The 72,089-nt window shown below is 32.8% G+C and overlaps 1 protein-coding gene across 1 annotated transcript; it reads left to right on the forward strand.

The window, feature by feature from the left end:
- Positions 1–18,714: 18,714 nt before the first annotated feature.
- On the forward strand, positions 18,715–52,576 carry Smp_070020 (putative rhoptry associated membrane antigen; the record flags this gene model as incomplete). The annotated part of the gene is made up of 3 exons (XM_018797051.1): positions 18,715–18,766; positions 20,626–22,965; positions 52,265–52,576. The coding sequence occupies 3 exons, from the start codon at positions 18,715–18,717 to the stop codon at positions 52,429–52,431; spliced, it is 2,559 nt and encodes an 852-aa protein (XP_018652131.1). The 3' UTR covers positions 52,432–52,576.
- Positions 52,577–72,089: the final 19,513 nt, after the last annotated feature.

Consider the following 72,089-nt stretch of genomic DNA (forward strand, 5'->3'; position numbering starts at 1 on the left):
TAAAAACATGTACATATATTACACCACGAAGGTAGAATATACTTTATTTGTGCCATCATCGATGACTGGTATTAAATGAAAAACATTACTCATCAACTATGAAACTTATCTACTTCTTAAAACTGAAGTTTTGTTTATTTTCATAAGACCCAACGTAAACAAATAATAAAGATCTAAATTTCCAGTCTTATTTCGGATACTAATGATTAAAAAGATGTGTCATAAAATAGAAGGGTAGTGAGATAATAAACAATATTTAAATACTTATAAACATGTATTTGTTTGAACGATATACTAGAACTATTGGTCAGTCAAGTACAAAATAATCTCAAGGTGTCATGTGTTATTCAGATCTACTGTAGAGAGAAACAATTTTTAATTCATTCGAAAAGCATCAACTTGATTGCTTCCTATGTTACTGATATATATTTTCTGCTACAAAGTTAAAATGTTCCAACAAAAATATAGTTCACCGAAATTACTAACATTCTTCATTCATTAGTGATTTACAAAGAACAGGTTAGCTCCCTGAATACTTGACCTGTTTTACAAATCCTATGAAATTATTACAAAGAAAACATCATTTTCATCATTTCACAAAGATCAATGTTATTAGTTACCATTTAGATTTTGTACTTAGTCGACGAACTTAAAAAGTCATGAGATGTAATTAAGAAACAAACGACAAAATGAAATGACATGTAAAATACATTTATGCAATGTGAAACTAGCAACTATCGTTGCATACTTTTGCATCAATAGGTATTTTGGAATCCATTTGAAATAAATAGTTTTCAATCATAACATTTCACCTGGTAGACAACTACTTACTATTATTACTAACGCTTTAGAATGGCTATGACAAGTGATAATCTTACTTAATAAATGTTTAAGAGTAGTAATTAGTTGATCGATAAAATGTATAGCTTAAGTTTGTGACACATGGTAACTAATGGTATTGATAGATTGGTCAACCTGACAGCTCATTAGATAAAATATTCTATGTACAATAATTAATGTTTCATAAAAATATAAGTGATTGTCTAAATATATCATGAAGTATTATCTTTAATGAATCAAACTAGTCAGTAATAGTGCACCTTAGTTCTACATTTATTATCATGTAAAGAATTTCCGAAAACTTATCTTTCTTCCCTTCTTTACCATTTTTCATTGAATCCAGTGAATTCAGGACGTTATACTAATTATTATAATAAACTAAAGGTTTTGAACTAATAACGTAAGTTTTTATAATGAACAATCATCTAGTTTTACGGTCATGATATAAAGTTTCATTGTTTAAATCAAGCTAACATTGAGGCATAAACAAAATCACTAGAAAAGTAGTTAACTAAAGGTTGACCTTATTTATTTATATAATTTTATGAAATTTATTCGAATTATAGGCATTTAATTATGCTAAGGTAACTGAGATTATGTGAATTTAGTCATTATCTTAACCCCAACAGACATAAAATGTATCCATGGTTTCAAAACCATGGACATTCCATTTATCGATCTCTTTATTTAAGGAAATTGAGACAATTTAGAGGAGAAAATTTTCTCTCCTTTTTCAACGTTGTCAAAGCAGACTGACCAAAATCAAGTGTATTTTCTAAGATGAAGCTTTTGGCTGACTTTTGTGGTCCGTTAGATAACTAGGCAGGGTGATTTTTGGAGATTTTTCTTGAAAGAGATCACATTGAGTGGTTAAAATAAAATACTGTACATAAGTAAGTGAAATAATGGGTGCAGATTGGTTTAACTCAAGACATGAGCTTTTCTTTCGCCTAACTATGAATAAATGGCCGACTAAACAAAACAATACAAAGTTAGGACAAACAGAATGGTTTTTTCAGTGATATATAAAGACTGTCTTTCAAAACCTATGTTGCAGTATTTACTTTGAAGTGAATATACATTAAGAGGTTTGTCTCCAATGTTTCATATGCGAATGCAGTTGTTTAGGCCTCAGATTTTGATATAACACAGATAATATACAAATATAATCATTCACGTAAAAATCTATACAAAGATTTAATCTTTCAATAATTTTTACATCAAAAGGTCTTTTGTAAAATGATAAAAATGTTGGTAAACAATTTCTTTTACTAAATTGAGTTACTTAACGAAATGACTTGCTTCAACAATCCACATACTATGGTACTAATGTTATATGGTGACAACACAAAATAACAATAAAAGTAATATTCATTTCATGATATTCCATTTATCTTTGATAAAATTACCATGCTTTTTGAAACCTATTTCTCTCTAGATAATAATAAATTTTAAATGTTTGATATTTTATTCATCCTTACAAGTAATGAACTGAATTTGTTTACATTTTAGATCAGTGATACGTAGTTGTATACTACAACTATAGTGAAAGTCGTTATTTGATTTTTTTTATTTGGATATTTATCTTAGATACACAATTAATCTCAAAACATTTTAAGGAAAATAAGTAGTAATAATAATATATTCTGAAAATAATAATTACAGAATTCACACCAGTTTTATAGGCATAATCAATTTGATATAAATAGCAACATTAGATGAAGAGAACAAACATGTGATATATGATTGTTTTAATTTTGCTAGTTCAGTAATTGTTAAGTAGTTCATTTATGACATGTATCACGGTAATCCAATGCATCAGCAGGGAACTTTTAATTTTTTTCTTAAGTGGATAGCTTGATGATTTATGAACGGTGTTCTATAAAGTTATTTCCAGTGCCAAGATGAATTATTGATAATTATCTACAACTAGAGAAAGTAAAATGAAAAAAAATTGTACTAGAGAATAATACAATCAAGTTTGTATAAAAAATGGCCTCAAGAGTATTTTTCAGTAAATAAAGTTAATCTAAATTGTTTATGACACATTTTATTAATACGACATTAGTATACTGACCCTCTATAATAAACGGTTGATAATTCAGTTGTGAACCGGCTTTACTATTATTTATTAAAGTACGTGGATGCGCAATGCTGAGGAGTCCCACAATAGGACGAAACGGCCGTCCAGTACTTCCAGGTTTTCTATGGTAGTCTAGCTTCAATTGATTCATGATTTCAACTATATATAGTACGAATTGTTAATCAATAAAACGCAGATTGATTTCAAACTAACTTCAGTAAAACATGATGTCAAACTTATCCTTATTAGTTTTTTTATGTAAAAAGATTCTTTGAGTGTATATGATGATATAGACAGTTCAATTGTATATAGAATACAGGAAGATTTGCTTTAAAGGGAGAATATATTGATTGTATCAATTGTTTTATTTATTATACTTTCGGTATATTTTTAGACTCATTTTCAGACAATAGTACTCAATAAGTAAGTTAAACATTATTTATAGAATCAATCAATATCATATGTATAAATGTATAGAGATATTACACTTCCGTTAGTAAAAACAGATAACACACACTGATAAGGTTTTTGCTAAATTTATATGAAAATCTAAAATGAAGTGAAATATACAGTTCGTAAAGCAACTAGAATTACAAGTACCAGTAGCGTTAAACGTGAATAGCACAATTATCAAATTTTATCACTTTTAAATTGTATTTCTATCGGAAATCTAACTTGGTGGTGTTTGTTGAGAAGCCGAATAATTGCTTTTCATTAGCTTTACATTCAATAGCCTATCGTCTTGTTAATAAAATTATTCGTTTTTGCTATTAAGTTAGTTTGATTGATTAAGATTTCGTCGCATTTTCCATATGAACTACTTTTTTATATTTGATCAATGACCAGTGTTTCTATTCTCGTTTCTTTTTCATATTCTTTTCAGACAACGTTTTATTTCTTGTCTGTGCCTCTCTTTCGTGTTACTCTCACTCGATTACATTCACTAGTCTCTAATTGGAAGCATACTGCTGTGAATGGTAGCATAAATATTATATATATATATATATATAATTAAAGAAAAGGTCTAACTTGTAAGCATTGAAAGTTGAATGATTTAGATTTTCTTCATTGAACACTTAATTCATCAATATTGTTTCTGATGAATTCATAATTTAGTTTTCCTATTCATTTGTATGTATATACGCTGTAGTTTATTACAGTTTACGTTTCTTTACTAAACGTATTTCATAACTACACCTTATGAACTTCTTCTATTGTGGTTTTTTATTAGGAATTCGTTAATGTCATCATACCGAAATTAGCTTATTAGAATAATTTCTGTTGAAAAATACGCAATTATTTTCATTTTTTAATATATTTTCAATAATCGATCAAATTATGAATTACCTACAAATCTATTATAAATAGTCAACTGAAGCCTGGCTCACACTTAACGTCTAAAAGAAAAGTTATCAATATTTAGTTGACAGTGAAAATAATATAAGAAAAATTTCCAGATGAAACATCTTCTGAGGGTTGCTTTTACGCAGTCATTATGACATAAGTTGATATAAAATAGATTTATTGTAGATGTTACTGGAATCTAGGACGCGCGTTCAGCATTATATGGGACTCGTCAGTTGGGTATACCTTCATCCCGGAGATGATGTTCCCTTTCAGGAATTTGAACTCAGTATCTTTTGCTTCAAACACCATCGTACTATCCATCTACCTTTTTAGTTCAATTAGCCACTCATTTAGCAAACCCAAATAAGCTTTAGACAAACTTGAAAATGATTTGGACTATCCTGTTGTTGATATTTTTGACTGACCTTTGATCAGTCTAAGTGGATAACGCGATGGAGTTTGAGACAAAAGATACCAAGTTCTAGTTCCCTAGTGAACACTAGCTCTTGGATATAGCTGCATCAAGCTATCGAGTCCCGAATGAGACGAAAGATGTGACCTTTATTGCATGACCGGCAATAATGTATATATATATAACTATTAGCCTCATCAAGAGGTTTATTTCCACTTAGTCTAGGGTTTCCCTTTGGTTATCAATAATCAGAAGGGGTTTGGTAAAGAATTTAGTAATTTTATATAGTTGAGATCATGAGTCAATTAAAGCTAGACCACCACCGAAAACCTGGAAGCACTGGACGGCTGTTTCGTCTTATTATGAGACTCCCCAGCAGTGCGCATCTACGATCCCGCACTCGCAAGATTTGAACCCAAGACTTACCAGACTCGCGTCAGAGCACTTAACCGATAGACCACTGAGCCAGTTTCCAACGGTGTTAATATCTGACTTCAACCGATCCACGAAATTGAGCATCTATTCACCAATGTCATCAGTGAGTTGATATCTCCCAACAGACCTGGTTGAACTCCACTGGTTACTGCTTCTCACCAAGAACTCCAGGAAATACCTCATGGAGCCAGTCTATCGGTTAAGTGCTCTGACGCGAGTCTGGTAAATCTTGGGTTCAAATCTTGCGAGTGCGGGATCGTGGATTCGCACTGCTGAGGAGTCTCATAATAGAACGAAACAGCCGTCCAGTGCTTCCAGTTTTTCGATAGTGTTCTAGCTTTAATTGACTCATGATCTCAATTCTATAAAATTATCATAACTCCCCAAAGCATAATACATGTGATGCCATCATTGTGACTAGTTATTACACTGTAACTTAATCAATAGGATTTAATTATCACTGAAATTCAGACAATTAATTTTCAAAAGTAGTTTGCCATTGGAATTGCGTAACCATACACGATGATGTAATCTTTCTAGAGGTAAAGCATTAAAAAAATTTATCATAGTTTATTTTGAACTGCGATTGCAAATTAGCATCCTTTAAATTTTATCAGCTCCGATAATTCGAAAACTTTTGCATCTTTCCAAGTGATTATGATAAAACATTGATCAACAAGAAATTAATTATTACCTTCTGTTTAAATAATAGTGAACAGTAAATGATTTACAATCGTTAATTCTAAATTCTTGTTCATTAATTCTACCAAATTCATTTTATCGAACGTAACGAAAGGATTCGAATCCTGTAAATTGTTTTTGAATTTTTTCGCCCTCAGGTGGCTAATAATCCACTCAATAGAAATACACAACCATTCATCTGTTACTGGGATGATGTGATATATTTATTTCAAAAGAGGTATTTTCATGGTTAAAACAAATCATATTCTTCAATTAGGACTGATGCAACACATCAAACAAAGACTTACTTGTGGTTATGTTAATAAAGAGAGAGTTTCATCTTGTCTTATATGTAAATATAGAAATTTATAAAATTCAGTCAATAATAATTTTAAGCCAAGTGATTATTCTCACCATATACTGGGAAAATCAGTTACTTATAAAAGTGTTTTACCTGAATATTATACTTACATTGTGTTTAAGCATGTTTCAGGAAATTGAATTTTGTTCATTAACCCATTCGTTGCCTTGGAGAACTTAAAAAAATGTGCTGTGGATATAATTTTTTTCAAGTGTTTAAAACTATTTAAATGTAACAAGGAAATAAGATTTGAAATTTTAAAATTTAGGCTACTAATATTCACTACGTTTCTAATTAAATGAGCCGAAACTTAAACAATACATTACTTACTTTACTTACTTACGCCTGTTACTCCCAATGGAGCATTGGCCGCCGACCAACATTCTCCAACCCACTCTGTCCTGTGCCTTCCTTTCTAGTTCTATCCAGTTTTTGAGCATCCTTCTCATGTTTGTCTCCATTTCTCGGAGTAATGTGTTCTTTGGTCTCCCTCTTCTCCTTTGGCCTACAGCATTCCATGTGAGGGCTTGTCTTGTGACGCAGTTGGGTGATTTCCTCAAAGTGTGTCCTATCCACTTCCAGCGCTTCTTCCTGATTTCTTCCTCTAATGGAATCTGGTTTTTTCTCTCCCACAGTAACTTGTTCCTGATGGTGTCCGGCCAACGGATCCGAAGTATCTTGCGTAGACAACTGTTAATAAACACTTGTATCTTCTGGATGATGATTTTTGTAGTTTTCCACGTCTCCGCCTCATACAGTACAACTCCTCCTGCAGCTCCTCCAGGGGCTACTGCTGGTCCTAAGCCCGAGTAAAGGAGAAGGGTTGGGCATGGGGTTAGCGACCCCATCCTGTAGAAAACCGACTCGCTAAAAAACGCTAACCAGAAAAAATTATTCTAACAATACATTGAAAAGAATAAAATTACCAACATATCGCTGTCAGCTAAGAATATTCAACTCAAGTATCATGTTAACTGTCCATTTTTTTAAACAAGCAATTACATAAAGAATAAAACTTCAGAAAACAAAATGAAGAAGACTATTTAAAAGACTCTGACATATAGTAGTCTAAGATAGTTGATATAATTAGCCACGAATATATTCCATCTTTTCTCGACTTATACAGCGAGTTCTAAACGTTAGATATACCTTTTAAGCGGTTATTCGCATTATTTACAGTACTATCAATAACATCCTCTTGAGAGTATAATTAATTTTTTCGTGAAAAATACAAATGATCCAAGCTGTTTTAATTAAGCAAACAATCCTACGAAAGAAGCTGATAATTTGAAAACTTTTATATTGGTTTATAGTGGACATTGGTATTCTATAGAACCATGGCATATGATAGTCAAACATAATCAGCTGTCAAATTAATAAACAAAAAAAAAATAAAATTATCTGATATGACAATGATTTACAAAAACTTTTAGTTTTTACTACAATCGTCAGTCATTATCTTCCTTGTAGATGAGTCACCTCACAGTTCCAGATAAAATCCAACGATCCAAGCTTTCTAAATACATTTACAGTGAGAATAAATGGTAGATTTTGAGACCAGAATGGCAAATCTGTTTTCAACTGAAAGGGTTTATTAGATACTTCCGTTAAAATAATGGTATTTTTGTGCAGATATAATATTGTGTAGAGATAACTTCATTTAAGTTGGGACTGAGGAAATCCATATTTATTGTGAATAAAAAAATTCATCTTAACTAAACTTACGTTCATTGAGAAATGGATTAAAAAGAGCTACCTATAAGTACGATTATCTTCAAACTCTGAAGAATTTGTTTAGCGAATGACTCGGAACTGAGTTAAGATACAATAGACATTTTGAAGTTTTCTATGAATTTCATGATTCTTTAGTTCCATTTTATCCAATAATATTAACGCATTATTGGTTCAAACAATAAAACCAACATTTCTACAAGAAAAGGAAGACAAAATGCGAAATGTAGTTTCCCGTCTAGTTAAAAATACCCTATGACTTCATACTTTATCTACAATTGTTTAGCCCCAAACTGTACTTCCAAATAATGTCATTTTCATAATATTTCAACCCAATTCTAACAACTTGGTGAATACTTAGATTCCTACATATCAATCATAATATCAACAACCTACCTATTATTGAAGACACATCATTTAAATAGATACTCCATATGATTTAATTGCAATCAGGTTACAGTTGTTTTAGATCTTGAAAAGATCCAACTGAACAGATGTTAGCAATGAAACTTTGTTCTGAAATAAATGAGATTGTCAATGTTTCACTTGATAAATTCAAATAAATCAAGCTTCATTTACTTATAATGAGAATGATATATATTTAATATTAAAAATCAATAGTTAAGAAACTAATCACCAACATCACAATACTTCACGGTAGATTGCAATGTAAGCAGACTCAATTTATTAATTGTTATAAACTATGGACACCCAGTGTTCAGTGGTAATGGTTATGTTTTACTGAATGCATATGATATTTATTGAAATGAATGAGAGTTTAATACTTTTAATTCACAGAAGCAAGTAATTTTTTATCATCTTAGCTAATATTCAACTAAATGCATATAGGTTATGAAGTGTGACATACACTTTACCGGAGTCAGAGACAGCTACGTTGTCGGCACAAACGACACTTAATTCAATATACCAGCCGTATCTGAATTACAGATCTGAACACTAACAAAATGTGTATTAAATTCTTAAGTTATGTAGAAACTCAGTACTTACATGAAATTCCGAGGAACAATGTAATGGAGTAGCTACTTTAGGTGATGGATTTCGTCTAGTGTAAGGCAAATAAAAAATCTGAAATTTAGTAATTAGATGATTGAAAGCTCTTTAGAAATATGACTCCCACCTCTAAGTAGCATATCCTGGATAAAAGCGTATAAAAAAATCATTATTTTTGCTAATGGTTGTTGAACTAGTAACACCATTATACTTAATACTCTGTTCATTACAAAATATTAAAGATTAAAATATCTGCATGATCGAATCTCGAATACACTGAATATATAGTTAATTCTTTGAGTTTATATATTTATCCTACCTTGCTGAAATCTGTTATGTCATCCTCCCATGATTCTTTTTAGCTAGTTTCATTGTTAACTACCAAGAATGTTGTACTTATGAGCTACTCCTACAAATAACAAAAATTATACACTTTATAGTGAACAGAAAACGGGTGGGGACAGTCGAATGTATTTAAGCACAAATTACAGACTATCTCATTAAATTCTGATAACCATACAGTAACCAGTTAATTTGCAAAATAACAATCAAATGTCTCAATCTTAACTGTTTCTTGTGCAAATATCAGTCCGTCTTCTCTGATTTCATTGTTCATGCATTTTTGTACAGATTGCGCTTCATTCCTTTTCGTTCCTCATCGATCTTCTGCCAAAATACATTATATGTGTCACCATCACCATATATTACTTATGTCGACATCAATAGACCACACCACAACATGACTATAATATTTCAGTATATATTTATATTGATTCACATTTAAATAAAAATCTCAATAAATATTAGTAAATCTCCTCAGGTTTAAACAAATGTAGGAACATAATGACAATATCCAATAAGTTCAGAACTATAAAATTTTGTTTATCAAAATACTTTAGAAAATGTACTTTATTAACTGTAGCTGCAATGTATGAGTACTTTTCTTACTAATAATGGTTATTTATCATGTATCTTAACTAAATAAAAATAATCAATATCAATGATTATTGTATCTTATTTTATTAAATGTGTCTGTTCACATTCAATGTACATGTGAAAATATGATTCAATCAATTTTTGTTAATTTAACAAAATAACTCAAACAACTCTTACTTACTTACGCCTGGTACTCCCAATGAATAGCCCTCAGCAACAGGTTCGAGGCCTTTCATGATCTACTCAATGGAGAGGGAACTGCTATAGGGAACAACTGGAAAAAGATTTAGGAGGCAATCGTTTCAACATGTCAGGTGGTTCTGGACCAAAAGAAGCACCATCACAAAGAATGGATCACTGTTAGTAAACTGGATAAGATTGAAGAAAGGAAAGACAAGAAGGTAACAATCAATACCAGCCGGATAAGAGCAGAAAAAGCAAGGGCAGAAGCCGAATACACAGAAGCAAACAAGCAAGTGAAGAGGAGCATCAGAACCGACAGACGTAAATATGTGAAAGATTTAGCAATGACAACGGAAAAGGCTGCAGGAGAGGGAAACATGAGACAGTTGTACGATACAACAAAGAAGCTCACTGGAAAATATCGTAAACCAGAACCACCAGTGAAAAGCATGGAAGGCAAGATAATCACCAGCTGATATAGCATCAGATCAACACTAGCTGGTCACCAAGATGAAATTAAAATCTAAGAAGCATTGAGACAATTAAATCATACAACAAAGAAGCTTTCTGAAAATTATAGTAAACCAGAACAACCAGTGAAAGCAACGAAGGAAAGATAATCCCCAACATTGAAGAACAACGAAACAGGTGGGTAGAACACTTCAAAAATCTCCTGAATCGACTAGCTATACTGAACACACCCAACATCAAAGACGCACCCATGTAACTCTCGATCGATGTCTGCCCACCAAAAGTTGAAGAGATCAGCATGGCCATCAGACAAAGTAAGAGCGGCAAAGAAGCGGAACCAGACAATATTCCAGCAGAGACACTGAAAGGAGATGTAGCAGCAACTACAAAGATACCCCACATTCTCTTCAGTAAGATTAGGGATGAAGAACAAATACCAACAAACTGGAAAGAAGGATGTCTAATCGAAATACCAAACAAATGCGATCTCAGCAAGTGTGATAACTACAGGGGCATCACTCTTCTCTCAATACCAGCAAAAGTCTTCAACATGGTATTGTTAAACAGAATGAAGGACTCCGTAGATGCCCATCTCCGAGATCAACAGACTGGATTCCATAAGAATCGACCGTGTACAGACCAAATCGCAACTCTACAGATGATTGTGTAACAATCAACTGAATGGAATTCATCACTCTACATCAACTTCATTGACTACGAAAAAGCATTTGATAGCGCCGACAGGACAACACTATGGAGGCTCGTTTGACACTACGGCGTGCTTGAGAAGATAGTCAATATCATATGGAATTCCTATGATGGATTAAACTGCCAAATCGTTCAGATAACTAATTGAAAATGTTGAGATATCTGAGAGTTGATATAACTTTACATCATAAAATTGCAATTGTATATATGTGAAACATAATGAAATATCATTAGTGCATCAATCAGTTTATTTCTTGGGAAAAAAACAAATTCATACATAAGTACATGAATTTATAGTTAGGTGGAATTATTGATCTTGATAAAGATTCCATTACTGATGCTGTTGTTGATACTTTTTTTCTAAATCGTTAAGAACAGTATAATCATAAGGAGTTAAGTTATTTCCTTTCAAAAGCTAGCAATATACACTTCATACGTATGTTTGTATCATTTCAATCAACTTTTTAACAAATCTTACTTATTCATAATCCGTTGCATAAAATAAAGGTTTCCATTACATACACAAAATATGCTATTAATGTTACTTTTAAAATGACATGAAAAGAAGATAAATAATAATGATTGTTTTTTTATAACATATGATCATCATTACAATTGATAGTTTCCAATGTGTGTTAAAATTTAAAGAATACATCTCCAACTGATTTTTGAAGTTAAATATACGAACCATAGGATCCCAGCTCAGCAGTCAAGAGGTTGACTGTTCATCATAAGATATTATCCAATCTTTATTCTTCGATTGCATCATGGATGTACACTGCTGACATGTCCTATATTAAGACAGAACACTTTTGTAGAGCTACCTAGTTTTCAGTGCATATTTAATTAAGGTCACCCAATAATTTAACCTACAAAAAAATAAGAATTGGAATTTTTACTTGATTACCCTGGGCAATCAAATACCAACTGGAAATTCACTGAAAGCATGACCACTGAAAACCAACTGGAATATTTACCATAAGATCAATTCCATAGTGTAATTTACGTCCGTTGTACTGCCTCAAGAGAAATGCAGAACCATATGCGACGAATGTCATGCCAGGTTTCGTATATACATAATTTAAACGCAATACTTGGAATTAAATATACATCTAAAATCTGCTCGAAATTTCTTTAACAATAAAAATATTTATACTTGAAAGTTAAATGCAATATGTATTTTGTGTTAAGATAAATCAAAGCCGTTTGCCATGTCAGCATCATTATTCTAGCCCAGATACATAGATGACGACTGTATATATGAGACCTTCCTTAAATAATTGTTGCGTTAAACTAACAAATACTTAGATCACCATTTAATTTACTCAGCAGATTTATGAAAGCGAACAATTACACTTATATTATAGTAGAATTTATTTGTTAACTTTACATTATTCAACAGTTGACGCTATTAATTTTGGTATTTAAAAGTGATAAGTAATAACCATAGTTTCTAACCTTCTGAATCAAAATCCGTATTTAACCAAACTTCGACTTTCACAAACTATAAAATAAATCTAATACAAATCACATTTTGTTGTTCGTATGATATTCTTTTAATACACTTATGTTTTCAATGATATTGAATTATTGATTTAGTGCGCTGGACAACAGAATTTGATCATATGGTCATGCTGCATAACAATGGAAAATTCGAGAAAACCTTTTATAACACCTCTCTTCTAGTGAATTCTGACAATTATTACCAATTTAATCTTTATTGACTGAGATCACGAATCGATAAATGTTATACCACGATTGAAAACCTTGAAGCACTGGATGGCCATTTCGTTTGAGTATGGGACTCCTCAAAAAAGCACATCCACGATCTCACACTCAGGATTCAAACCCAGGACCTTCGATCTCACTCAGTGGTCCAGAGATTGAGCGTCTGCGCGCGAGACTGAAGGTCCTGGGTTCGGATCCTTAGTGTGAGACCGTGGATGTGCTCTTTTGAGGGTTCACATACTAGAAAGAAACGGCCATCCAGTGCTTCAAGGTTTTCAATGGGGACATAAAATCTATCGATCCATGATGTCAATAAAAAATCATCAACAATCTCCACAATCCCATACTGACAAACGGTTTTAAGCTAATCATTTTATATTGCCAATCACCGTGGTTCTGATAACGTATCAAGTGCTTTCCACTAACTTGTAGATTGTGCACACGATATTTACAAAAGTAAGATGAACATAGTCTAACTTTGTTTGTCTAGATTTGATGACATTCACACTTTTTCGCACTATATGAACCGTTATTTATTATGTGATAATTTTATGTATCTTCCACTTAACTAATAAGTTTACTATCATTTATTTACAAGCAGATGTCGTCAAGTTTGCTGACATTCTAGCTATATATGCACAGTATAAGTTAGTTATCTCTATTAAGATTACTAATATTAGTGAAATTATACACTAGGAAGTATATACAAAGTCATTCGATTTATTTCTTTTCATGAAGCGTTTTCGTTACACGAATTCATGTTATTGCTTAAAATATGTGTTTATTCATCTGACAGGATAATTCACTTTATTTATATCGTTATTACGTCAACATAACGCCTAAAAACGAAGTCATGAATTCAAGAAAGAACATCAAATTAAACTATTTGTCATAATCATTCATGTTTATTTATTAGAATAGAAGAGTTTCATGATAAACTGTTTTTGATATAAACTTATCTTGATAGAATTGTATTATGTCCAATTTATTATGTCCGATTTACGATATCATAATTTGAAAATAAAGCTTTATTGAAAATAATACGTTGTTTGTTTTTACGTTGTTTTACTTTCTCCTAATTTGATAGTTTTATAATTTGTTAATCGTTATGCAGAAATCTATTAAACGATATGCGTGACTTAATTAAAACAAATCTGATTCTCAAAGTTACAAACTACGTTCGATATATTTATCCCACTTTTATGTATATTACTTACATACGCCTGTTACTCCCAATGGAACGTAGGCTGGCGACCAACATTCTCCAACCCACCCTGTTCTGGGCCTTCCGTTCTAGTTCTATCCAATTTTTGTTCATTCTTCGCATGTCTGTCTCTATTTCTCGACGTAATGTGTTCTTTGGTCTTCCTCTTCTCCTTTGGCCTTGAGGGTTTCAAGTGAGGACTTGCCTTGTGTCGTAGTTGGTTGCTTTCCTCAATGTGAATCCTATCCATTTCCAGCGCTTCTTCCTGATTTCTTCCTCTAATGGAATCTGGTTTGTTCTCTTCCACACTAGAATGTTGCTGATAGTGTTTGGCCAACTGATCCGATACATTTTGCGTAGACAACTGTTAATAAACACTTGTATCTGCTGGATGATGACTTTCGTAGTTCTCCACGTCTCCGCCCAATACAGTAGAATTGTCTCGACATTTGTACTGAAAATTCTGATCTTGGTGTTGGTCGACAGTTGTTTTGAGTTCCAGATGTTCTTCAGTTGTAAATATGTTGCTCTTGCTTTGCCGATCCGTCCCTTCATATCTTGCACCATGTTCATTGATGATGATGCCCAGATATGTAAAGGTTTTTACATCCTCCAAAGCTTCTCCGTCAAGTGTGATTCGATTGGTGCATGTTGTATTGTATCGCCTTTCCCTTTGTGTATGTTGAGACCCACTGCTGCTGAGGATGTTGCCACACTGGCGCATTTGTTGTTGCGCGTGTGATCGCAGTACCATATCATCTGCGAAGTCTAAACCGTCCAGCTGTATCCTAGCTATCTATTATATCTCACGTTGCCTTCCAGATGTTGACGTCCTCATGATCCAGTCGATCACCGAGAGAAAAAGAAAGGGTGAAAGTAAGCAACCTTGTCTGGTACCGGTCTTTACTTCGAACGAGTCAGTGAGCTGTCCTCCATGCATGATCTTGCAGTTCAAACCACCATAAAAATTTCGTATGATAATGACTATCTTCTCAGGCACGCCGTAGTGTCAAACAAGCCTCCATAGTGTTGTCCTGTCGGCGCTATCAAATGCTTTTTCGTAGTCAATGAAGTTGATGTAGAGTGATGAATTCCATTCAGTTGATTGTTACACAATCATCTGTAGAGTTGCGATTTGGTCTGTACACGGTCGATTCTTATGGAATCCAGTCTGTTGATCTCGGAGATGGGCATCTACGGAGTCCTTCATTCTGTTTAACAATACCATGTTGAAGACTTTTGCTGGTATTGAGAGAAGAGTGATGCCCCTGTAGTTATCACACTTGCTGAGATCGCATTTGTTTGGTATTTCGATTAGACATCCTTCTTTCCAGTTTGTTGGTATTTGTTCTTCATCCCTAATCTTACTGAAGAGAATATGGGGTATCTTTGTAGTTGCTGCTACATCTCCTTTCAGTGTCTCTGCTGGAATATTGTCTGGTCCCGCTTCTTTGCCGCTCTTACTTTGTCTGATGGCCATGCTGATCTCTTCAATTGTTGGTGGGCCAACATCGATTTCAAGGTCCGTGAGTGCGTCATTGATGTTGGGTGTGTTCAGTATAGCTAGTCGATTCAGGAGATTTTTGAAGTGTTCTACCCACCTGTTTCGTTGTTCTTCAATGTTGGGGATTATCTTTCTTTCCTTGCTTTCACTGGTTGTTCTGGTTTACTATAATTTTCAGAAAGCTTCTTTGTTGTATGATTTAATTGTCTCAATGCTTCTTAGATTTTAATTTCATCTTGGTGACCAGCAAGTGATGATCAGCTCCTCTTCTGGGTCTCACATCCCCCATCGTCCTCCTGAACGTTTTGTAAATACAGATATGATCGATTCGGTTCTGCGTAGTGTGATCCGGTGAAGTTCATGCGGTTTTGTGAATGCGTTTATGTGAGAATATAGTGCCGCCTATGACTAGTTTGTTGAAGGCACACAGGTTTGCAAACCTCTCACCATTTTCCTTCCTTTCTCTTAGTCCATGTCGTCCCATGATGTCTTCATATCCGGTGTTGTGCATTCCAACCTTGGCATTGAAATTTCCCATCAGAATGGTCAGGTCCTTTGTTGAGGAAATTTCGACGATTGACTGCAACCTATCGTAGAATTGGTTTTCAACGACTTCGTTGTAATCGTCGGTAGGCGCATAGCATTGGATGACGTTGATTGTTGTGCCCTCTTACCTTGTTTTGAAGGAAGCTTTGATGATCCTTGGTCCATGGGATTCCCATTCAATAAGTTCATTTTGTGCTTGTTTGGACAGCATCAATGCAACGCCTTGCGTATGTGGGGCATTTTCTTCATCATGACCGGAGTATAACAGAAGCTCCCCTGAAGCTAGTCTTTGTTGTGCGAACTGCGTCTAACGTGGTTCACTGACCCCAAGAACCTCCGGGTTGTATCTCCTAGTTTCTGCAGTACTTTGGAAGACTCTCCCGGTTTCTCATATTGTGAGAGCATTCCATGTACCCAGATAAATGGTTGCTCTAGTTGTCAGAAGGGGCATCAGCCGCGTGACCTGCGAAGGAACTGGGCTTTCACACTGAAGCCTTATAACTCTTCTAAATGAAGTATTTATTTCATTATCCAGCATCATGATGCCCATTATTGTAATTTTGTGATCCGACTATAACAAAAAGCAGCTGCTTAAAGTATTAGATGTAGAATTCTAAAATTGCTGTTAAAAACCACTTGATGAAAAACGTTTAGAAACCTATCTTAAGAGACTCTTTTATATTTTTTTTAAATATAAAGACGAAATTTATGGTTTAAACTTAGTTCGATGTATCATATAAAAAAGATAATTTTGTAGATTTTTTCGACTTCAAAAATCTAATGATGCACGATCAGTGGATTTCAGTCGTTGCACGTCGTATATTTGTTAGTAATTCTTTAATTCTACAGTAAGATACAAAATGAGCGTCGTGAATATATCATGTAATCGAGTAATATTAGATACTAAACATTCTAAAACAGACATCTCACTTTATTGTGATATCATTCATTTATTTAGCTTCATCCAACAATTTATGTATATACAAAAAGTATAGACAACTGTTGTCTCAGATCATTCAACATTGCTTTGTTTGAATATCATTATGAACAATTGCTTCTGTTAACTAATAGTTTTAAGTTTATTATGACCTACTGTGACATTTTTCACTTCAGTTTTCAGATTATTTTCATGAAATGACTGTCCGTAAAACTAGTTATCTGTTCTGAAAAAAAGTCAAGAATTCAACTATGAAAATCCATCACGTAAAAACACATCAGACAACTTATCCGTCATTTAGTGCTTTTCTCAGTTTATAGAGTTACATAAAAACGTATCAGAAAGAACACTTGAAATGAAATAGTTTTCCATACTAATGTTTTAATAGGTTAAATTATTATGCACAAAACCATTTCATAACGATTTGCTAAGATGTCTTCTTTGTTGGAATGATAAAGAAATTCTTGGTACTTTCGTTAATTTTCTATTCATGAATGTATTCCTACAGATTCTGAAGAATATCTTTATGAAAAAATTTACGTTAACCCTTTCAGTGTTAACTCATCATCTTCATTTAACAATCTAATAACAGTTTAGATCAACTTTATGAGAGTAATAAGCATTTTAGAATTGTCTAGCTGACTAATGACCTAAAATTACTACGGAAATAAAAGAAATTTGTTTCTTGTTCTAATGAGTTTATTTGAAAGAAAACAGTTGAACAAAGTAATGTTTATTCTCTTTCATCGTTTATCCCATCTTAATTTAGAAATATTTTGACTGATATTTAGAGACATCAAAGACTAACAATCCTTAGTTCAGTTTTAAACATAATGTTCTTTTAAATACTGATTATGAGGATAAAATAATACTTTAGATGAAAGTTATCTGATGTCTTTAAAATATACTTCAGTGGATTGTATATTAAGCGAAAAAAGTGTAGTTTTTTAAGCTCTTAGCTTGTATATCCGTATACAAATGGTACTGAGGACAAGTTAACTCCAAATTTTAATCGGTGTACGAATGTATTTGAATTGTGACGACATTCTCCTCACCGATTCTCAGTAAAATGTAGTATAAAGTTCGCGACTAAAGAAACCGATTATTTAACGCATATTATCAGAACATTCGTTTAAAGTTTGTTTTTAAAACATCTAAAATGCTTTGAAAAACACGTTATAAAGATGTTACAGAACGTCAAATTCAACGTTCAGTTTACAACCATTTGATATAACATCTTTAGTAATGTATATTTGATTACGTCTTATAGGAGGTGATGCATGATTTGAACCATCTCAGAGAACGGAACAACTTCAAAACAGTTATCCTGGGCTGTAACTATTCTTCATTGCCGTAATTACTTCTTTTAGCTAGATTTTGACGATTATTGGGTATTTATCATTCGCGTTCATACTTTTTGTCTTGCGTGGGAATTGTTTTAGAGTGAAGATCACCATATCCATTTAACATAATGACATTGTCAAATCTACAATGTTTCCAGTTCATCAACAATTTATATACACAGTTTTCTGTCACTATATTTTTTACCAAAACATACAGTTCAACATTGCAACTACATGTAATGTCCTAAAAATAATGGGTCAAAAATCCAAACAGTGCTCGAAAGTTTGTATTACTCGACCATTAGGTACCTGACTTATTTTTTTGAATTTTGATATTATAAACATTTCTTGTTTTTTCTTCATGCAAAACAAGAGAATTCTGTTGTTTTAACAACAGTTTACATTCCTTTGAATATTCTCAATGTATCTAATCCATTTTCATATGAAAACAGTTACAGTGAAAATGAGGACACAGAAAATGCACCATAAATTGCTTTCCTATATTTTATAGTTCTGAACAGAAATTTTTGTTTGTTACTGACACTCTGCCCTCTTTGAATTTTCTTCATTCATACTTGTATGACATGAAAGAAAATCCATCACCATAAAGACGATAAAAATGACAGTATGTTCGAAGTAAACAAATGTTTTATTTGACAGAAAGCATTAATCTATTCACGAAAATAGTATTATTTTAACAAACTGAACATTTAGTAAATAGCTTCTATTGCTCTATGGATCATTTCAAAATCGACCTTAGATGATATTAGCAGTATTCATAGGAATTAGATGATTGTTCATCAATGAATTAAATTCATTTATGAGAAGTTATTTATGCTTTAGGAATCGATTGTCGGATAAATGAAATTATACCTCAATAATACTGTTCACTAGATTATTATCATATAATAAGATTAGATATACATAATCTATTCAATAATCATTTACTTCAAAATGCTCAATAAGCTATTTTAGAAAAAAAACAAAGCTACATGATGTTTTATTAAAGTTTCTGTTTTTTTACTCCTATAAATAACTTCAATAGTTGAGATCATGAGTCAATTGAAGCTAGACCACCATGGAAAACCTGGAAGCACTGAACGCTCGTTTCATCCTATTGTGGGGCTCCTCAACAGTGAGTATCCACGATCCCGCCTCTCGAGTTTCGAACACAGAACCTATCAGTCTCACGTTCGAGCGCTTAACATCCAGACGACTGAGCCGGCATCCAACGATATTAATGTCTAACTTCAATCGACCCACGCAATGGAGTGACACATCCACCACTGAAATTACTATATTATCCACAAAACGCCTTCTGATCTTATGAATAAGTTTAATGAATCAATATGATTGGTTAGAATATACATATATAGTAACAACTTGATTGGTTAGAACAATTTTTTCTTACATTTTTCATCGATTACTCATTTAAAATATAATGATAACAACATTAGAATTGTCTCATATAATATTCTAATATTACAAATGAAGTAACGACTTTCATAAATTTATATTATTTTAGTTCAATATTATTAGTACGGTAATAGGTATTACATAATTAAGATGGACAATAATGAATGATTTACATTGTTTATCTATTTATAATATACCTTTTTAACCAATCATAATCAAGTAAAATGGAAGTTATTAAACTACATATTTTTAAAAAAAAATGAAATCTGTATTTTTGTAACGGATTATTAATACCATTTTCTAATTATATATTTATAATATTATTGGCATTATGATTGTCCTTAGTCAATTCAGTTTATTCCCTCTAATAATTATATAATTTATTATTATTATGTTTATAATATAAACGAATTTATGGAATTGATCTATCTGATAGTGGATTAACTTAACTGTGCCAAAAATACTGATAGTGTAACTTCAAACCAAATCCTATTCATTGACTTGACAATATTTTAATAAACCTTGATATATAGATCATATTGTCCCGTAATGGCGGATTCATTTAATACTACACATAATAACGATGATGAAGATTTGATAAATAAAGAATTAAATCAAGAAGAACAAAATACAGTAGATTGTTCGGATAACAATGTCCCTTTTCCAATGACAACTGAATATGAATTAGACAACTCAAATCAACATAATAATGGAAACGTAACTGAATCATCAAATGAATATGTTATAGATAATAAAAATGATCTAATAACTGAAGTTGAAACACGAAATCTAACTCAAAGTGGATCCGGTGATAATTTGGAATTAGAATGCAAAGAAATACATCCAAATGTAAATGAGAATAATGATACAGAATCACAAAATACCAATGAGTTATGTATAAACGAGAAGATAAAATCTCATAATAATATCACAGATTTCCAGATGAATGATGATGAAGAAACAAAACTTAATTTGGAATGTTCAGAGTCCACCAATTACTGTGATCAAGAGCCTAACACAAGTAAATTTTTTGAACATATCTCCGAAGAAGAGTTTGAACCTACAGCTTTAATAACTGACTTCAATGATTTCACTGAAGTATATATAGAAGAAAATCACCCTCCTAATGATAAATCAGAGACACATTCCAATATTATAGACGATCAAGAAGGTGAAAGTAACATAAATACTGCAAAGTTAGAATATTCCGGAATAAGAGAAAGTAAAGACATGATTGATGATCATAGCCCTTTGGAAGGGACAAGTTTATCAAGTGTAAAAATCGATGAAATAGACAGGAATAAATGTGAAACAGTATTGGAAGCGTCTTTTGATCATTTAACTGAAAAACAAATTATGCCTCAACATCATGATGACGTACACTTGACTGAGGACAATGAAAGAGCAGAAAATTTATTTGAGCAAACTACACAAGAAGAAGTAATGAATCTAACTGAACGAAGTGAACAGCTTCCCACCGATGAAAACGATATACCATTTGACTTTGTTGTACATGATATAAACGAGGAAGTAGGTGGAAATCTCGATAGAATTAGTACAGGTGGTGTTGAAGGCAATATTCAAACACCTCTTGAGAAAGTCGAAACAAAATTTGAATACGATATATCTACATCAGTTGACCAACCAGAAAATGGAAGTGGCAAACAGTTACACACTCAAGTAGATCAGAATGAAGAGGAAATACACAATGTACCATCTGAATCCCATACTGGGGCTTATATTTCATTTGCAGACTACTCAAAAGATGTCGAATTTCCCGCAGTAGAAGAACAGATAACTACAGAATATGAATCCCATCGTAAAGAAAAAGACAACAGTGATCTCATAAATACACTTTCCCCTGAATTGAATCATACGACAGAAGAACGAAATTATAGTACTGATTTTATTACAGATGTCCTTAATAAAGATGATTATGACGATGGCAAAAACAAACTGTTTACTGAAGATCAAGATAATGTTGAAAAAGAAGACCACTTACAGTGGTCCGTAAATGGTGACTCATTGTATATTCAACAAACTAACTCTCCATCGATAAATGACGAAAAACATACTGAAATCGATGCGATAAACAACCGAACGTCATTATCTGATAAAGACATATGTGGAAAAAATGGTCTGGAAAGTGGTCCATTATTGTACGCCACACAAAATCTTATCAATGAGTTACAGACAGTTGAACACTTAACAGATGACAGACCAGAACCGTTGAATATCTCTGTAGATATTCAAGGTGATGAATTATGTAACGCTGAAATACATAAAAGGTCAACAGTGGAATGTTACGTAACAGAGCACTATTCCAATGATAATGATGATAATAAACGCAGTATCAGTAATTATAAAGTAGAAAACATCTCACCCGAATATTTTGAAGAACATCAATCTTTAAGGAATGGAAATAAGGAAAATCAATCAACTCCAGAAACGTTAAACAACCAGCTGGAATCCAAACCTTTAAATGATATGAACAAAAATACGGCACTTAGGAGGATACGTGATAATGTTGATGAAATAAGCCTGAACTCAGAAGGTGAACAGAGAACCGAATTTGAACAACGTTATGCAGAATTAATTGCAAAGTATCTACCAGTTGAGAGGCAATCAAAAAAGAATGATAGATCAAGACGAACTAAAACACTAGACAGATTTAGTAAATCCAAATTTAATGAGAATAGATACTCATATATAGATACAAGTGATGTTAAAAAAAGAGCAGTAACCCTAGAACGCAATGAATTTAGACGTAAACGACGCCTGCAACCAAAACCAACTGTTAATGACGATTATTTGTATCCAGATTCTGTAACACCATCTAAGGTAGACAAAAGTATTAGCGTACGAAGTTTAGAGGAGGGTATCCCAGAAGGTGCTTATGATGTACCATATATTGATGATGACGCTTTCTTGCCACGAAGATTACGTGAAAATAAAGGTGAAGATAATGGATCAGATGAAGGTAGTAGTCTGAGTCTGGAAGAAGATTACTGGTCATGGAATCCTGACAGATTCATTAGATTAGAAGCTAATCATATCGCTGATACTAATGAATGTGCTCCTACTCCAGGTTAGTTGTTTAACAAAAGTGTTATTCTATAAAAGTTAGCTATATTTTATATAAACTGGATGTCTATGATTATAGTTTTACCTTAAAATTAGGCGTAACATGATGCTCTAACTCAAATCTGGGTGGGAATGGTTAAAAACCGAAAGCGTCGTCTACCTGTCTAATTAGCGTTTTAATGATGTTAACTATTTATTAGGAATTTACATGATCATAAGCTAGTACTCCTAATCTAGTATACATATGAGAACACGAAACTGATAACTTGCAGCTGATGTACATCATAGTCAACACAGAACGTTTTGCCCTAACATCGATGAATGTAGACCAGTAAATTATGAAAATCAATGATAAGGGTTATAAGTGTATGATTTGTTCTAAATATCATTGTAATTTATCTCCACAAAATTAGAAAATTAAGCACATATCTAAAAATGAGACATGTACATTTGCGCAGATAAGATAAAATAGCTTATAGTGCTCAATCAGGATAACTAAAATCCGTTGTTTAGTGACTTACTTCGAGAGAGATTCTTAAAGTTCTCCTCTAAAGCTGTAACGGGTGAATTCCAATCATTCAATGAATCAGAAAGGTTTTGTCGTTAACAATATACGAATTACACGTAATATAGTGAATTAACTGAAATTAAAAGTGTAAGCCATTGAAACTCACCTCACTGACAAGTTTTATTAAGTTACTTTCAAATCTTAATAGTTATTCATTCACGACTTGATAGAATTGTAATTAAGAACTTCACACTAGAATAAAAATAACTAATTAGTTCACCATGGTTTTCAATGGTTTTCTAATCAAAGTCAACCCACAACGTAAAATGAATTATTTTGAAATGTAATTATTTTGAAGTAATACCGTATAGGAAGGCTTAAAATGTTCAACTTTAGAATCAGATATAGATCATATATGAATACACTATTATAAAATACACAATTTAGCCATTGTATCTTATTTATTACATTAGTTCTATGATTCGACAACTTTAATCTGCATAAATCAGCATTGTTTTTATTATGACTTTTTAACTGATACAAAATCAATGTAAACTTTATATAACGAATTAATTTTGGGAAACACTTATGTTCCAATCAAGAGATATGATTATGCAAATACTGAGTTCGATTTTTATAACCAATAGTACCTCTATGGATAACACTAACAGATTTCGATTGCTTATAGCAATTTAAGTAGTATAATATTGACTGTTATTTCATTTATATCGATTCATTAAAAGGAAATTTCACCGATTATTATGTTTTGTATCGAAATCTTCTAATCATTACTATTAACTAAATGTTTAAACTTAATAAACAACTTGATTTTAACTTAAATATAGTTTGGTACCTAAACTAGTTCGATGGAATATAATGGTGTCACTTTTACAAATAAAAAAGGGACTAAGATTTTATCTGCATTTAAATTATTTAACGTGTAACTCACATTTCTTCAGTTCAATATACAGTAATCGTTAATTTATAGCCCCCTTATAGAATGATCACTAAGCTATTCATAATCTTCCAAAGAAAACTGTAGAATAGAATGTGGTTGAAGGCAGCATAATTGTACCAAGGACTCCATGAACATTATTTCAGTTAAGTATCCGTTGAGTACATGATAATCAAAAGCAACGCTCCATTCTTTGAACTATTAAATCAATGACTAATCCTAAGAATGAATAAACTGTATAATTACAATTATCTCTTAGAAAACCATTAATTGTTACACAAAGTATATATGTGCATAAAACGGTGAAAAATCTGTATTAACACTATTCCATAAGAGATTATTTTTCAGATGGTTTCAATGGAAACGTTCTATGTCAACTAGCAAAAAGTAGTTCACAAATCCTTATCAATACTTTTTAAACGTAAAATTAAGTATGATTACAAATGATTGATGACTCAGTGTAATATAGTTTTTTGACTACTGTCCATAACTTATATAAACTGCAGTGAATAATAGTTCATTCGGCAATTCTAACGTCGTTATTCTACTGAATACAGAAATTTTCTCATTTTAAGGACTTGCTAATAATTAGATAATCATTTATAACTAACATCTAATGTTAAACAATTTCAGAATGGCGCAAAAATACTAATTAAGTTAAAATACCCTTGTAGAACCAACCACTACTCACCATAATAAATACCTTCATGCTACTATTAAGAATAAATTAAGAGACTTCACTACAAGAAAACTCTTCATCTTCCTACACTTCCAAAGTAAATTAGGTTACTAAAATAAACGAATCATTTGAGTTATAAAGAATATCCAAAGCATAATATATATATAATATTCAATCCAACTATTTGAGATATGTTTATTTTTAATAGCAACTCAATACAAAACTGATTTCTTTTCGTGCTATCTAAACGTTAAACAGTTTTTTATAAACTTAATATACAATCGGTATAAGACTATTTTGTCTGACATTCAGTTTGTTGTCAACAGTCATCTTTGTTGAATCAAAATACCGAATCTAATTATGTATGTATATAAATAAGCTTGACATCCGAAATAGTAGTTATTGTTCTTTTTTTTGATCGTTGTAAACTATAAATATTCAAGTGTTACAATTAAGTGGAATTAAAATTTATTTGCTTAACAGAAGTAATTGAAGTATTCATGTATCCAGAAAATGCTTGTATGAATAAGCATACAATAATAAAAGTAATAGGTTAATGACTATTAATTAATTCATCAAAACTGGCCCAAATAATTATTTGTCATAAAATGCAACATGATCAACTGTCTATCACAGAAATAATATGTTTAGTTATCTTCATACTTTACTTATTGCACTTATGAACATTTAATCTATTGGCATATGTGCATCCGGTACTGGTCGCCTTGATATTGCGTTAAGTCACAAGCATTAAAAGCACAGGTGGATAGTGGTTAGTAGTGGAACTCAGTAGCCAAGTGGATAACGCGATAGCGTTTGAAGCGAACGGTGCTTGATTCGAGTCTCGGAGTACACATCAAATCTGGGGTCCAGATACATCTAGCGAAAGAAGCCCAAATAGGACGAAACGCTCGTCCTAGATTCCACTTCTAGCAACGATCCACCTTTGTTCATAATGCATCCTTGTTTATCTAGTTCCTTATGAGTGATCTTAGCTCCTATTGTTTCTAATTCCAACAGCAAAATAATGTTTTAATGTATACGCTATAAATGTCATTTTAATAATTCAGATACATGCCGGACTATTTTGAGCTACAGAAGATTTTGTTTTCCTTAGTTTTATATTGTGCTTCATTTAATACTATTCTTTGATTCATGACAGCTATGTTCACTGTCAATTCCCAAATATCCAGATAATTACCTGATAATTTCAAAAATTCATCTGTATTTGTAGTAAACAGTACATACCATAAATGTTTTGAACTTAAGGCTGTGAATAACTATCACTGTTATCTGATATCTTAGTTTTGAACAGATAATATATTAGTAAGGGTATTTTGCCCTGAAAATCCACTAGTTTGATGTGCTTTCAGTGAAGTATTATACTGTTGGCGCATTTCCTAACAAAATGTGGTTAGTATATGTGAATCCATTTTCATGAAGTGGGCCGTTCAATTATCCACCGAAAAAATTACCGGTTGTTGCCAGAATTTACTCTGTTTAACCATCCATATAACCCAAAAGACCAATAACTTAATCATTATTCATTCATGTGTAACAAGAATTCAGGCCACACTGAGGACTTCTCTAATTAATTGTTGGCAGTCGTAAGGGAAATAAAAGGAAATCATAAATTTAGTTTATTTAGATCATACCACAAAACCAATCAGGTTTCTAAGTAGCGGCTCACAGGTTTTGTTATAAAATTTGGAAAGTCACATTCACTATCATTTGTCTGATGACATGATGTGAATAAGTCTGTTGTTACATTATTGAGTTAAAAAATGGCATCTTTTAGAACTCAATAACTATAAAGTACGTACTGTTATTAAGTATACTTTGCTGTGAATAAAAATGAATGAAGACCTTTTTATCTTTTGTCTCATGTGATTGAATATTGAAGCGATATGCTGTGGATAACAAACACGCCTGGCATGAACAAGCTGATAGAGATATTTATAAAAAGTACCTACTTTGTTACTTTTTTACTCCTTTCTTCGTTAACCAACTACTTCGCAAACAAATCTATATTTATGTAAACAATCTTGAAACTATTTACAGTTTTATAAGTAATAATAACCTAATTTACCTGGATAAGATACTGCATTAAAGACCTTGTTATTTAAAGTGATATATAGATTACAAATCTAAAAAAATTCAAAATTATTCATAAGCTATATACATACTAGCGTTTGATTACGCTTTTACTGGTAATACATACAATAATACTTGCTATGTTCATTGGCCAATAATGAAGATAGTGATCAGGGTCATTTCATGTATCGCTGTACAGAATTAAAAAAAAATAGACATTGTTATGTATCCACTTTTGAAGTGCTTGTTTGAATCTTCCCATTAATGTTTAGTACTTCAATTGATCAGTCTCTTATTGACAAATGCGTATCCCGTATGAATTGCCTCGATACTTGACTATCCAGATAATAACAAGAAGGGTTTTACAAAATGCTTGTCATGTGCATAATTAAAAAAAGATGTTTACCGAGCAAATTAATCAAAGGTGCTTCTGTAAATACAGAACGTTATCTGATTACGATCCTAACATTATTTTTAATTCGGATGATATGCTTTACGATGCAGTTTCAGTTCAGACTTTTAATTTTGTAAATAAATATAGTACATTAAAATATTTGATGATCTCTTTAGAGCAGTAATAAAGGTTAGGACTGTAAAATGTTTTCTTATGAAATTACATCAATTTGGGCGTTCGTTTCATTCCATATCACTGATACAAACAACTAAAGTTCATACTTGCATACTCGATCATCCTTCTGTACCGTCTTATGTATTACCTTGGTATTATCTTTTAATATCGCTCGCTTCGTGATGATTCTGTCTTTGACAGGTGCTTTAATTACATACCATATTTGCCAGTCATTAAACCTTCTTACATGTGATCTTAATCAATTGATTAAAACTATTTTAATGATTACATTTAACGAGAACAGTATATAACTATTCAATTGCATTGTTTACTAATACAGTCTATATATAGACTTGTTTTGATATTTATACTATAATAACCGTAAAACATCACTTCCTATAGCTATAGTTATATGGTTTAATGTATCCAAATATTTGGTTCATAATCCCCCGTACTATTTTAAAAGGTTAGAATATATATATGCTTCATAACATTCTTTCCTATGATTAAACTATTAACAAATAAAATAAAGTGCTAAATGTAAGTGTACAACTAATTGAAATCAATAAGTGTTATTTGATTTCATTCATTATGAAACCGATTTAAACAAAACAAAAAAACCCAATGTGAATTTTGAAGAATTCATTGAATTCAACATGTTTTCATGCCACCAACATTTTGTCTAAAAATGATTTATAACTAGGTAAATTCTATTTTGTAAACTTCTTTTTTTTTGTATGTTCAATTATGGATGTTAATTTAAAACTTTTTTTTTGGATTCACACAAATGATTAACCAAAATATAAAGATATAGATATTTACAAGAAAACTTAAAATATATTATTTTTATAGTTAAAATCATAGGTCAATCGACTACCATGGAAAACCTGGAAGAACTGGACGGTCGTTTCGTTTTATTGGGGTACTCAATTGACTGATGATTTCAACTATAAAAAACAAAATTACTGAAATCTCCACAAAAACCCCCTTCTAATATAAATTCAATAATAGTTCATAGTTTTAAATCTCCTAGAATTTAGTCTTTATACTGTAGATCAATTGAAATTATGGAAGAACGAGAAACAGGAGATCCAATAACAACAAGGTCAAGATTTACAGTTTTTTTGTTTAAAATAACTATCATTTTTTGGTTGAATTCAATCAGTCGACCTTGATCTTATTCGCAGTCTAATAGGTTATCATATAAAATGTACATTTTCTATTCTAATATGACACCAAACATGCCAATATGGTCATTTTTATTAACTACTACTTAATTAAAAAGAAATAATATATATTTGTAAAATCTCAGAGAATGAATTTAAAGTAAATCCAACGTTTCGCCTGGCAATCTGGTCCAAGCTTTTTCAAGGAAATGTACTATTTAATTAGTTTTCTCTTTATAAAGCCAAAAATCAAACAATATTTATTAATAGTAACTAGACCAATGTTTAATACGCTACTTTCTTATTCATTATTTTACCCTAGAATGGTAGATTATACACATTTTTCCTACATTTAAATTCGTAACCGAATGATCTTATGACAATTAAAGAAATCAGAAGGGGTTTTGTGGAGAATTTAGTATTTTCATAGTGGAAAGCGTGAGTCGATTGAAGCTAGACCACCATGGAAAACCTGGAAGCGCTGGATGGCCGTTTCGTCCTATCATGGAACTCCTCAGTAGTGCGCATCCACGATCCCACACTCGCGAGATTCAAACCCAGGATCTACCAGTCTCGCTACGGAGCACTTAACCGATAGACCACTGAGCCGGCATCCATTGATGTTAATGTATAACTTCAACCAATCCACGATTTTGAGCAACCGTTGACCAATCAAAGAAATGACTACGTTTTTATTTGTGATATTGTGTTTCATTTTATTCTTTAAAAGATTGATCAACTTCACCTATTATCGTCCAAAAGAGTTCAAACAAAATCAGTTAACACTCAATAGTCATAAAGAATAATAATATTAAGCAGACTAATTTGTACTGATTGATTATATAGTAATAAATGAACATGGTGTCTGACTATTACATTTTGAACAATAAAAACTATATGGATAGAAATTGAAATGGTAAACATTTTTTTAAACTTTAACATATCAACTTTATAATGTGAAGGAGGTTTTGTGGAGATTTTTAGTAATTTTTTATATACTTGAAATCATGAGTCAATTGAAGCTAGACCACCATGGAAAACGTGGAAGCACTGGACGGTCATTTCGTCCTGTTGTGGGACTCCTAAACAATGCGCTGTCCAGTGCTTCCAGGTTTTCCAGGATGGTTTAGCTTCAATTGACTCATCATTCCAACTATATAAAAACTTTTTAATGTATACCTTAAATAAAATTATATTACTAATATATTGTCTACATTATATCAATCATGATTAATAAACCATACCATAGATTTTAATGACTCAGTAGGGGTCTATAAATTTCTTCACATTTTCTTATCAAATAATTACTTCTACACTCATATTAGATACATAAATATGGTTATGTGAAAATGCATTTGTTTTTTGTTTTAATGTAAAGTGATATTGATTTTCATTGACTGAAAAAAAACATGAATCTGTCAGTTATGGAATTAAATAAAACATGAAATATGAATGAATATTATGATTATCTGATGGGTATTGATGTCAGCTTAAAAGTATGCATGATTCATATCATATATCTATTTATATATATGTATAGTTTCATAAGTATGTATAGATAGATACTATTTTAAAAGACAAATATTTGAACGAAGAACATTCTTTTGGATAAATTCTCTCTTCAGGTTCTACAATTATAGATCCAAATTAATAATCCGAAAAAATGGTCAGGTTAAAGGCAAAGTACATCGTCTAAAGTATGTAAATTTAGGATTGTCAAACCAAATAGGATAAAATTATTAATGTTGATATGACTAATATAGAATGTTAACTTGAATCTGTATATATATTAAGTGAAAATCTAAGATCTGTGATCAGAATAAATATGGGTCAGATAGAATAAGAGAGATATAATAGTGCAATTACAATACGATCAAGTGAAAGACTAAACTGTGTGAAAAATTACTAAGATGTAGTAAGGAGGGATGAATGAGAAGTGAATGAATCATGTCTAGGGGTAATTAATAATAATATTTAACCATTATTAATAATAATAATAAAATACAAAGATTTGTGAATAAAGATAATAGAGACAATTACATTTGACTACGAAAGGTCGTAAGTACAATAGTCAAATTAGGTCATCCAATAGCTAAGATTACTATTGAATAATTGACCTTGTGGTTGGTCAAGAGAGGAGCAGGGGTTGGAGATATTTCTTCTATACGCATAGCTCCGGTTTCTTCATCCGGATGGCTACTGCCTCTGCCGTTTGCAGGACTTTAAACTTGACAAGCTTTGACAAAAAATTACTGACCCTATAAATAATTGAAATGAATTGTTTTATACTGGCACTATGACCAGTTTGTACTAAATGGGCCAATATCGAGCTGTTTACTTTCTTCACCAGACCTTTACTTATATATATATATATATATATTATTTTGTCAAAGTGAATTTACCCTATCAATTTTACATTAAATACATGGATAATAAAACAGGAAACTAGCTTGATAAGTGATTTATAGTTTTGTCCTAAATAATTATTGGCTCAGTTATTTTTTGGCAAATTAAAATAAGCTTTGAAATAACTACCACATTTAAAGATCAAATAAAATGACATCATCTGTTAGTAGATAATAGTGAAGACTGATCCATTAAATGCTAAATAAACTGGGCAACGGAAACAAACCAAAAATGTATCCGAACAAGTTTTGTTTTACAATATTTAGGACTGAAAGAATGAAAATTAATTTCGTTTTTCTAAAGTTTAATACATACTAGTTATGATCTTTAACCACAATGTCTTAGGAAGATAAGATTTTCACCTAGAAAAACAACAACAAGCCTTTACGACCTATACAAGCAATTCAATGTGAAGCAATGATTTATTTTAAATGTGGTGATACCTAGTTGACATAATTCATAATTTAATAGCCGTGGAGAATTAATGATCGTTTTATATTAAACCTTTTGAACTAATAGAACATTCACAAGTTCACTTCAGTGTTCAATGATCAGTATACTTTACAATATAAAAATGGAAGTAAAATGATTGATTTTACTTTGTAACATGCCGTTCTTGTCCACTTATATTGATAGCCGTACAATTAAAATAATAATCATAGTTTTATTACCTTGGTCAGCCGTTTTTCTTGAAAATTTTGAAAATTATTAAAATGACAGTTTAGACCTGCATAGGTTAGACCAAATGGTGACAGAGTCAATCGTAAAATATACAATAGCCGTCAAGATATGTATTTACGTATTGATATCCTAATTTCTTTGATTATAGCCCACTGAGGAAATCTACGTAGGTAAATCATAATAAGAATGGGGATTTGTGGAGATTTTGGTCACAGCTTCTTACTGGAACTACAGCAGAGTCCAATCTGTGGGGGTGTGGAAGCAGTTATCTTCTCCAGACAATGGACGAATGGTTGCGCAAGATCATGGATCGATCGAAGTTAGATATTAACACTGTTGGATACCGGCTTATCGGTCTAGAGGTGAAGTGTTCACGTGCGAGACCGATAGGTCCTGGGTTCTGGATCGTGGACGCGCACTGCGGGGGAGTCCCATACTAGAGAGAAACGGCCGCCCAGTGCTTCCAGGTTTTCAATGGTTGTCTAGCTTAGAGAGATTTATGAACTCAACCAATAAAATAATCCATAACCATCAAAATATTCAACTATTCAATTGGTTTAATAAGTCAATTATAACCACAATTAATGTTTTATACGAAAATAATCCAGCTGATAATCCATAAAATATGAATTTCTGAAAATGAGTTCAGTTTCCGGATTAAAAAGATTGATTAGTCTTTTTTTCTTATATGAAGTAATTGCTTTTTCCTTAAACAGAATGAAATGTTATTCTAAGATTTAGACACTTTAACTTGCCCTGAACATAATCATAATTTTATACACAATAAACCGTAATACTACTGTAGATTTTAATTGACAGTTTACTTTTTTTTTCTAAATCTTTTACCCTTATTGTATACGTATAATTTTTGTTTAGAAAAACGTTTCGATTTGATTGAAAAATAAATAATTTGTTTACATATTTAACCCCTACTTCCTTCGTCTCATAACAAAGCGATTAATATGTTACCCACTGTATTTAAATGATCAAGTATAGTTTATTAGAACACATTATTTAAGCATTTTATTGCCCTATGATGAATGTCTCTTTAGTGTATTAAGAAAAAGAGGCAATTTTTGAAGTTTATAACTCTATTTATTACATAACAAGACAGAAAACTGTCCTACTTATGACAATTAAGTATACAATTACGTTAATAGTTCAAAATGTAAGTGTATAATATTCATCACTTGTTGATGTTTTAGGTTCCGAGTTACTACTCTGAGAAGTAGAGATGGTACCATTGACCTGTTGTGTCTCCCTTTCTGTCATAGTAATCACGTTGAAATCAGATATCAAATGAAGCATATGGGCGTCCAAGTGTAGTAAACGGCTTACTTGGGAAAACAAACGTGGATGCCAGTTCGATACTTGAGTTGTTCTCCTCGTAGTTTCTATATTTTGTGATCTGTGACCGATTTCTTCTAATGTGGAACAGTCTTCAACAGTGGAGCAGACTTCAAAAGTAGTGCCAATAATTTAGTTAATTCTAATTCAACATGAAAATCAGCGTTTTCTCTTTGAAGGTTTTAGAAATTTAAATCTCTAATTCACAAATCAGTCAACTATTCTTGATTTAAAACTCAAGAAAATATCAAGAATGTCAATTTTTTCTTATGGGTAGTAAGTATGCAACAACTCGAACTTGAGGTTTTGTCTTTGTTTCTTTGAATTCAACCTCGTTTAAAATTTTAAATTCTTAGTGTGTATATCTTTCATTTCTTGTTCGTAACTGGTACGTTTAAGCGATAATCATGCTTGCTTGTCTTAATCATTTGACTGAGTTAATTTTTCTATGAGTATATGCCGTGTCAAACCGTTGGGGTAAATTCGCTATAAACGTTCTACATCAAAATTACACTGTTGACCATGCTAACGTAGTAGGGAGTCGATCATGTTGAACTATTGTCTCCAGAGATTCCGTATTCGATTAGCGATAGACGTTAGAGAAGGTTGTCCGTAAAATAACAATTTACCTTGGCTTATGGATTTATGGTGCCGGAGCTAGGATGTTTAGAGGTTGCTCTGCAAATATTATTGAAATAAAGTTAACCTGTTTAATATTCCTCAAACAGTTATTCCTTGAAATCCGTTGTTATGATCCTGCTAGGAGACTAATTTAATGACTTAGAGTATTCAGATGACATGGATTTGTTTGGTTAGAAAGGCTTCAACATAGTGAGTTATCTGAAGACTTTGCGTAATAATGGCAACTTGTTTTGAATAGTTCTACGTCTTCTCAGTAATTAAATGTATCATCAATGCTAGTCTGTTTCGATGAAAACTTTGTTCAAATGAAGTGAATTAATGGAGCAGCTATCACTTCAGTTCTCCTAAAACTACTTATATCACAGGCAGGATGTTTATCTCTGAAATAAGGCCTGGATTCGCTGTTCAGTATTCCGCTCTGTATCACTCAATGACTGTAAAAAAAGGCTACAAAATTTCAAAACTTTAGTAGGTTAAAATTATTTCACAATAAACGTACTTGAAGTATTGCTTTTTCATAGTGAAGTTACTGACTGAATAGTTCAAAAGTTATTCACCGAATATTAGGTGGAATAAAAAACTGATAAAGCTATTAACTCTCATCAAGTGGGATGGTTTGGATAAAGGTTACTCAAATAAGTAGAGGGTAGATCGAAAATAAACTAGTGAAATAAATCGTTGAATTCTTCGACTATTGGTTCAAGATCTGCAGATAGAACTAAGTTTCCTTTTCAGATTAAACATAATACTCGTAATCGATGGTTAAAAACACGGGATGACATAGGGCGAATACAGTTACAGTACCACAATTGATTCATTCCTGACTTTTCATCATTTTATCTCCCTTCTTTTGAACTTTATTTTTTATACACATTCATTAACACAAACGGGAGTATGGTTGATACAATGGCTTTTCTCTATAAGCTTGGAGAACAGATGAAAAATATCACATTCATTTTCATTTATATACCTGCCCTTATGAAGAATGTTGATCACTAAATGTACAACTTAAGCTGCTTAATTACAACCAGAGATTTATTTTAAATATCTATTTCTAATTTACAGAATAACTATGTTGAGACTGATTCAGTTTATGTTATTAATATGTCACTATTTACTTGGCTATGTAAATGAGAGAGAAAAAGTAAACTAAACGACAAAATCCATTGCACTTTATTAAAGTGAAAAACAGTGTTTAGTTACTTGTTATACCCTAATTGTTACTCTTTTATTTATATCTTTTCTATGTTATTGTGACTTCTGTAGAATTCTCATTTCTCATATTTAAAAATATTAATCACTTCTGTTTCAAAGAAACAATCTTTCACTCTATGAAAATTCATTATGACCTTATACTAAGTGACCTGAGATTAATAAACAACTTCTGTATTTTAGTCAGCTTTGAAATTTAGGGCGTTTTTGGATGTTATCCTGTCTACTATTGGTTGTTACCATCAAGATTAGTCATCGTTAATTAAAAAAAAACTGTTACATTTATATACAATGATTTAAATTAGTATAATGATAGTACATGTGTTGTATACAGTTTACTTAAATGTTTTCCTTCTAAATGAAAAGCTCTAATTAAAAGAGGTAATGTTCAGTACATTAAAATTAGACAACATATGTTAATCAATTACCTTTCTGTATTAAGTATAGTAATTATAGATGAAAGTATTTTTCATAGTTGGAATCATGAGTCAATTGAAGCTAGACCACCATCGAATACCAGGAAGCACTGGACGCCCGTTTCGTTCTATTATGGAACTCCTCAGCAGTGTACATCCACGATCCCGCATTGACAGATTCGAACACAGGACCTACCAGTCTCGCGCTCGAACGCTTAACATCTAGACCACTGGGCCGGCATCCAATGATGTTAATTTATAAGTTCAACTGATCCACGAAATTGAGCAACCGTCTATCATTGTATTCAGTGAGTTACTGTCCCACAACAGACGTGGTTGAACTCCACTGGTCACTGTTTCCCACTAGAACTCCAAGAAATATCTCTTGAAGTCAGTTACTAGTGAGCATATGATTATAATCAGAAGGGGTTTTGTGGAGATTTCAGTATTTTTCATAGTGGTATATTGGTTAAGCGCTCTGGCGCGAGGCTGTCAGGTCCTGGTTTCGAATCTCAAGAGGTGGGATCGTGGATGTACACTTCTGAGGAATTCCATAATTGGACGAAACGGGCGTCCAGTGCTTCCTAGGTTTCCCATAGTGACCAGTTTCAATTGACTCATGATTTCAGCTATGAAAAATACTGAAATCTCCACAAAACCCCTTCTGATTATAAATGGAAGATTAACATGAATATATGCTAAATGATTAGTTATTAATAGATTTCATCTTTTACTGCATTAGTTACTATGGTTTGTTGCTTTTTTATTTTTCATATTTCCTATGTTACATTATTTTTGTTCGTCCATATATATAGAACTTATTTTTTGTGCTTACTAAATCATCTACATTTTTCTCTTTTCGAAACAATGTACAAATTCAAACACACACGAAGTTTTAATGTATTTTGTTTTATTCTCTACTTTAATAGCAATATACAATGAATAATCTCTTCTATACATGGGCGTAACTTTAATTTAAGTGTCTTTCACAAAAGATTGACATTAGTTGTGAGTAATTTAAACAACTAAATGAAGCATAAAGAAATTTTTTTTAAATATTCTATCTATTTATGATTAAACTTAAAAATGTGAATGATTGGTAACTGGTAAATTGTAATAATAACTCTATATGAATATTATAAATAACACTATAAGGTATACATTAGGAAGAATCTTTCTAAAACTCATCATAATCACTGTTTTATTCAGTAGGATACAATACGGGATCATCAGTATACAATATGCCCACTTAATCTTCTTACCCTCAATATCTATTCTTAATAGTTTAACAAATATCTGATATTTATATCATGCTCAGTAACAGTATACTCAATTCATGATTTCCTATAAAACAGACAAAGAAAGAAAATATTTCTTTAAAAAATTGAAGAAAATATGTATATTTCCTGAATAAATAATCATATACGTCTTTTCTATGTATATTGTTTATTGTGAAGATTTAGGTGTAAAGAAGTTTGTCCATAAATGATGATAATTACAGTGTATAGTTAATTAAAATTACTATAATATCTACAAAAAACCCCCTTCTGATTATAATCATATGTTTACTAGTGACTGGATTCAAGAGATATTTCCTGGAGTTCTAGTGAGAAGCAGTAACCAGTGAAGTTCAACCACGTCTGTTGTGAGATAGTAACTCACTAAAGACAATGGTGAACGGTTGCTCAACTTCGTGGATCAGTTGAAGTTAGACATTACCACAATCGGATGCCGGCTCAGCGGTCCAGAGGTTAAGTGTACGAGCGCGAGACCGATAGGTCCTGTGTTCGAATCTCTCGAGGCGGGATCGTGGATGCGCACTGCTGAGGAGTACCATAATAAGATTAAACGGACGTCCAGTACTTCCAGGTTTTCGATGGTGGTCTAGCTTCAATTGACTCATGATCTCAACTATTAAAATTACTTTAATATCTACAAAAACCCCTTCTGATATTAAGTTACCATATTGTTAGATTCAGTTTTAATTATCCATAAGTACAATTTAACCCCTCAGTTAAGTGGCTATGGTAGGTCAGCGTTTTATAGAATAACATATGTTGATGAATTTAGAAAACATTTGAAGCTCTTAATTCACTAATAAATTTTGATATAAGTTTAGTATGTCCATAAAGTTTACTTTAAACTAATTCCATTCTTATGAAAATATTGTTTTTGAAAAGTGACTGGGACATTTTAAGAATTTATCTCGTTGCTAAGTATCTTAGTTTGAAATTTATATTTATTTTATTACATTATTGTGTCATATGAGTACATCCTTTTCCTTTTAGTGTCTAACATTAAAATACATCTAAAGAGCTGAATCATGTTGAACATAGTCTATAAAATTTTTCCAAATTATTTAGGCGGAAATATAATATAACATCATCAAGTAATAAAGTTATAACTTTTTTCTAGGTTTTTAAAAAATGCTGATAAAGCTACCTTTTTGAAATTAAAACAAAAATACATATTACTATTTAGTACTGCCCTATATTTATAAAAAATAAGTAAAAATATAAAATTACTAAAATCTCCACAAAACCCCCTTCTGATTATAATCATATGCTCACTAGTGACTGGCTCCATGAGGTATTTCCTGGAGTTCTAGTGAGAAGCAGTAACCAGTGGAGTTCAATCAGGTCTGTTGGAAGATATCAACTCACTGAAGACAATGTTGAATGGTTGCTCAGCTTCGTGGATTGGTTGAAGTTAGACATTAGCACCGTTGGATGTAATCTCCGATAAAAGGATAAGATATTTTGAATATTCATGCCATCTAGCCAGTATAAATTAAAATGTATGTTTATTTAGTTTCACATTATCAAGCGCTTACATTGGAAAGAAGTAGAGTATCATATGTGACTGGGATTACAGTTGGTGTTGTAGGAACGAATGAGATATAAAGTGCCTGCCTTTTTTCTTTAGTCAGTGTCCCAGCAAATATCTGTAGTTCAATTTTATCCAAAAGGATCATGCAGTTCAGCTAATAAAAACATATCCATTTGAAATGTAATCGATTTGGAAAAATTTATTAAAATAAAGACAATTATTTTCTTGGGTTGCGTGACTTCTGATGATTTTAATCATTGAAAAACCTTGACCCATAAAAATTGTCATATTTTTTTACTGAAAACAAAGAATTAGCTAAACAATGCTGAGAAAACCTAGGTTTTAAAATATATAATATTTGAGTAAAAGGAATTCCTATACTTAAACTTCTATTTTTGGATGCTTAAAAAAGTTCTTCAGGATTCAATCAGTTATAAATTATGAAGTAAAGAAAATTTCCGTACACCATACATTTCATGAACACTATCCTTAATCAAAACCACTTGTATTTTGAGGATTTAAAAATTTTGACTGATATCAGATCTAAGCACAGATCAGATATAGTATGGACAAATATTGATTTATTATGATTATAATGGATAAGTTCGACTTCTTGAACCAAATAAACATTAAACCTCAAGCAGTATAAGTCGCCCCCCCCCATTGGAACATTACATTCCGAGGTCACATATATCGGTAATATAATCTGATATTCAATAAATATTGAGTACTTTTCTCAACTTGGTAAGGCTGAAATTGTAACTGATAGTAGAGATTTATACTCACATTTTCTGCATTAGTTTCTTAATATTGAACAGGTATATTTATTTAATCATAGCCTTTTCCAGTTAAGTATTAGACCATAAAACTAGCGAATTTCATTTTATTTACTGCAGTTCTCTCTCCACTTTAAGCAATAGATGGTTATCAATCAAATATTAACCACTTAGCCTGATTTATTGCGTCCTTCCTTGAATTCTACCTGTTACTGTCACAATCAACTGATTAATTAAAAAACAACGCAATTTTGTCTCCACACTGATCGAATAATTGATTGATTGATGAATTGAATCGAGTAAAGAGGACAAATTGTAGGGGAGAAGATAAGTTAATTTACAAATCAATAGGATGGAGAGAAACGTTGTTTTGGACTTAGCAATAATTATTATATAATCAGATATTTACTTCCTTCATTTCAGTTGATATGTGTACTTTTGGTTTGAGTTAGCCTATTTGTATGTAACTGACGTGCAACTGGATACTTGTATCAATAAAATATTGATGAATTATTATATTCTACATTGAGAATTATACTTGACTATTTATACCAAACTCGATGTAGATGGGAGATACTTTGAGGATGTGATGTCGTAATAGATATTCTGATGACGGGTATACTATATAATAAATTTGTAAGTCACCATATCTTTCAAAAAATAGAGTCATATCAAAGAAAACGAAAGTGCACAGCACAAGACTGATGTTTGTATTATGTACATAATGGTCACCATCAACAGATACCAATTTAATAAAACAAGCAAATGATGCTTCATGAAGAGATCTGAAAATCGATCTTTATCATCTAAAGAGGATTGTTTGTATGTAGTAATTAGCCAGAATCAAGGACACAAGTGTTACTTGCATACAAATATGAATATACTATATTAATTGGTATATATTTCATAATCTAACAGTCGTGAATAAACGGCATGTTACTTAGTTATTAAAACATATCAAAAAGTACACTCAGAAAGTTTATTCAGTCTGTATCTCACTGAAGATCATATACAGTGATGTTCTACTTAATATAATTAAACTGTTTGGTGACTTGACAAATAAAACCAAAGCAAGCGAATATAATTTACATCAACGGAATGACTATTTCGAATAAAAGTTTTATTCAATACCAAACATTTTGTTACGGTAAGGAACCTCTAGTATCAATAATCCAATATAATAGCGAATTTCTGCCTAATACATATTTAACTTATAACTTTTCAAGAAATATAATTCCTGTTGAAGCATTAAAAAATATGAGTTGACCCAATATATTTTATAAAGGTTTTTAGAAATGAGTATCTGCCGTATATCACTGGTCACATGAATTTACTTCTAGTTTAGCCTCTGGAGCTATATTTACCGCCTATATGTTGTTTAAATGTTATGATGATCATAATGATTAGATTCTGTCAATTTCTAACCAAAAAAAAACAGTATACTTAATCATCAATTAAATGGCTATATTACATAAATGAACTCTACAATAACACTTTTCTCTGTAACAATTCTTTTTTTAATTGTCTTCATGTAGTTTTCGTCTTTAAATAGTTTCATCAAATAAACCTAATCTGATTAATTCAAGGTAACTAATTTAGTTCTATTGGTTACAAAACTTAAACTATGATAGCTAGTTTCTACAGTAAATTCAGTAATCGGAAGCTCAAAGTTGATATTCAAAAATAATGATTTAGTTAAGCAGAATATCAACCTTATATATTAGCCGTTTCATTACAATGACTTTGTGAAATATTGAATTGATCAATAATAAGTAATTATTCGAATAATTCGTATAAAACCCTGGTATTGCATTAAATGACTGAAACGTAAAACAAAGCATATTCATTAGTTAAATTAGATAAGTGATTAGGGATTCGACTAAAACAAACTAATTAAATCGAATCGAAACTCACATTCAGATCTTCTGATTCACAGTCTTACCTTCAAACGGTTTGCTTACTAATGAGTATTTAGCTTAAACTAAAACCCTGTATCATTAAACACTTGACTTGGGTTCTAAATGCAAGTCATTGACAACTTCATAGACATCCTGGCTAAGAAGATCAATTTTTGTGTTTTGCATTTACTTGTTCAACCCTCAGTACTGTTGTGATAATGATGGCTAAAATGACAAGGAATCCTCCTGTGTATTTATGTTCCAATTACCTTGAAGGGCTGGATGCCCTGTAAACTGGTCAATCCATTTATTGAAACTTATAGAGGTTATTTTGTTCATAACCGTTTACGAATTCTAAGAATCAAACTTTTAATTCTGCTTGTCGTTTTAGGTTAGACACTTTAAATAAAAAAAGCTTCATTCGAATTTTAAAAAAGGTTTTATGTCGGATCAGTTGGAATACAATTTGATGTATTATTTACATTTTAAATCACAAGCTTCATAGAGCCCGGTTTTACCATCATACAGATTATTAACCAGCCTAAACACATGCAACTGGATTGCTCTTGAGGAATCATAATCTTTCTCAAAAACCTGCAGTATGAGCTTAAACTCTTTTATGTTTTTATAGAGTACAAAGAATGATTAACGTACACAATAGTCACATCAAGTTACATATATTTTATTTCTATAAGCTACTGTCTCTGTTGTTTATTGTTTCTCAGGTAATAACTTGAACTTTTTTGAAATGAGTTACATCAAATGACTTAAATTAACCAAGTACCTAATGATAGAAGCATTTCATCGGTCAAATAAAGTTCTTTTTTCATTTATCCATTTTCTAACCCACACAAATTAAGTACTTTGGTCTTAATCCAATAATTTATCGATTACTCGTGTACTCAGTTAATATTTTTCACTTTATCCTCATTCCTACTGATTATAGTCACTAGTTCATAAGTGTTTGCTGTTTAGCAACTATCAGCTAAATAATGTTCACAAAATTCAAGACACTAGTAAGTCAGGCAGAATAAAAATAAATGAATAATATTTCGAAGATAAAATTTATATGTTACCAGTCTAATAGATCTCAGTCATTGAGTGTTGGATATAATTATTATTAAGATACTATTACTTACTTACTTTACTTACTTTCGCCTGTTACTCCCAATGGAGCATAGGCCGCCGACCAGATACTATACTAAATATTAAAAGATGTCATTCATCTAGTCTACTTCGTTTTTTTTAATATTGACGAAACACATTTTCTATCGAATAAGCCAAAAAAGAAGGCGAACGATTATGAAGCATTAAAATTCTTTTTCATTTGACCGATAACATATCATAAATCGAGTTGACCTAAAATTTATTATAACTAGCAAATCTTTCAAATTGACAGCAACAACAAAAATTAGTTCATACTGACGATTTTTAATCCAGTTGAAGTCAACTTCAACTTAGTTCAGTTCAGTTTGTTTACGTCGATTAAACTTTACAAAGAAGCCATATGTTTAAATATTGATTCAAAACAAATTTTACTTTTCTGATAATAACTAGATTTAAGAAAGGTAAATAATTATTTTAAAAAAGACTTTTTTTTTACAAGTATGAACTTTTTTAGTAATGAAAGCAAAGTTTTTGGATCTTCTCTTCTTACTTAACCAAACAAATGTAATGAACGAAAACAAAGGTGGAGGATAACCAATGTTTTGTTTCAGACAAAATTACAGAATATATTGGTAAAATATGAGAACTATACACTGAATACTTAAATTGCAAATTTTCATCATTTGTCCTTCATATTTTGTATGATTCTTCCAATTTACAATTTTCTTCGATTTCCCTTTCTATTCTCTTTAACTCGATCTTTTTAGCTTTCTGCTGCTAGGTTTTTCATTTCCGATTGGTGTTACATACTACTTATGTCTGTTAAAATAAGCAGAATATACACCACACAACTATTGATATAAAATTAGATATAAAACTTAAAAGAAATAAAAAAAATTCAAATACATTTTTAGTGTTCATTATCATTATTCATTTAGATGTGTCTCCTATGTGTAATTTACCTAATCTTACTATCTAAATGTAGATTAGATAAAATAACTTGATAACACTCTTCTTTGAAATGACCAGTGATCATAATATTTTATTAAAATCAAACTAATCAAACTGCATATTTATTCATATAGATGACAAAATTAAGTTTGTTTATTCTGCAATTATAAGTTGATACAAATAGTTTGAGTAGAGAAACCATAATGTACGTTTATGTATCATTAACAATTCATTTAAACCAATAGGTTTACAGGATCTTTTCAAATAGAAATGAACTAATCTTACATATATTTTCTGTAATTACTCAAATTTCATCAAAACAGTCTCAAGAGTATAAAATGGATAAACTACGTCTCACTTATCTTTCATCATCTTCAAACGAATAGAATAAATGAATATCAGAGGGTACTACAAACTCACTATATCTATTCTCTAATTTCAAAAAAAACCAAACTTCTAGTCGATTAGTAACATTTTAGACTAGAATTTGTATATTTATATCATTGTATACAGTAGTATAAATCAATTGTTTTGCAAATATCCGTTTTTTGTAAATAATTAATGGACACATAAATGTTTCAATATTATTGTATATGAATATAAATTATGAAAATTCAAGTGTATCTTTATATCCACTCTGTAAACATGTCCCGACATTTTTTTATCCTGTTAGTAACTAATAAATAGTATTCTAATAATTACGTAATCCTTCATGTCTAGAGAATACTAGTATTATTATTTTTTTCCATACATAAATTGATTGACTCGATAAAATAATTGAATTACATAAGTTAGCGGTGTATTCGTCAAAATATTAAACTGAATAATATACATGCAATTAGACTAGAGAATGATTTATTATTATCAGTCATTGAATATTAATTGTTCCTACGTAGTATGTAATCAAGATGAATATTTTGAAATTGGTTGCAAGTTGAATATGACAATATTTTATTATTTTCATAGTTGAAAGCATGAGTCAATTGAAGCTAGACCACCATGGAAAACCTGGAAGCACTGGACGGCCGTTCCGTTCTATTATTGGACTCCTCAGCAGTGCGCATCCACGATCCCGCACTCGTGAGATTCCAACAAAGCATGTGTTACCAGGAAGTGCTCGATTATCATATAGATTTTCTATGCGTGTTTTTCAAGTGTCTATCATAAATAATGATAACGTTAATACGCGTTTCATGACCATTACTGTCCTTCTCTTCTATGAATTAAAAACAATGTATTTCCAAACAAATCATGACCGTATATGCCTTTGTTAAATAAAACATTTCTCCCTTTCGTGGTTCATTTATCTCCAATGGCTTTATAGATTGATATAATCTTCCTTGAATCAAAAATATCTTGACATTTTAAAATGACCAAAGCTATAACGTATAGATATAAGTTACGGAATTCCTTTGGCCTGCATTGTTGCAAATAATGCACAAAAGAATCTTAACATCATCTGCAAAATAAACTTCCATCATTAGAGATAACCTCCTTCTTTATATTCGTTTATATGAATGCTAATTCACTGTCAAACAAACTGATACATATCATTTAATGTCATCTCATTTGGATTATTTGGGTTATTAATTTACCTTTGAAGGAATGTTTTTTGTGTTAAGTTAGCATTAAAAAAGAGGGAGATCCATAAAACACAGCATTTTGATTATTGTTCAGTAAACAACGAACTTATTAAGTTAAACGTATTCCGTTAATCAATTTAATAATGATCCATATCTTTTAGTTTAAAAGGTGATAAAAGTACATATGAAAAAAACGAGAGTAAAATGTCAGCGTTCTATATTAATAGACCAGACTATTAGCGTTCTTCAATTAAATATTACGGCTTACTTCCTTCGAAAGTCATTATTATTAACATTATCAAGCGAAATAATGAAAGATCCAGAGTTTAAACATCAAACATCGAAAAGTCACCACTACTAATATTAAAAACCGCTTTCTGATGAATACAAATCACGCGCAATGACTGAGATAGGAATTACAAACAATCCGATTGGATTAACTGGTAAAATTTTAGCAGCATTCAATAATACTTTAAAACAACCAGTATCCCGAACTATTCTTCGATAATATTACTTACTTACGCCTGTTACTCCTCATGGAAGAGCATAGACCGCACACCAGCATTCTCCATACAACCCTGTACAGTGAAATCCTTTCCAGTTCTTTCCAGTTGCTGTTCAACCTTTTCGTATCCGCTTCTATTTACCGGCGTAATGTGTTCTTTGGCCTTCCTCTTTTTCGCTTCACTTCAGCATTCCACGTTAGGGCTTACCTCGTGATGCAGTTTGGTGATTTCCTTAATGTATGTCCTATCCACTTCCAACGTCTTTTCCTAATTTCCTCCCCAGCTGAAAGCTCGTTTGTTCTCTCCAATAAAATGCTGTTGCTGATAGTATCCGGCCGGTGAATGTTGAGTATTTTGCGTAGGCAACTGTTTATAAATACTTTGAAAATATATAGAGATATATTTCAGTATGGGGTTGTGGAGACTATAGAATTTCATTGAAATCATGAAGCGACCAATGGTAGACCACTAATGAAAACCTGGAAACAATAGACTGCCTTTTCGTCCGAATATGGGACTCCTCATCAGAGTACCTCCACGATCCCTGATGATGGACTCGAACTCAGGACCTTCGATCCCGCGCACAAAGGACTGACCTCTAGATCACTGGGCAACTATCAAACCATAATAATATCTAACTCCAATCAATCCACGACATCTCGTGTCCATCTTCCATTTTCTTCGGTGACTTCAATGATATATATATATATATATATATATATATATATATTAGTAAAGCATTATTTAGAATCATGCGAAACAGAATATTCTTAATTTGGTTTTAGTAAGTTTTTCTCATAGATTGTACCTATATATTTCCATAGTAGTTCACATTTTAAGTGACAAGTTCACCTAAATTAAGTTTTCTTAATCGTGTACGTTCATTCATTTTCATGTTCAATTCAGTATGTAATATGCTAATCAGTGTCCTAACTACATTTCGTCATGGTAAAAAGAAATGAACATCTCCGTTTTGAAGCTTAGCCTAGACATTTGTTTGGCTTCCACAGTAGGCATATAGCATTTAGATATATTTATATAAATATATCAACTTATCTTCTTTATTAGTCAAATCACTCCAAACAATTGAAAATAAATGTTTGAGTGACCTTAAATAAAACTTCATGCATATTTGCTCATTAGTTACAAGTAAACAAAGAGATACTTATTTGAATAGAAACTGTAGTCTGATTTATGTAAATCAATGAAAGTAAATTTATCTTATTTCAGAATAATAATAATACAATTTCTATTTTACTAAGAGGTGAATGAGAAAAATAAACAATCTATAAATTTGATGCAAGATAAAATTCTCTACACTAAAAGATCCTACAAGTTAATAACAGTTTGATAATTCCGTCCAAAATCTTTTCGAAATGTAAATTTTGTTCGATGACCTAACCACATGTTTTCGATGCAGATTATACTCAGTTTTTTTTCCATTTTAGCACTTGTTAATTAACTATTGTCTCACTATCAATTTTTTCTGATACAGTTAAATTGTAACTAAGCATAGGTACATGTTTTCTAAGATACCGGAATTATTTTCCTCGTATGAATTTCAATTACCTGAACACAGATTATCACGGCGCGCAATGCTGACCAGTGTAGGGGATGGTTGGAATAGAGTTAGGGGCGGCAAAACCAAAATGTGGCATCAGTGCTTGAAGTCACTAACTTCTAGCCTGAGTCATGTTGGTAGATGCAGACTACCTGGTTGGGGTCCGCGTGACTATCGTAACCAATGGTTGGAGACTCTATGTGACATGGCTCAGAATCGATCACAATGGCGTAGGTGTATACACTCCTTATTTTCCCTTAAACCTTAAGATTAAAATTGCTTCATAACTTTCTTCCTTCCTATACTATATCCTTATATACAACATATCTTTTATATACTATCACCACTAAATTAACTATTTGTATGAATCCGGTGTTCATCTTGTTGTGCTAACGAGGTATGGCAACTTGGACGGGTGCATAAATGTGCCTGGTCCTACGTTGTAGCTGACTGACTGACCTGTAATTATTCGGAAATACTACTATAATGATTGAGTGCACAGTCAAAAGGACGGGATTTCCACCAGACATATATATATATATATATATTTATGATGTGCCTTTGGCAAAAGTTATTTATATATCTTAGCTAACGCTCTTAATCTTTCTTTGTTGTATGATAGAAAACCAAACTAAGAAAACTGATGATAATTTTTCAAAACCCTTCGACAACACATATGTGAAACTTTGAAAAAATTTATATTTTTTAGAGTCATATCATATAAATCATTTCTATTTCTGCTTCCATTACTTTGAATGACATTAACTTATTTACAGATATAAAATTTATAATAACAATGATTTATTAGGACTAAAAGATAATCAGTGAAGTAATATTAGGCGACCTATGCGTTAAGGTGACTACAGTCGTCAGGATGATTTTATTTTAAATTAAAATAAGCTAGTAATGTGCGAATGATTTTTTAAATTGAAATTATATTTAAGAGTATCACATAGGTGTCCGTTAAGAATAAGCAGGAGACGGGAATTACATATATTTTCAAAACAAATGAATCCAACTGCCTTTGCCTTCAAGAGAAATCAACAGTTTCCAAGAAGATTGATTCTTCCTTTATGATAGAAAAGTAATAGAAAGTGAGGCATTTTTATGAAAAGAACTACATGCAGTCATTTATATTTTATCTAGTACGCATAATTGTCTTTTATTCTGATTTATCAAATTAAATGATATGGGTTAGTATCTTCGGAAAAGTACAATCTCATATATGTACAAACACAAGCAACACTCTTTACATAAGCAAATGAACTATGAATTAGTTAATTTGTTAATCATTTCATGCATCATTTGTTCAGAATTAATTATATACTCAAAAATAGATCATTACAATTATGATAGGCAATCAATCTATTATTCTCTGTTTTTTTTTACAAGGTGTCTTTTACTATGTTAGAATAGAAAGACGTGCTGTTAGTTTACATAATCCAGCTGAAAGACAATGATTAGAAACGAATTGACTGAATTCAGCTTAAATATTATATTATTGTTATTAAGTCGGACATATATCAGATATGCTCATTTAATTTTTTTTGTTACGACGATTTCCTGAATTAGGGTCATACTGACAAAAATCAGCCAGGATAGTAAATAACATAATGAGTTCCATTGAATGACGAATATAAAAAACTTCCAACAGTTTGCTCAAATCAGTAAAGTTCACTTTAGTTGTTTAGTGATAATAAGCAGAAAGCCTGAATTTCGATTTCATGCTAGTTGACACTTGTTTTTAGAATATATTTACAATCTTGAAAGAACTGGTAATTACCATTGAATTTCAACCTAGATCAGATATCGTTTAGACTGTTGGCCACATCGTAACCTAATTAATAAAATTAGATCATTACTGAGAACTAAATAAATGTGATATTAATTACTACTTAGTAGTTAATCTATCTAAGAAGTGTTTACTAGTTATTAAATTTCTGACTTTGTTATGAGGTGAGTAATTCGAGAGTTCATACTGATAGTTAATCATCCTATACACGAGTATAACATGGTATTCAAGTGGACAGACTGGAATTGAAAGTTATTTACTACTGATTCCTAAAATTTCTGTCCTAAATTGTTATTCTGTGAAACATATTATTTCATTATTGATCGAAACAAAAAATGAAAAACTTTAACTGCTACTTAATTTTGTATATTATACTATCTTTGCCAAAAAAGATTATTTAACCTACAATATATGATCTATGTAGAATAAATTTATTCAATTTAATGTTACCATGGGAATGAAACCACTTGAAAACACTTTTTTCTTAAACTTAATCTTATCTTTTAACGTTACTATGGTAGTTATAAAATCAAACATAAGGAAGTGAGATTTGATTAAGTTACATAACTATCCGATAGGCTAAATGAGCTAGTTAAACATATAGTAAACAACTCCTTAGCAAAAATACTTTCCACTGTATATATATTAAAAGTAATTCATGGAAAGATGAAACTTAGAAACAGGAAATTATAGTCCAAATAGCTCTATATTATCCTTTAACAACACTCTTGCTCCACATTTTATCTACCTTTTTAAGTAAATCCTAAGCGATTGTGTAAATATTCATTTTCTAAGGTAGGATCATTGATAGACTTTAGCTTTATATTTTTCAGACCAGTTTTCGTAATTATATTTGGGGTGGTGTTTGGTAGGAAAATCCAAATTTCATTCTGCTTGAAACACATCATCCCAATATATCTGTATCTCATTCTGTAATTTACACCAAGGCTCAGAGTAACTACTTGAAACGTTGATTAACTATCACTTGTTTGCTAAGTCTTGAAAGTCACATATTTTTTCTACGTGTCACGTTGTTCGTTTTTATATGTGAAGGTTTATGTCGTCCTATTGTTGTTACTCAACATTTCATTCATCCAATAAAGACTGAACAAAATCAGTTTCGAGTGTTCACAATGAAAAACAATTGTAGAAAATCCATAGAAAAACTTTATAACTTCAATTTTTATCGATTACTTTGGTATAGAAAAAATGTTTTAACTACTTATAATCAATAGTAATATAAAGTAAGCGTTAAAAAATAAAGAAAATAATTTATATCGATAAATCATGATTTTATTGTGATGTTTTAAAACGCCTTTCATATTTTCTTTAATTTAAATAAATCTGTACTCCATGATTGTGTACATCTAACTTCATCATAATCAATAATCTGTTTAGGACATATGGAAGAAGAACTGGGCTATCTTTCTTGAAACAGTTTTTTTTTTAATTTACTAATGGTTAATACTGAATTTAAACAAATTTTAAAAGTTTAAGTTATTCAATTAAACCACAATCGATATATTATTATATAGTATGCTTCCAAAGATCTGATCTATATAGTTAATTAAAAAAATATAACGAATCTAATCAGTAACCCAATGGAATTACATCTAAATTAATTTGAAAAATTAGTTTATTTACTTCCGTACTAGGAACTTCATGTTTTATATACCAAAATTTAATCTATTTCTTGTAACTACAATAAATGTAAACAACTTACAGTTCCATTTACACCAGATCAAGTTTTATAATTTGATGACTTATTAGCTTGTTACAACAATTCAGAATAAAAAAATAATAAACTAACGAAACAGATATATTGGTTTCTTGGAAAGTAATTTACATTAAAAACCGAACAAAACATTAAAAATCAAACATCTTGTTCAAAAAACGTTTACTGACTTCGTGCTCACTTTGAATACCTTCAGATAAGTATATCGCTTTCTAGATGTTAAGATAACTTACTAATGTATTATCAACTGTACTCGAAGTTTTAAACATCCCAAACGTTTAATTAACTCAAAACTGGTCATTATATAAAGGATTATAAGTGTGAAGTAAACCAGTAATTAGAAGGAGTCAAAATTCGTGTAACTTATTTCAAAACAAAACCCAAAGCCATTTTATGATCATATGTAATTCCTGAAAGCAAAACGTTTTATTATGCTGAAGTTCAGAACAATGAATGACGTCTACTAGTTAGTGAAACAACAGCATTGAATAAACCCGCCTAAATGAAATTCTAAACAATTTAGTTTTTTAGGGTTCATGTTTTTTAAACAAGGTGATGTTTATCTTTTTAATTCTTTCCAACTGAACATCAGATCACATCATTATTAAACATAACCATTGATTTTATTTTCCATACTAATAAAGTACTGGTTAACTGTGGGTTGAATATATACTTGGCTATTTCTTAAATGTCTGTATTTTCCATTTTATGCTGTGTATGGTTTACCAAACCTAGTTAACACTTTCAACTTAATTCTAACTGCACTTTTAACATTACATTTCAAGTAATGCTGATACGATTTTAACAGTAGACTGCAGATGAGTCGTAGACTTATGTTAGGTATTTGTACCCACTAACTAAATGAAAATGGCTAGTAATATTATAGACGGTCAGGTGGGTCAGAAAAAATTCTATACTTTGGGAAATTTTAGAGCAGTCTGGGTGTTTGTTCAATGTATGAGAGTAAGTACACTATAATGGTGAGTAAATGTTTCTGTTATATGGTATGAGTGTGTACCCTCTTTATATATGAACGCCCAATGATACATAAAATACGTATGAGCAGTCTTTAGTGCGTATCGGCCCTTCCTATCTGCCTAGCCCAGCTGGTTGAGTCCAGAACACCAATAACAGCCTCGACAATATGAATCATTATTCACAAACATACTGGGTTTATATACAAACCAAACAGACCACATAGTACCAAAAAATAGAAAATAACGTTTGTACAATAATTAGCCAATGTGGCTGTGAAGAGGGGGAAATTAATCGATAGACTGATGATAACTCAATTCACCAAGGGATATAACAGTTTCACGTACTTAAATATCTATTTTAAGTGATACCAATCGGGTGATACTATATATCTTTCTTTTAGATTGCATGTATCTTTATACATTCAACTAACTTAATAATTCAAAATGATACATAAATATACTACTTTTTACATGATTTATTTATGGTCAGAATAGTATAAAATGAATGAAATAGTATTTAACATCAATTAATCACTAACCTACAATGTGAACAAACATTTACAATTCCGTACAATTAAGCTTCTGTAATCAATATATTTGACTGACTAACAAAGTTATAATGTTACTCCTTCTCAAGATATGATTACAAGTCACAGACGGTTGAAATAAATCAATTTTGTATGTCATTTCCATCCCAATGGATTTATTCACTTACTCATCATATCAGGTTGAAACTACTATGCTTCATGTCACCAAAATTTGATTTAACCACACTATTTTAAACAGAGATGACTTAAACGTTTATGTATTAAAATTGAATTGACTCATGTTTATTTGTTTCAATTTTTAGTAATTAAGACATAAATTATGTTTAACATACAATTTACATTTCCAACCTTTCTTTTTCTTCACAGAAAATCAACCAAAATCTAGAACAATAACGTCAATATTAAGTAAAAAGAAGAAAGATCAACCAAAACAGATTTTGATCGTTCAACCGAAAGCAAACAGTAATAAATCAAAGAATAAAGGAAAATCATTAATTTGTGGATGTGTTAGTAGGAAATCAAAAAACAGATAATAGAACTGATGAAAATCAATCAGCCAAATAAATAAATAGTCCAATTTGTATGTGTGTTTTTATTTTATTAGCAAAGTTTTTCTTCTTCATTTTCCTCATATTGATTCACTGACAAAGAAAAATGGCATAAAAAATGGTAGTTGAAAACACTTTCTAATTTCCATGGAAAACAGTAACCGTACTTATAAACAATATGTTCAAAAAAGTGTAAAGTATAAAGCAGCGGTTATTTTCTTTCACAAAACATACAAGAACTTTAGTTTAACAAAACCAAAACTCTACCAATCATTTAAATATTTTGTGGATGATTTTGTTTAAATAATTCACAAGAACTTTCTTAAATACAACGTATACATACCAAAGTATGATTTGATCTTCGTTTATTTCAATTCAGTAACTTATAAGTAGTACAAAGAACAATCGATCATTGAATTCTAAATAGAGCCAATCTTCTTTTTTTTGGCAACGAACAAATAAATAGATATCTATCGTATACTAAATGATAAATGTCAACTACATTGTCTCTTAATTACTTTTTAAAATCAATAAAATGTTTTTTTATAATTTAAAACAAAATTATAAAAAAACAAGAAGTTTTAAATTTACTGTAATTTAATACTTTTGATTTCTCCTCATTTAAATAATCTTTTTTTTCTTTTTTTTCACTTCATTTTTAACTTTTTCATTGTCTTATCCAATGAACTAACATTTGTTTTGTTTGTTTTTATCAATTTCTCACTATTATATAACTAAGAGTTTTTTTGTTTATTTTTCATGTTTATAAAATAAAACAAACAAACAAACAAAAAGAAGAAAGAGAAAACAGTATTAATATTCTCTCATTTTATTTAAAAATAAATAAATAAATAATATTTAAAACTGTATGATATCTTGTATATTAATCAATAATATGTGATAATTTAAATTTGAATAATTAATTATTGGATCGATTATTTTATTCTTTTATGTAATTTTGTTTGTTTTTTTTCTTTTATTTTCGATTTCAATCAATAATTTCGTTCTACTTTTTAAAAAAAACAAATCAATAAATCAATAAAAGAATAAATCAATCGATCAATCATTTGAATAAAATTATCTAATCATTTCATTAGTTAATTAATTCTGTAATATTTAAAATGATTCTATATTACCTACTATTTAATATAGTTTCATATTATTGATTATTTGTGCACTATTTTTGAATATTATGAATACTGGGGGGAGAAAAAAACAACTTATTGTGTCATTTATGAGGTTGATTTTTAGTGCCATGTAATAAAATTTTCATGATATATTTTCACATAATTTTATGTGTTTTAAGAAAATTACATAACTCTGAATGAATGTAAGTGAATTATGTTTTACCAGAAATAATAATCTATTTCTCAATGATTTATTCTTTATTTTTAAGGATAAAAATAAATGAATTTTATTGTTTGTTAGTAGGTTAATCAGTAGCATGCAATTAGTTCCCTTTATAAATTTAAATAAAGATAGAACTAACTGTAAGAGATGTTTCCTTGAGTTCTAGTAGGAAGCAAAAACCAGTGGAGTTCAACCAAATCTGTTGTAGAGATATCAACTCACTGAAGACAATTGGTGAACGGTTGCTCAGCTTCGTGGATTGGTTGAAGTTAGATATTAACACCGTTGGATTCCGACCATCTCAGTGGTCTATCGGTTAAGTGCTCTGCTGGTAGGTCCTGGGTTCGAATCTCGCGAGACGGGATTGTGGATGCGCACTACTGAGGAGTCCCATAATAGGACGAAACGGCCGTCCAGTGCTTCCAGGTTTTTCATAGTGGTCTAGCTTCAATTGACTCATGATTTCAACTATGAGGACGAATATTGGTGCAGAATAATATGAATTCATTATATTTCGTGGTTTCTCATCAGCTGCTTACAACTAAATATGTATTAGAATTTTAGCATTGGGGTAATAAATAGTGTAGAGCAATTGACGTAAGTGAATGTAGAGGATTGGAATGACAAAAGGTTATCAATGATAAGGTCAGAGATTATTAGGTGTTAAAATCAAGGAAGCATAAAGGGTGGGTGGCGTAATAGTTGAGTGGAGTTCAAAGACAGATAAGATCAAAGGTGTGATAATTTTAGAGGTAATGAAGGTATCATGGAATTAAAAACAAATAGGATGGGTTACGTAATAATTGAATAGAATTCGGAGAGTTCATATAATTTAAGAGAAATAAGTGAGCGGAAATGTCTGAGTGAAATGTTGGTTTAAGAATTGGGTAATGGAAGAGTATAATACAAACTAAATATTAACCAAAATAAAACTAATAACCAAAAAACTAAAAAAAGATTCGATTACCAGATTGGTAATAAGTTTATCACTGTCTCTTTTTGAATACATAGATCCGGTTCGAGTTTTTTTATCGCGATCGCCTCAGAGAACCGGAGAGCAGTCGTACTTCTTTGTCTGCTAATAATTATGAAAGCATGAAAAATATCAGTGGTGTGCCCGGTGTCATGTAAATGCCGAGCTATTGCATTGTTGAGAGCCCTGGTCCCCGACAGCCTCAGTTTCTTTGGAACATGCTCAGAAATGCGTACGTATACTCTTATCTCAGTTTTTCCAATGTATGTGCTTTGTCACGTACATGTAAATTAGTAAATGCAGTTGGAGCTACTGAGAAAAGAGAACTTGTCGATTTCAGTTTGTTTGAGTGAGCAATTAGTTTCCCACACCGTTGTTAGTTTAGCTGCTGGGTAGGTCGCTTTCAACGCAGAATTAAGTCTGTGATTAATTATTCCAGAGATTTAATCTCCTTTGAAGCTTAAGTATAAGAATCAAGCTTTCTTTTCCACTCTATCATACTTTACTTGAGGGTTGGTGTTTGTATATTTATGGATGAATTCCGCCGAATATTCATTTTCACATAGGCACTTAGTGATCAGAGCAATTTCTTCTTCCAGACACACATTTGAGCAGATTTTGCTTGCGCGGTCAAAAAGCATTTTATATTTTTGTTACAAATGAAATTAAACAGAGTGGTTTTGGATTCATAAAGTTTTATGATCTTGATTTAATTGACCATTTAGTGGATTGCTTCACCCGATTACTCTAAAACACCTACCGTATAGCCCTGAAAAAAATCCATTGTTAAAATTATTCATCTGAGGAGTCAAACTCTAAATTTATCTTTATGACAGTTAGATTTTGAGCAACCTGAAAGACATACAATTTATTCTCTGAATACTAGTTTAACAGTGAACAGGTTTTCCAACTACCAAGTTATTTTATATTCTTTGGTACATTTGGCTTGTTAATAAATATTACCTAACATTAGAAAGTTAGTAGTACCGAATAGTAATGAATGAAAATTTCAACAAATATTTAGTGAGTTCCTATCCTAAGATAAGAGTTTCTTACTAAACATCTAATTTTTACCAATTTTCTTTGCAGATAAACTTGCAGTCATACGTCAAGAATATTTGTGTATCTTGATATAAGATAAAATCTTTACTAAAAATGGAATCATCGGAAGTTGTACCTGTTCAGGAAACTCAATAGATAATTCATGAATGAAACTAGTAAAAATAAACTTGTTATTAATCACTTGAGTTATCATAAAAAATCGTAGTCTAATTCTAAAACTGAGTAGCTGTCTACATAAAATTCATCTTGAAATCAGTTTACTAATCACTTTCCTTTAAAATATAATGCAAATTACGATACGAAGTGACTTTGATTAAGTATATATATGGTCTCTAAGAATGATTTCATAGATCTGCTGCACGGAGCAAGCGAGAATTATTATGCAATCACGTTTCAAAAAAGAGTTGTTGACAAACTAGGTTGAAAGAACATTCCAATCCATAACATCGGGACTTATAACTAGGGACATCACCGAAGTTATAACAACATGAATGCAAAACTGATAACCATAAAATCACCGCAAACAATCTTTATTCAAAATGTTATGAAAAATTCCTACACAACAGAGACTAAAAAATATAACCATTTATCTCTGAGCAAATAAGTGTAGAATTTATTCTACTGCCTCAATGCTAATAAGTTAATTTCTTCTGAAGGTTACGGTCGTTAATATCGATGAACGGTTGAAAAATAACCAATAAAACAATAATCAATATCTGTTAACTAGTGATTTTCACTTAGTCCTAATGAACTTCGGTTGACGTCTTAATGGAAAATAGCACACAATATTGACACAAAACTCTTATTATATAATCAGATAATCTTAATTCGAAGTATTTTAAAACCTAGTTCTCCTACCTTAAAATATGTTAAATACGTGTTTAATCAAACAAAAAATCTAACAGTTCAGTTATGCCATCAAGAGAGAGATGATGTAGGGAATAAAATATTGTCTAATTCAGCTGTTTATTAATGTGTAATTTTCAAGCATTCATTCATCTAAAGTAAAAAGCACACTTTATTTTTGACTTTTGACCGTCTGAATTGTGTGCTGGGTTCCTGTGGTATTTGAATGAACCAATGATTCCTTTGTATTTGATGACTGCTTGATTTCGAATTCCAAATACAATACATTATTCATTAAATTGCGTTATTTCTGGGATTCCTAATTTGTACCACAATTAAAATACTCCTAATTATCACATTGGCGTCGTGGTGGAGCCTGTGATTGAACGGTTGGACATACATTCAGATTTTGATGCTTTTGAGGATTAAATGGAAATTTTCGAAATCTGAACTATGACCAAGAAAGATGTTGAGGATGTTAACATTGTGGCCCGATTCCTTACATTCATCAGAAAAGAAGCATACAGCCTAATAAAGACTTTGGCATTTCCAGACAAGCTGATTTCACTCGCTTACACAACTCTCAAGGGACTACTACTAGACCATGTAAAGTGTACAAATTTCGATTGCTGTAAAGAACGAAAATTCAATGAGATGATTCGTCAGGACATCAGGAATTCCACTACGTTACTACGTCGTCGCAGTCCAATGCGTAATCAAAGTTATTCAGATAACAATTCATTAGGGAGTTGTAAAACAGTTCACGAAGATGAGCGCAAGTTCAGTAAATGCTTGTTCTGTGGAAAATTTCACCCATGATGTTTGTGTATCAGATGTTGGATATTCTCACGAAGAATGTATGTTGAGTAGAATCTCTGGTCCGTAGTATGATAGATCAGAGAGAACAGAAAGTTTTCCCGAAGCAATCAGAGAACCATTTTATTCAGATATGAAGTTTACACAGACAAGAAATTCTAATCGAATGGAAGATTGTCTTAATGAGTATGAGACAGATGCATACCTTCCATTTGATTGTTTTGCAGGCGAATCAAGCCCAGATGAATCACATGTGTTAATTACACGTATCAATGCATATTTATCTATGTATTCTAATATGAATAACAAAGGTATATATGTCATATTTTTTATGCAAGTCACATTCGCATGATGGGATGCCTCAAATTATGTGTTAGTGTGTATCCCCCAATACTCACATACAATAATCAAAGCGTGAGATATAAGAAAATAATGCAAATTGGGGACGTGAAATTGGTCATAACATTTAAATTAGTAGATTAAACTCATACTAGCTCTTGTTGCAAGAATGAAATGTGATCAGAGGGTCCAGATGAGTGAATGAAGTAATAAAGAACAATGATTTGTGATATTTACCAAGGGGGGAGGGTAAGTTCAGATGAAGGAAGGGAAGTCGAAGTTAGAATAAGGAAGGCTATTTATTAAAATGGAAAGTGCATATAGAGAGTAAAGCGTCAAGAAAAATAATAACTAGATCTTTTGTTGTCTAATCATTCTTTGTTTTTTTCATCCGCTGCCAGCCACACAGTCCTAGTGTAAAAGTCCGAGTTAGCATGTTATAAGTTGTCACAGCAGAATAGCTAATACAGCATAAAATTAGAAACATGAGTCTCAATGGTGAGCGTAGGAGAACAACCTCAATATCACAGATTGCTTGACTTGTTCTCAATCATAAATAGCCTGATACAAACAAAATTTTCTGCCTCACGAACATGGGTGGATTGAAGTCATCGCTCTCACCATCAACACTTATTATTATTATTATTATTATTATTATTATTCACAAACACCTTATGGGTACATAGGTGCTGTGAAGAAACCATTTCGGGTTTCTTCAAAAAATGCAATAATACACAATTTTCAAAAATGTTAACATTACATATGCCATGTTTGAGAAAGGAAGGAAAAGGAAAATAAAATATTAATAATAGAATAGTAATAATAGTAATAATAAATCAGGTTCTGTGTAATTAGCAAGAATTTTGAATTGATTTTGAAGAAGGAAAGGAAGAATCTAAGGAAATAGAAATAAAGGAGACGCGGAATACGTAAATATCTTAACTCAGAACAAGAATAAACAACTATGTATGTATAGCAAAACGAGTAATAAAAATAAAACAGAATAAATTGATAAGTAAATAACTTATTATTGCAGTAAGATATCACGTTAGAATAAGTGTTTGTTCGTGCAGACATAGTTTTGGGTGATGCTATGAAAGTCTCAATTAAGTGCAAAAGATAATCAATATGTATGAGGTGTATATAAATAGTGAAGATAAAACGAGTCTGATAAGTTGAATTCAACGTAACTCAAGTTATTGTCTCAATCCAAAGCTTCGTAATCATAAGAATAATATTTATTTAGAAGGAAAAAAAGGGGGAGAGAAAAGAAATGAACACATAGTGAAAGGGTCCAACCATGATCATAATAGTGTAATGGATATAGACTTTTGAGGTGAACGAATAATTTTAAAATAATAATAAGAACGATAATAAACCCTTACGGATAAATACGTGTAGATTTATGTAACAGTATACAGAGTGAAACCGGGTATTAGTATAAATATTAGTGCAATAATAATAATAATAATAATTTAGAATGATGCTGTGATAGTCACAATTAATTGCAAAGGGTAATTTAAATATAAATTTCTATATGTTATATATATGTTGTGAAGATTTTAAAAAAAAATTATTTGTTTAAGTGGAACATAGGGTTTTTTGTTTTTAATTGTAGACTTTGGATGTTTAGGAATAAAATATGTTTAGAAGGACAAGAAGAGATGAAAAGAATATCTAATGTGTCGAGAGACCAATAATGATAATAATAACAGTAATAATTATAAATACGAACATAAGCAGACTTTGTATATTAAGATAAATATAAAATAAAGTGAAATAGACGTGAAAAGTTTCAAAGGTTTCACTTTGCTTTTCAGTCAGTTAGATAGATGACGGACTTTTTTTGTATAAATCATTGTTAAGCACGTTGATATTCAATAGGTGACACAATCCACTTTCGGAAAGAAAATCATCAAGAAGACTTCGGAACCGGATTATAGTTTCACTGCATCGGAGGTTCATTGGCAGTCTATTCCACATGGTTGAGTAGCGAATAACGAAAAAATTCTGGCGTAAATTTGTGTGGGTTTTTGGAATCGCTAGAATATTTTCCTTATTGCGTAGATTGTGGGACGGTATCATAGAGTATGAAGGGGTAGATAGCGAAGAGTAAGAAATACCGTTAAGAAGCCGGTAAAGAAAGATAAGGTTTAATTTGATACGCCTGATCCAGAGAGGTCCTAGTTTGAGTTGTTGACATCTTTGGTGATAGTCTTTGTTGTCAGAATACCCCAAAACAGCTTTGGTGAACCTTCTTTGAACACCTTCAATTTTAATCAGGTCTTTATGCCTGCAATTACTGTAAACTAAAATACCATATTCAAAAATGGGTAAGATACATTTTCTGTATAATAATAATCTCGATTCGGTATTATTGAAATTAATCATTATGAATCCGATGAGCTTTCTAGTTTTGGATACTTGGGATGCAATGTGTTCAGAAAAGTTCAAACTGTCGCTATATCTTAAACCCAAGTCGCGAACAGTGTTGAGAGGTTTCAGTGTATGTTTGTGTATAGCCAGATTTAAGTTAAGGCAACGGCCAATGTTAATAAATCCACTTTTGTCAACATTAAGTGGCAAATTCCATGAAATAGTCCATTCGTACAACTTGTTTATTTCTTCTTGGATTACTTTTGAAATATAGCTTTCTTTTGTGGGAGATGAGAATGAATAAACTACTTTTAGATCATCGGCAAAAAGAAAAGGTTTACCATATTGAAAGAGGGAGCAAACGTCATTGATAAAAAGGAGAAATAGTAATGGACCAATTACACTTCCTTGTATAACCCCACTGGTTACATTCACAGGTTTGGAGTAGCAAGATTCAAAGCGGACAATTTGGCTACGTTCTTCTAAAAATGACTTGAGCCAAGATAAAAGGGGATTCTGTATTCCATATGAAGAGAGTTTTAGAAGAAGAAGTTTGTGTGAGACGCTTTCGAAGGCCTTACTAAAGTCGAAGTACAGAATTATCACAGACTGACCAACATCTCTTCTCTGGGTAATTTGATCAAAAAACTCCAGGTGCAATGTGAAGCATGAGCGTTTGGTCATAAACCCGTGTTGGGATGGGCTGATCAGATTAGCCGAAAGCAAAAATGATAATAGCTGTTTGTGGATGACTTTTTCCATAGTTCTTGACAGCACGGATGTCAAATTAATTGGTCTGTAGTTAACAATATCACTGCGTGATCCGGTTTTGAATCTGGGGGTGATAAGAGATGTTTTCCATACAGATGGATAGGCCCCATATTCCATAGATAGGTTGAAAAGTTTGAAACAAAATAATGGGAATTCTCTACTACCATATTTCATAAATGATGAGGGAATCCCGTCAGGTCCACCGTCATAGGACTTTTTCAAGGCAGTTATGGCCTGCTTGATGTTGGAGGGTACAAAATCAATTTTCGACAGGTGTCTGCACGTCAGCATTGGAAATGTGTTGATACAGCTTTCAGTTCTAGTGTTATAGCACTGCGAGAAATGCTGACTGAATTGTTCGTAAATAATATCGGGGTCATCAATAATTCTTCCGTTAACTATGAAGAATTTGGTCACGCCAAGAGAATTTGACTTCACACGCGATTTAAAAAGCCGAAGTTGCGGGATCCCGCAACGAATTGCGGGATTATTGCCCTCATCATATGGAGGCCCCCTAGCAGCACTGTAGAGGGGGGGGGAGAGATAAAAAGGATGAGGTGGTGTATATGTGGAATTAAGAGAGATAAGAGAGTTGCATAGGGCGGTTTGACTTTGGTAGTATCTAAAATCGATAGGTGAATGCCCAAGTAGGCCAATGTGATGGTTCCCTTGTGTATGGTGGGCAGTTCTAGGCCTGTTATGGGTATTTGAGGGTATTGTATGTTTTTGGGAAGTATTAGGGGATTGCCTGACATTGTTGCCAAGATAGGTGTTCTTGTTGTGTGTGGTTGTGTACTGGTTCCTGGAGTCTGCAAGGTTCACACTATATGGCTTACTAGTATCACGTGTAGGTGCTGTTTTTGTCGGGTGTAGCCTCACGTTAGGATGAGTGAATACTACCAGTGAACTATGTTTGTTGTAGGGCATTCTAATGCTGTGAAAAGGTGCATGTTGTAGGTCAATGCTGCTGGAGTACTTGTGAGTTTCTTCAAAGAATTTAGTGTTATTTTGTATTGCAGTGTCTGAGCGGGTGTAGCTAATAGAGCAATTCGTGGGAGGCCTATTTTTAGGCTTTCTAGCGAAGCTCCTAGGGGCACTATTGAGGGATAAGTGGATGGGCATTTTGGGGTAGCTTATGTGCAAACTTGTTCCTAGGACCGATAGCAGCTTGCGACGTGCCTCCGTTTTTGGGAGGGGCAGGGTATGATGTTCTGGGATTTGTGCAATATACGTTGTAACTGCCGATACTATGTAGGCTGGGTTGATCGGTTTCCAATTCACTGAAGATCCGACACTGTATGGATGATTCGAATCTTTTAAATGCTGGAATACGCCTCACTAATGACTGATTATTAAGGAAGCGATTGGCTTCTGTGTTACTAACAAACTGAAATAAAACGGAGCAAGAGGCTTTAGTCTGTGCTTTACGTAATCTTCTTGCTACACATCAGGATTGTGACAACACACACTATTGTAGTAGAGTATTTTTAGTAAACTTTGTGTTCGTACTATGAAGTATATTATACACACTGATATTCTGCATACACTGTAGTCTTTTTAACACTTCAAATTACATGTCAATTACTTTTTCAGTTTTTTTATGAATTTCGAGTTCAGAATTTTCTGAAACACTGATTAAATGTTTGTCCAGGAATAGGTCTTGAATAGTTTGGAGGAGGCTGAGTTCTATTTGACTGCTTTTAAAACTACCACTGGAGAGATTGTTAGAATTTATATCAACATTTTTAGGGTCCATATGACTGCATACAGACATGTTGCAAGTAGTTACCAGGAGCTAGATACTTTGGTCACCTTGTGCATACTTATTTGAGGAAGGGAGTATATGTCTTGGTGAGTGATCGAGATCTACATCATTGGGCTGGCTTTTGTAAACAGGCTTATATGCATTCCGTCGGCCGCTACGCAGGATGGCTGATTGTGGATTTGTTGAGTATTTGTGGTCAGCCGGACTGTTTAAATACTGCCCACAACATGTGGTGCTTTTGGGTGGGCTTCAAAATGATGTCGACTCAAACGGTATGTGACTGCTCTTATTTATATCAACAAGCGAGATGCAAGGTAGTGATATGTCATGCCTAAATACATGGTGAACGTCTAGTGTAGCTGTTAGAAGATCAGAGTATGATGCAGACTGATCGGTGTATTTATAAAGCTTCAAATTACTCGCTTTAGTGACAAATTTTGATCTTTTGTAAGTGCTATAGGCATCAGGAGAGATTATATGTTTTTTCGGTGACCTGAACATAATTGGAAGTAATGTAAATATAAGGTTTGTATTAAGTGAACAGAGACTGTTATAACATATTAGATGTACAAAATTTTATCGTAGGATGAGATCCAATATTTATTAAGAGCCAATATATCAACGTTAATTAATGAAAAGAGGTGGACAGCGTGAGGAATAGTTAACTTAATGTATGACGTCGAGCCCCAAGTTGGGGTGTCGAATTAATAGAACCCAAACAGGAATGAAGAATTTTTCGCTAGTAAATTTTGTTAAATTAAAGGGAACAACCAATAGGAAAACAAAATATAATCACGTAAAATGTTACGAGCCAAGGTCCAAAGTAATATCACATTCGGATACTGACATGCCAATGGGGTTACAGGTTGCTGCATCCGGTAATAATCCAGCTACATCGGTTAAACTGAATTCGGTACATTCTACACCATACTGCCACCTTATTTAATTTTTACTGTGGAAAATTAGTTGTATTACACGCTTCGTCTCTGAGGCATGAATAGCATATCTTCAAGTCATCAGAGTACAAGTAAGTATTCCCTCAGTTACGACAGCTTTAAATAGTGTTGATGTACACTATCAATAAAAGGGGCCCTTACACACTCCCTCTCATGACTATACTATTTACACTCTTAGATATCAATGTTTTTGATTTAACGTAGGTAATTCGGTATCGAAAATCTAGGAATAATTCAAATCAGCTGGATAAGAGGAGACGGATTTTAATAGAATATAGTTAATCATATATTATAACATCCATTTAATATGTCAAAAAAAAGGACTGAAGCTATACTTTGTAGTCTGCGGATTTCTGTTGTGTCTTCAAAGAACGCAGAGTGGAGGGTCATGAACGACCTACCACTTAAGAAATCACAGTTTGATTTAGAGATAAGATTTTGAGTTAGTAAGTAATGTGAGGCACCTATTTTAACAACCATTACTAGTAAAAATATGAAGTAATATTTATGGTCTGTAGTTAGTTGAATTTTCTCTGTCCTCAGTCATGTATTGCTGAATAGAGTACCTGATCTTTCCGTTATTCGGGTGTACGCCTGCATCTAATGACCTACTGAATATCATTCCCACATCATCTAAGGAATTTAAACGGGATGTCAATTACTTTTCACATTTTTTGTAGTCTTAGGAGTTTCCATAGCCACGGATACACTTTTAGCACGTGGACATACATTTACGCATGTACTGATAGTAAGTGTCCAACCGTCAAGGTCAGCAAGTTGTTCTTAATTCAAGTTTGAGAAAGCATTGCTAAATATTTCACATCTCCGGCATTATCTACCTGTTTTACAATTTATTTCAGTGAAGGCGAAGTTAATAGCAGCCAGTTTAAAACCAACATTCAGTGTGGAATCATATGTAAAAACTCTGGAAATTGCCGTATATGTTTCAAGTTTTAAGTTCAGTGCCCTACACACATATCGTGCAAGTATCTTATAAGTAGTGTTGCATACAACCGGTTATTACGAGTCTGGTATCACTCTCAGTATACTATGGTCCAAACTTATCGCATTGATAGTGTCATGTACGTAAACAATACATCCTCTACCTCTATTGTGACCACAGTTAAAATGATGCAGTAAGTAGTCATCTATACTTAAATCTGCATATAGTATTTTACACGACCAAAACTTTTGTTTTAGTAGAATGATTTCTGTATTAGTAAACCGGGCAGTTGTCATACTTTCCGTCCTTTTACTGCAAAAAGAGTGCGCATTAACGTGTGTAACAAATAACAGAACATGGTTACTTAAAAAAGTTCATTATGTTGTTCATAACCATTTGAACACAAGGGTTTTGGTTGGCCAGTTCAAATGACAATTCATCCAGGTTGATAGAACATATAGATGAGTAAGTGGCGGTTTCCTCTTCAAAAGACTTTTATTGGCGCTAGGTGTCATAAGAAGGGTTTCGTGCCATTTTGTTATTATTTGAAGTACGTGTTGGAGTATTTCGTAAGGATTGGCAAAGGAAGGGCAGCATTTCTACAATTGAAGAACATATGGAACTCAAAACAACTGTCAACTAATTTCAAAGTGAGAATCTTCCATATGAACGTCAAGACAGTCCTACTGTACGGAGCTGAAACGTGGAGAACCACTACAACCATCGTCGAGAAGGTGCAAGTATTTATAAATATTTTTTTACGCAAAATACTCAACATCCATTGGCCTGATACTATCAGTAACAGCGTTTTATGGAAGAGGACAGACCAGACTCCAGCTAAAAAAGAAATTAGGAAAAGACGTTGGAAGTGGATAGGACATGCATTGAGGAAATCGCCAAACTGCATCACGAGGCAAGCTCTAACTTGGAATGCTGAAGGGAAGCAGAAAAAGTGGAAGGCCGAAGAACACATTACGCCGTGAAATAGAAGTGGATATGAAAAGGTTGAATAGCAACTGGAAAGGATTCCCAGGGTTGTATGGAGAATGCTGGTGTGCGGCCTATGCTCCTCCACGAATGTTAACATGCGTAAGTAAGTATTTCATATGGGCTGGTGCATACGTACTTGCATAGGAGTCCCTCACTTCTATGTAATCCAAAGCATACGAAACCTACAGGTTTTACAAAGGATGTTTGCGGTTTAGTCTTTCTTCGAGTGGCCTTTATGAGAGAGAAGTGGTCACTATCTACCATTTTTTAATCTTTTCTAGACGCACTGGTGAGTGAATTCAGTATCTATTTTGTTGGACTAACTAAAGTATCCATGGTTTTTCTATTTTCTTCCACTCGTTCTGATGTGCGGTTTGATCAATAAGCCTTACTCTTCCGTCTTTGGCAAGGAGATTGTAGCTGTAAATAATTCCCCAAAATCAATAGCTCATTAAGTGTTCGACATTGGATGCTGACCATGTTGTTTAAGTGGACTTGTTTAACTGAAGGCTTTCGGTCATGCATCCGTACCAGATCACGTTTCAACACGGCGTGGGACACAGCTCCTACGTTTCATTAGCCAGCTTATAGAAAAGGTCCTCGATATATTGGTAACGAATCAAATATATCTTTCCTGCCTCTTCTCGTCTGACTTCTGATTTCTATCTGACTGGGAACGATCGAATATAGAAGGTGCTACTGGTAGCTAGTTGTAAAACTAGAACATCCGTTGCATCATCATTGGTGAGACCGACGTGATCTGGTACACCAAGTCAATATACTGTGAGTCTGTTCCATTTTGGAATATTATTATTGTTATTCTTTATTTGAATTTTATATATTGTGATATACCTTTTTTCACGAATTTTTTTTTCCGGATATATTTTAATTAGACATTTTTCGTTATCTATGTTACTATGACGGAACACTCACCCAAGGTTTTTAAGTTAAAGTCTATTCCCCCTATTTCGATTCAGTTAACGCCATTTTGGCCCGACAATATCGAGTCCTGGTTCTGCTATGCAGAAGCCGATTTTAGCATGCACGGAATCACGGACTCGCGCACACGTTTCCTCGCTGTAGTCAAGGCGTTACCGCGCGAGTTTAACAGGTACGTAACACCTAGTATGTTTACTAGTGATGTTCCCGAACCTTACGAAACGCTTAAACTATCGATTTTAAAACGCGGAGACCTAACTGATCGACAACGGTTAGACCAACTCCTTAACAATATCGACTTGCAACATGGTTCTGCGACGGACATGTTGCTTAGAATGAGAGAAGTCATTGGCCAACGAACTTTCGATGATGGCCTATTTAGACAACTTTTCTTGTCTAAACTCCCTCAACAGGTGCAGGCAGTGCTTGTTTCATTTCAAAACAATGCCATAGATGAACTAGCTGCATCTGCCGATCGAATCTTGGAAATCACCAAATTTTCTAAGGCCGAGGTATTTTTCATCAAAGAAAAACCCCAATCGACCTCGACTGACATGGCCGAACTATGTCACACGCTTACAAGATATCTTAGAGTTCGTAATGACCGTAGTCGGTCAAAATCCTCACGTAGGAGCGTTTCACGTAAGAGATCTGTCTCTCGACCACGAGAGACAGACAACCCCGACTGGTGCTGGTATCATAACCAGTACGGTAAATCCTCTAGAAATTGCAGGAAGCCCTGAAATTATCCGACCCCAAAATCGAGTGACACGATAAACAGTTCGGGAAACTTCCCAGCCGGCACGCGTTAACGGCAACCGTAGCCGGCGAACACAGCCGCCTCTTATATGTCACGGATGTGACTACGAAAGTTCGCTACCTCGTCGACACTGGCGCAGAAGTTAGCGTTCTTCCAGCAAATCCCGACGACAGACTTCGCGAGTCTGTTTTAAGTTTATAGGCGGCAAGCGGAAAACCGATCGCTACATACGGTAAAAGGTACGTCTACCTTAACGTGGGTTTACGCAAACCCATACACTGGATCTTCGTTGTTGCAGATGTTTCTATGCCAATCATTGGTATAGACCTGTTACAATACCACAATCTACTCATCGACACACGCTCACGAAGGTTAATAGACGGAAACACTAAGTTATCCGTTTGCGTAACTCCTTGTTCTGGTTGCAGGTTATCCCCAGTCACGATTAAGCACACCATAGACCCCTCGTACCAATCAGTACTCGACAAATACCCCGGGATATACCAATCGCAATCGAAATTACCTTGTGTAACCAGCAATGTTACACATCACATCTCGACTACAGGACCACCTGTATTTTCGAAAGCTCGAAGACTCGCTCCCGAGAAGCTTAGGTTAGCTAAAAACGAATTCGACCACATGATGGACCTAGGGATAATTCGACCATCGAATAGTCCATGGGCATCCCCATTGCACATGGTCCCCAAAAAGGACAGCAATGATTGGCGGCCAACTGGTGATTATCGGCGTCTGAATGCTAAAACCATTCCCGATCGTTACCCGCTGCCTCATATTCACGATTTGACAGCTACCTTGAAAGGTACAACTGTCTTTTCGAAAATCGACTTAGTTAAAGCTTATAACCAAATCCCGACGGCACCTGACGACATTCCTAAAACCGCCATCATCACTCCCTTCGGTCTTTACGAATTCTTGCGAATGCCTTTTGGTTTAAGAAATGCGGCTCAAACCTTCCAAAGGTTTATAGACGACGTCTTCCGAGGTCTCAACTTCGTACATGCGTATGTTGACGACTGTCTAATAGCAAGTCCGGACAGAGAATCGCATCTCAAGCATCTGGACATTGTTTTTGATCGACTCCAAAGGCATGGCATTACTGTAAACATTCAGAAATGCCAAATCGGAACCAACTCCTTAGACTTCTTAGGACACAATATTGATGCCCAAGGCATCCGACCCCTTAGGAGCAAAGTGGCGGCCATTCTGGATTGCCCAGAACCGACCACGATCAAGCACTTACGAACTTTTAACGGACTCGTAAGTTTCTATAGACGGTTCATACTTAAATGCGCATCCCTTATGAAACCGTTAACCGATCAGCTTCGTGGAAATGCGAAATCAATTAGTTTAGACGACATAGCCCGTAAAGCATTCTCCACAGTTAAGGAACACATCGCTAAAGCAACCCTGCTTGCTCATCAGGACACTCAAACGCCCATTAGTATCGCAGTAGACGCATCCGACTCAGCAATCGGAGCAGTCTTACAACAATGGGTTAACAACTCGTGGCAACCTCTAGGATTTTTCTCGAGACGGTTGTTAGACGCGGAATCTAGGTACAGCACGTTCGGTAGGGAACTCTTAGCTATGTATTGTGCTGTACGGCATTTTCAACATTCCATCGAAGAAAGAGAATTCACGCTTTTTACCGGTCACAAACCTCTTACCTTCTCTTTAAATTCATCTTCAGACAAGTACTCACCGCGAGAGTCTCGACAACTCGACTACATTTCGCAGTTTACTTCAGACATACAACATATTTCTGGAGCAAACAATGTAGTCGCAGACGCCTTGTCTCGAATTAGCTCCTTGAACAGTTTCCAAGGAATCGACCTTCTTAAACTCGCTCAGCTTCAAAAAGAAGCAGTGATCTTCAGCATGAGTTATCCTCGACAACTCTTAAACTAAGTGTTAGGCAGATGGGAACAGATAAGGAAACCTTACTCTGTGACACATCTACAGGTAGGGATCGTCCAATTGTACCAAAACATTATCGACGCAACGTCTTCAATACGTTGCACAATCTTTCTCATCCAGGTGCTCGTGCAACAGTCAAACTTATAGCCGAACGGTTTTGCTGGCCTGGCATGAATAAAGACGTGAGGGAGTGGGCACGCTCCTGTGTTAGCTGTCAGAAAGCTAAGGTCGTAAGACACAACAAATGTCCCTTAGACTCTTTCAAAACCCCTGACGCTCGTTTCGACCACGTCCATCTAGATTTGGTAGGACCCTTACCCGACTCGAACGGATACTCATATCTCCTAACATGCGTGGACCGTTTTACTCGATGGCCAGAAGCAGTACCGATTAAGGACATTACTGCTGAAACCGTGGCCAGCGCTTTCGTCGAACGATGGGTAGCAAGTTTCGGCTGCCCTTCCACAATCACTACAGACCGCGGACGCCAGTTCGAATCTGGACTTTTCCGTTGTCTAACCTCACTTTTAGGGATCACGCGCTTCCGAACGACCGCCTACCACCCACAAGCAAACGGGCTGGTAGAACGTTTTCATAGACAACTAAAAGCCTCATTATCAGCTTCAAACGTTTCACAGTGGACAGACGCTCTTCCACTCGTCTTGCTAGGTATCCGCAATGCAGTGAAAGCTGACATTGGATACACGGCATCTCAACTCGTTTACGGAACGACACTCCGACTCCCAGGAGAATTCGTGGATCCTTCAGCTTCTTCATTGAACATGGATCTAAACTCTTACACGAGTAGGCTTTCAAACGCTATGCGTTCAGTTAAACTTGCTCACACTCGACCTCAATCAACTGATGTTTTCGTTCAACCCGAATTACGACATAGTACACACGTCTTCGTTCGTCGAGACTCACATCGACGACCCCTCGAATCAGCATACGAAGGACCCTTCAAAGTTCTTCAACGCGAACCTAAGTACTATGTAGTCGATAAGAACGGTACGAACGATAGCATCAGTATCGACCGACTCAAAGCAGCGTACCTAGAAGGAAACCCTAGCTACGTCGATTTTCCTTCGGTACAAGCAAACGACACAGCTACTACACTCGTAGTACCCTACACGACAGCCGACACACAACTTGATACTTCGTCAACGTCGATAGATAAACCTAAAACAACGCGTTCTGGAAGACGGGTAAGATTTCCAGAACATCTTAACGAATATTGCACGCAGGACATAAGCTTTGTCTTGAATTACCCTTGCATAGTTTATTATAAAATTTTTTTTTAATATGCTCATTTTTTTTATTTATATAAAAAAAACAAAAAAAACGAAGCATTTTTTTAATTTTTTTTGAGCGTATATATATATTTTTATATATATAAAAAAAACCCAGAAGAAAACCATTTTTTTCCGATCGCTTTTACGCTTTTTGTAAGTGTATTGGTTTATTCTTTTTTTTCCCGCTCATCTTGTGTCCCTACGCAAGTACGAGTGTATTTTTGATATGCACTCACACGTTCTATTTTTCCTCTTTTCCAGGACGGCTGGAAAAGAACGACGAAGTTTCGCAAGGAACCGGAATTTTTCATTGTACTTTATTTCTTTATTGCTATGTTGTACATTTTGGTCCCATAGTTTAAGGAAAGACGACCAGACGCTGCTAAACGAAGCAAGCTATCAGAAGAGTGTTTACCAACGACAAACTCGTTGGGTTTAAACTTCTGGCTGGTCACGTCTTAGGGGCATCACTACCTCACTAGGGGGGGAGTGATCTGTAGCTGTAAATAATTCCCCAAAATCAATAGCTCATTAAGTGTTCGACATTGGATGCTGACCATGTTGTTTAAGTGGACTTGTTTAACTGAAGGCTTTCGGTCATGCATCCGTACCAGATCACGTTTCAACACGGCGTGGGACACAGCTCCTACGTTTCATTAGCCAGCTTATAGAAAAGGTCCTCGATATATTGGTAACGAATCAAATATATCTTTCCTGCCTCTTCTCGTCTGACTTCTGATTTCTATCTGACTGGGAACGATCGAATATAGAAGGTGCTACTGGTAGCTAGTTGTAAAACTAGAACATCCGTTGCATCGTCAAGATCTACCATCTCGAATAACTAGACTTTTGAAACGAGTATTAATTTTGATTGTCCCACGCATGTTAATGAACTGATTAATGTCAAAATATGTTGTATATTGAAAGGCTCTCTCCTACCAAGGCGCTTGCACCCACAGGCTACACTGCTTATGTTGGGGGCACCTCATGAAGAGGTTTAATGGAAAAGATAGTTAGATAATGTCATGAGATGCGTCCCCAAGGTAGCTAATGATGAAACCAGATTCATGGTGGATTTGTTATGGTTTCGGTTAAGCATGATTCTCGAAACTGAACATATAGTTATTGGGAAGATTAACATTCAACATATAACACTTGAAGGAGGTTGGTAATGGTGAACACGAGAAAACTTCAATGGGTCCGTATGGTATGGTCCAGCCACGCGGACGTGGTCACCCTGTATAACCTTCAGTCTTTGTTTTGAATGTATCACTTTCTAACTAGCTCAAAATGTGTTCTTCAGAAGTGTTGGACGTTATATGGCTGATTTTCACGATAGGGAGAGAAAGCGTAGACTACGGTATAACTTCCGCGTAAGATTCTATCGACTAGGTAGTCACATCATGACAAGTCTACCATCTTGAAGTAAAGTCTATTATTATTATAACAAAGATAAATGTACTTAAAGTGAGGTAGACCATAATTCTACAAATTCAAAGTATTGACTCTTTGTGATGTCTGTCGACA

This window comes from Schistosoma mansoni, chromosome 4 (genome assembly GCF_000237925.1).
Source record: "Schistosoma mansoni strain Puerto Rico chromosome 4, complete genome".
In the NCBI taxonomy this organism is placed as follows: domain Eukaryota; kingdom Metazoa; phylum Platyhelminthes; class Trematoda; order Strigeidida; family Schistosomatidae; genus Schistosoma; species Schistosoma mansoni.